Source organism: Vulpes lagopus, chromosome X, assembly GCF_018345385.1.
Source record: "Vulpes lagopus strain Blue_001 chromosome X, ASM1834538v1, whole genome shotgun sequence".
NCBI classification, from domain to species: Eukaryota; Metazoa; Chordata; class Mammalia; order Carnivora; family Canidae; genus Vulpes; species Vulpes lagopus.
Window position 1 is genome coordinate 106,891,778 of NC_054848.1, and position 58,298 is coordinate 106,950,075.

Consider the following 58,298-nt stretch of genomic DNA (forward strand, 5'->3'; position numbering starts at 1 on the left):
TGTGTGTGTGTGTGTGTGTGTAATGAATAAATAAATAAAATCTTTAAAAAATTGAATTCATAAAGTAGCTTTTCTGCATCATAACTCATGTGTATTTTATGTTTCCACTGATGCTGCCAAATTGCCCTCCAGAAGTGTGAAACTCACACCACTACTCAGAGCAGCAGTGTGCAAATGTGTTTAATCTCCCCTAAAATGGGGTTTTAAGAGTGAAAAGAAAGGGGGGGAAGCAGAGATAGTGACCAGCCATGGGCAACAAGTTCAAGAAGTGTTGCTGAAGGGGAACAGGGGAATGGAAGTGGAGGCAAGCAGTTGAGAAAAATGGGAGATACGTGGGCATATTTAAACGACAATGGAAATGCTCCAGTAGAGATGGAGAAATAGAAGCAGGAGAGAAAGGGGATAATGGAGGTTTAGGATAAGCCAAATGAATTGGCAATTGTCTCAATATCATCAATTGATTAATTCATCTGTTCCCTACTGATACAAAATCTTAAAAATATGAAATTTTCTGGGCGCCTGGGTGGCTCAGTTAAGTGTCTGACTCTTGGTTTCGGCTCAGATCATGATCTCAGGGTCGTGGGATCCAGCCCTGAGTTGGGCTCTGTGTGTGGAGCCTGCTTGAGATTTTTTCTCTCTCTCCCTCTCCTTCTGCCCCTTCCACCCTACTCCCTCTCTGTTCTCTGTCTAAAGAAAAAAAAAGAAAAGAAATTCCACCCTGTGTCCTGGACAGATTATTCCACTGATCTTCCATAACTAGTTCCAAGTTGCTAAGACAGTTCGCAGGTTATGTCCATTGTTAATCACCTTATTTCAGCAATTACGTTTACCAATTTGTGAGAACTCTGTCTTACTCTCTCCATTACTTCTTTTTCATTGTAACAACACTGTGTGGTGATAGATGATAGTGAGATTTATCACGGTGATCACTCCATAAATGTATATAAATGTTTAATCACTAAGTTGTACACCTAAAACTAATATGTCAACTACACTTCAACAACAACAACAAAAAGGAAACAAAAAGAAGGGAATTTGGCAGACGGAATTTGTTCTATGGATGCAATATTCTCTTGGACATCTCTCAAGATATTGATCTGAAATTTTAAAACATTTTCCACATTAACTTTCCCCCTCAAAAGTCAGTGGTTTTGCTTGCACATTGTAGTTTTTCTCTGCTGTGCTGTTGGTTTTGCTTAAATGTCTGGTGATTGGCCATTCACAGGAAGGACTAGATTGCTAGTTTGGTAAGTGCTTTTGGGGTCCTCTGCAGTTGTGAAGATCCCTGCTCACCTGACAGTTTTTCTCTCTGAATGTGGCAGAGCTGTGCGGTGAATGGTTGGGGAGCGTGTCCCAGGAGGATCGGGGTGTGAAGCCTGCATATGGAACAGGTTGCTATCAGGGTCTCACCAGATGTATAGAGCTTGGGGGGATTTCACTGTCCTACCAGGATGCCTTTTGTCTTTCCATTCTTATAGCTGTGGTGGCCCCCAATCACCTGGGCACTCCCTACTCTCTCCAACCACAGAGTCCATGCTGGGCCCCCTCTCTGGGCACAAGAAGTGCTTTATTTAGAAAGCTGTCCTCACTGGCTGTAGCCAGGGATGAACACTACAGCAAGACACTGTACACAGATTTGGAGAAGGGCCCATTTGCCTTGGCAGACCTTTCACTAACTTCTCTGCTTTCTGCTCCATGACTCACTCTAGTCCCTACTAATTCAGAGGTTTTTCTGGGGGTCCATTTGGAAGATTCATAATCATCTCTCCAATATCCTCCTCTTATTCCTGTGCTAGTAGGCTGTGGGGGTCCACATTATAATCTCCAGAAATTTCTTATTGTTTTCAAGAGTCACATAACAGTGGTTTAGAGCACAGACTCTAGAGTCAGACTCCTTGGCTTGGACAAGCTCTTAACCTCTCTGTGGCTCTGTTTACTAATTGTTTTTACAGTGTTAAATTTTATTTTATTGATATTGCCTCATTGGGCTAGCCCTAGAATCAGCAAACATCTTTTCTTTTTGTTTCCTTTTTGTTGTTGTTGTTGTTGTTGTTGAAGTGTAGTTGACATATTAGTTTTAGGTGTACAACTTAGTGATTACACATTTATATACATCATGGAGTGATCACCGTGATAAATCTCACTACCATCTATCACCACACAATGTTGTTACAATATTATTAACTGTATTCCCTATTCAGAATGTTATACCCCTGACTTACTTATTTTGTAACTGGAAATTTGTACCTTTTAATCCTTTAATCCTTTTTCACCCATCCCCCTCTGTTTATTCATCTTTCAATTTGGATAATAATGGGACCTATTTTGTAGAATTATTTAAATAGCTTAATACATGTAAATTCTTTAGTGCTGTGGCTGGCCCTTTGGAAACACTGAATAACTATCAGCCATTACATTTCTCTGGTCTGCTAGTGAGACCTTTTCTGGTTTTCCAGCACCGCTCTGGATTTGTTCTTATTTTTATATTTCTTCTGGCATTTTAGTGGGATTTAGGAAGGAAGACGAGATGAAATACATGAACTCTGTCCATCACCTTGAACTGGACGCGAGCACTTGCCTCTAAAAACAGTAAAAATGAACATTCAAGGTGGTTAATTTTCTGCCATTTTGAATTTCACATTCTTTGTTTACTTAGAACAGCATAACTATAAGAACCCTTGGAGACCACCTCTCTTTAAAATGAGCAAAGAAATGAAAAATACCTTCCCCAAGTTTGCGGATCTATTTAGAGGAAGAGATCCTTGCTTCCTAGGCCAAATTCCCTACCGCTAAAAATAAGTAATTAAGTATACGTCTGTGCTCATCTTCTGCCCTTTCCTTCCTTTACAACAGAACAGTCCCACCTTCTACCTAAAGCCAATCCTTCCACCAGGACTTTCATCCCATCCTCTTCTGCTTTCCTCAGCATTTTCTATTATTAGTAATACCTTCTTTGGGTAGTATATTCAACCCCTTGTTTTTAACCAGATCTTTTTTTTTTTTAAAGATTTTATTTATTTATTTATTCATGAGACACACACACAGAGAGAGAGAGAGAGAGAGAGAGAGGCAGAGACACAGGCAGAGGGAGAAGCAGGCTCTATGCAGGGAGCCTGACGTGGGACTCGATCCTGGGTCTCCAGGATCATGCCCTGGGCTGAAGGCTGCGCTAAACCACTGAGCCACCGGGCTGCCCATAACCAGATCTTTTTTAATCATGTCGAAATCTATCCTTTTAAGAAAAAGCAACCAACAGGGGCACTTGGCTGGCTCAGTCTGTGGGGTGGTGAGCAGGTGTAGGCAGAGGGGAGCATGCAACTCTTTTTTTTCTTAAAAGATTTTATTTATTCATGAGAGAACAGAGAGAGAGGCAGAGACATAGGCAGAGGGAGAAGCAGGCTCCCTGTAGGGAGCCTGGTGCAGGATTCGATCCCAGAACCCTGGGATGAGGCCATGAGCTGAAGGCAGAGAGTAAACCAGTGAGCCACCCAGGCAACCGAAGGAAGCATGCAACTCTTAATCTCAGGGTTGTAAGTTTGAGCCCCACGTTGGCTATAGAGATGACTTAAAAAAATAAAATCTTAAAAAAAATGAACAATAAACTTATCTGACCCCTCCCTGCACCCCTAGACTCTGCTCCATCTTTCCACTCTTTTCCACCTCCAAACTCCTGCAAAGTACCCTCCCCACTGCCAGTGCTTTTCTCTTCCTCCACCCCACTTGCATCTGCCTCTGGCTTCATCACTCCAGCAAACATCCCTTGTTAAGATCATGTGTGACCTCCATGCCACTCAATCTGACAGAAAATTTTCAGGTACCAGATCCTCCCAGTTCTCAGCAGCATTGCACCCAGGTAACCAGCTCCAGCATCATGAAACCTGTTCTTCTTTGGGCTTTGGGATGCTAACACCTTCCTGTCTTTCATCCCATCTCCTTGCCCATCCCTTCTCCGTAATGTTTGCTGGCTTGTCACATTGACCTGCCAGTCAATGTTGTAGTTACTCAAGGCTTGGTCTTAGGTTTTTTTCCCCCACCCCTCATTTTTATTTTTTTATTAAAAAATATTTTATTTATTTATTCATCCATGAGAGACACAGAGAGAGAGGCAGAGACATAGGCAGTGGAGAATCGGAACTCGATCCCAGGACCCTAGGATCACAAACTGAGCCAAAGGCAGATGCCCAACCACCGAGCCACCCAGGTGTTCTGAAGCCAGGTCTTCTTATCAGAGTCCCTTTTAGTACCGATACTGACTTAGTACCATTGTAGTTTTAAATTTGTGTGACTGAATAACTTCTCTCTCCCCCACCATTCATTCATTTATTCATTCATTCATTCAAGAGACATGTACTGAGCCCCTACTGTGTGCCAGGCATTATTTTAGAAGAGGCAACACACTGTAAAGAAATAAATACGCAATATGACGTCAAGCAGTGAAAAGTGCTGTGAAGAATGGGGAAGCGGGGTAATAGGGCAGAGGCTACAGGAGGCTGCTGACTCGCAAAGCATGGTTAGAGAAGGCTTCTGGGAGCAGGCCTCCGAGCAGATATGTAAATGCAACCAGAGGGCAAGTCCGGAGGGCGTGTGGGGGATGGGCATCCCAGGGAGAGGAAGTGGGAGGGTGAAGACCACAGGATGTTGACCCTATTCAAGGAACTGCCTGGAACCCTGTGGGGCTGGAGTGGAGCGAAAGGGAGGGTGGTGAGATCGGGATCGAGGGTGGGGGTGCAGGTCATCCCCTTGGGGCCTTGTAGCCAAAACCTGGGAAGAGAAGCCGTTAGAAGCTTTTAAACAAGGAGTGACTGGATCATTCTGAAATGATCACTGGCTTAGTCAGGAGGGGAACGAGTTCAGAAGGGCCCAGGGTGGAAGTAGGGAGCACCGTTACGCCCTGGCGTGATGCCCAGGACAAATGATGGGCGCTCAGACAAGAGTGAGCCTGGAGGAGGTGGTGAGAAAGCACAGGATGGAATGCAGTTTGAAGGTAGAACTTTCGGGATTTGCTCATGTGTTTTCTCCAAATCTTCCAGTGGGTTTTCCTTTTCATTAGAGCAAAAGTCAAAAGCCTCAGCAGGGCCCGTGAGGCCTGACTCCCCTCCCTCCCTCCCTCCCTCCTCTTAGGCCCCATTGGCCTCCTCACCCTTATGTGAACAGACCAAGCATGAGAGCCCTTCTGCATTTCGTATTCCTTCGGATATCAGGAGAGCAGGTACCAACATGGTTTGCTCCCTCAGGGTTCTGCTCAAATGTCACGTTATCAGATGATCTTATATATTCCCCTTCCCTGCTCTATTTTCTTGGCCAATTCCTCTTTGTTGCGCTGACTACCATCTGACATACACAAATACCATACACCAGTATATGAACACCCAGGCACATAAGCGGTGTGTGTGTGTGTTTATTCCCCAAAGGCAAAGACTTGGTCTGTCTCATTCACCATAGAACACGACACCCAGAACAGTGCCTGGCATGCAGTAGGTGTTTACTAAAAGTTTGCTAAATACTGTTGCAATGGAGAACGAATGGAGCAAAGGATGGCTCTAGGGTCTGGGACCTGAATGACGGTGCCACCAACCCAAGGCAATAATGAAGATTTTTCAAAGTGAGCATCAGGACCCCCTTGCTCCAAACCTCTGGCTGCGGTCTCTGAGCTGCTTCGTTCTCTGAGCTGCTTCGTTCTGTCGCAGGTTCAGAGATGCAGTCCCTCCCTCTGGGGCCCATGGAAGCCCATGACACGTCCAGAATTCTAGGAGTCTGGGTTCCCCTTCTCTTGCCACGGGGAGAGAGGGAGAAAGTTGTGATGAGCCCAACAGACTTTCCCAGTTTCTGAGAGTGAAGGTGACAGCAGTCAACACGAGCCCTATAACTGATGTTTTAGACATTATTGACTCTGTGTGTAGTTTCCGGCAAACAACTGACCACCTACTTTAAGAGACAAAATCACTAAGTGCTTTTTTTTTTAATGCAAAAAGAAGAAATAAAAAAAAGAGCTACCTATTTTCCTCATTCCTGCAGGTGCCCAACCCGAATGACTTGTTGGAGCGCATTTTCTGCATTCTTAATAGATAGCCAGCAGGAAATGCCTCTTATAGCCCCGGCTAGAGGGATAGAAAGTAGCGAGGGGAGGATACAAAATCCCCAGGACTTGCTTCCGCAAGCACTGAGCTCCTCCAAAGGGGGCCAGGGAACTCTGACCAGTACTACACGCCTTTGCTCAGCTGTGGCATCTTGGCTGTCTCAGTTGATGGTCAGGAATTAAGGTAGGAGAAGCTGGAGACATTTTTTGGGGGGGCAGGGAGGGATGAAAATTCAACTGGGAAGGAATCGGGGCGGGGGGGTGCGGTGTGGAGCGGTGAGCATCACATGCTTTACTCATAGCGATACAATCTGGTCCCTTTGGGGCTTTCGTTCCAAGTGATCACTGTGACAACCTCTCTGCAGAAGAGTGGTAATCGTGTCCTTGCAGGCTGACTGTGGTAGAGTTGAGGCCAAACTGCTGGCATTGGATTCCATGCTAGAATATTTGTGCAGACTTTTGGGCATCATTTTGAGGTCGAAGTGGAGCATTAGGTGTCTTAATAATTTGTGCGCTGGGGAAAGATTTTGAACTACAGTGTACTTTTGTAATTATGCCGTTCTAACTGAATAGCTGGCAGAGTTTGACCTTAGGGTTTTGTCTGCAAGAGTCTTTTATCACAAGATAGGGACTGGGTCAGGAACATCTTCTGGAAAGTCCTACCCTCCTTCTGCCTCACAGCTGCCCCCTCAGTTCCAGCTTTGCAGCACCCGTTCTCCTGAGCCGGACTTCAGCTAATTCACGCCTGCATCAGACCTCACACAGAGGGCGAGGATGGGACTGCCCATGTTTCTTTCTCCAGGGGTGCAGCGAGTTGCAGCTCTGCAAAAAGGCTGTGGCCGATAACCATTCTAAGAATTTTAGTAGCTCTCAAATGCACATCCTCTCTACTGAGGTCTGAGTGCAGCCTAGAGAATTGCTTGTGAGCTAGATCCAGATAAGTAAACCATGGATTTCCCTTGGGAGGTGTGCCCATGCATTTGGGGAGGAAGAGAAGGGGCAGAGGTGGCATCTGTAGCTTTAATCAGCATCCTGGTTGTCTAAGGTCTGAGCCCCCCAAGGTGATGGGGATGAGACTGTTGCCTCTGACTTTCTCCCTGTCGAACCTTTCCTGCCTATGGTTGGTGGCCTGTGGTCTCTATGGTCTTTCCCCAAGGAGAGTAGGAGCGTGCTCCACAGCCCTGATGTCCCAAGGGTCTGGCCGGCTGCCTCCTTTGTAGCTTCCAGGAGTCTCTGCAAAGATAGATTTGCAAGCTGGCATCTCCAAGGGTAAAACCGCGAATCCTACAAAGGTGCTCAGCAGCCCTTGCAAGTGGAGGCTCTAAGAAGCCTGCAGGGAGTGGACAGATGTTCTGCCTGCGTTCCTTAGAGGAAACCAGGTGGCCGGCTAAGGGCCTGGCTCAAGGTTCCCTCAGAGATCGGAAATCAAGCCTCCACATTTGATAAATGGGGAGACTGAAGCTCATAGAGGGGTTCTGTGAGTCTCACCAGAGACTCGCAAGGGACGGTGGGGAAAGGACAGACACTGAAGCCAGAGAGCCCTGGGTTCAAAGCCCAGCTCGGCCCCCACCTAGCCGGGTGGCATGGGCAGTTCATTTCCCCTTCTGGGCCCCAATTCGCTCATCTATAAAATGGAGATAATAGTACCTACATTGAGAGTTGTAAAGACTAGAGAAAAATGTACGCAGAGCTGGCACAGAGGTGGTATTTTGTAAACTGTAGGCTTTTGGAAAAGTGCTGGCTCCAACATTTATCATTACTTTATAATTTGTAACACCTCCGCTTTCTTTTTCTTTTTGGGCTGTGTTTCAGAAACAGATATGACGTATAACTGTGTGAATTTAAGGTGTTATGTGTTAATTTGATAAATTTATATATTGTGATCTGATTGCCATTGTGGCGATAATTAGCACCTCTATCGCCTAACATCATTATCCTTTCTTTTTAGTAGCTGGAATAATTTAGTTCCAATCTCTATGCAATTTGGAGGATTATGCTAGGATATTGTTGTGTATGTTCACTGTACTGTGCCTTAGATCTCTAGGGACTGTTTACTGTTCTTGACTTTGTACCCTAAACACCTGCCTGGTCCCCCCACTCCCTTATCCTCCTGGTAACCACCATTTTACTCTGAGTTCTGCTGTTTTAAAATTCCACACAGAAGTGATATTATAAAATACAGTAGACTCTTGATCTACATGGGTTTGACTGTACGTGAATATCTTACAGTGCAGTACTATAAATGTATTTTCTCTTCCTTAGGATTTTCTTTGCATTTCTCTTCTCTAGCTTACCTTATTGTAAGAATACAGTGTATAATACACACACAAAATATGTATTGACTGTTTATGTTATTGATAAGACTTCCAATCAGCAGTAGGCTGTGAGTTAAGTTTGGGGCATTGAAGTTATATGCAGATTTCTTGACTGTGTAGGATCAACACTCTGAACCCCTGCGTTGTTCAAAGGTTAATGGTATTTGTCTTTCTTGAACTCTTTATATTGTACTCAAGGATGATACCTTTGCTTTATTTCTACAACTCTGAGAATCTGAATATATGGCATGTGTTGTGTGTATGTGTGTGTGTGTGTGTGTGTGTGTTTATCGAGGAATAAATTACCTTTAGTGAAATGCACAGATCTTAAGTGTACAACCTGATCAGTTTTGACAGACGTGTGCAACCATGTATAACCTTCACCCTCCTCAAGATGTAGGACGTTTCCAACACTGCCTGGAGTTCCTCACGCTCCTTCCCAGTCTCCACCCCACAGCCAGCCACTGTTCTGATATCTATCCTCATGGGTTAGTCGTGCCTGCCCTGTGTTAAGTGGAATCCTTTAACAGGTGGTCTTTTGTGTCTGACTTTTTTCATGCAACATAGTGGTTTTGTGATTCATCCATGCTGTTGTGTGGATTGCTAGTGTTTGTTCCTTTTCATTGCTCAGTGGCTGGTATATGACAGTGTTGCAGCTGGTTTATTCATCCCTCCAATGGTGGGCATTTGGCTCATTTCCACCTTTTGTCTATTTTAAATAAAGCTACTATGAACAACATGTACAAGTCTTTGTGTAGACATACGTTTTCGTGTCCCTTGGTTATATATACTCAGAAGTAGGACTACTGGGTCAAATAGTAAGCATGTGTTTCACCTTGTAAGAAACTGCCAAAGTGGTTGTTTGCATGTCCTTTGGAATCAGGATACAATGGATTCATTTTTCAGGTAGTGCCTGGCTATGCTTAGCATGGCTGTCAACCGGGGGAAACAGTGATGTGCTCAGTGGAAGGCTTCTGTAGACAGCAGAGCCTAGTCATGACTGGGGCCAGAAATGGGTCTGAAAGGAGACCTTTTTAGAAGGGTCCCCTGCTCACTGCCAGATTCCTTCCTGACATTTCTAGCCAGACCATGAGAGAATAGGCTGCAGAATTCATATTCTCCAGCCTCTTAATTTTACCCAAGAGGAATCTGAATCCTAGAGAGGCCATGTGCTTCCCCCAAACTCTTGCAGCTGAGGAAAACCCCAGGTCCTCTGACTTTTAATTGGTCTGATTTCCTTGCATTGTGCTTTCTCTGCATGAAATGGCACTCAGGCATTCAGCCATTGTTTACTGACCTACTTATGCTAGGTGCTAGGGATAAAGAAATGAATAAGAAATGGCCCCCACCCTCAGGGACTAGAGTGGAACAGAGACTATCTTTTAGAAGATTTTTTTTATTTATTTATTTATTTATTTATTTATTTATTTATTTGAGAGAGAGAGAGAGAGAGAGAGAGAGAGAGAGAGAGAGAAGCAGGCTCCATGGAGGGACCTCGATGTGGGACCCGATCCTGGAACTCCAGGATCATGCCCTGGGCTGAAGGCAGAGACTCAACCACTGAGCCACTCAGGCATCCCGGAACAGAGACTATTAAACTCTAAACAGTTGCATTGCAACTGAATGAATGAGTGAATAGACTAAAGGTGCCTTTAGCCCGAGCACCCTGGCAAGTCTGGTCGAGTGGCCAATGGTGCAGAAGCATCCAGACAGGCTACTTCTTGAGTCAAGGAAGGCCACATGGCATGTCTTGAGTGCCCACCGTGTGCCCGGTCCTGGCTTTGGTGCAAGAGCACAGCCCCTGATCTTACAGGAGCTCATGGTTAGGATACTATGATGGAAGCCAAGTCGAAGGCAATTCGGCAAACAGCTATTGAACATCTACTCTGTCCCAGGCACTGTTTTAGGTGCGGAGGATATGGCGGTGGCCAGGGTTGACAATCTGACAATCTTTCAGGAACTTCTCACCAATGTTGCCATATATGTTAGTGTAAAGAATGTTTGTTTTTGAGATCTGTTATTTGGTTCAGGGTACATCTGTCTGGGGGCCTCAGGACTGGTATTTGCAATTACCCATTTTTAGCGTGGGGTGGGTGGTGGGTGTAGGACACCATTGTACAGAGGTCAACAGCAACAGGGAAGTGGGAGAATTTTTTCTCACACGTGAGTGATCAAGATGGAAAGCAACCTTTTTAAGGAAAAGTGAAGTGGAATACCCACTGGATTGCTTAGTCAAGCTCTCCAGGCTGGGCCAGGCCTTCATCCAGGGGCATCTACGTGCAGTTCTGGGGGCATCTAAATGCAATTCTGGGTCAGTCTTGGCTCCTTTGTTTTGGAGGAGGAAGGCACTTTCCCAGAAGGCAAGTTACTCTTCTGGCCTCAATGGCCTTTTTAAAAAAACTTCCTGCTGTTTTTCTACTTGAGTTGCCAGATAATTCTTATGTGAGGCTCTTGAGGGCCCCTTCTGCATTTTGTAGAGCTCTGTCTTGTTCCCTGAGCATGGATCAGTCCAGGCTCAGCACCTGGTCCTCACTCAGCCCAGCATGGTGGGATTGGTGAGCTTCTTGGCATCACTCAGGTGCTTAGTGGCTCCCCAGAACCACTGTGAGCAATTATACTGCAGGCCCCATCCTCTCATCCAAACTACAGCCAAGCTGAAAACAGTGGCAGTTAACATTTTGTGTTTGATCCGCAGCTATCACCTACCTGTGTCGCTCACAATGGAAGAAATGGAGAAAACAGATATCCAGCTACAGAGACCTATAAAGACCGAGTGGAACCCCCAGTGTGTCCTGTTCACCTATTTCCAAGGAGACATCGGCAGCGTAGTGGACGAACACTTCTCCAGAGCTCTGAGCAATGTCAGGAGCCCTCAGGGATTGAGCCCCTTGAGCCAGGGCGCAGACGTGATCCTGAGGAATGGTGAGCATGTTGGAACTCCCTATCAAGGCTATCATGGAAAGACCAGTTCTCCGATGCCCTTGATGCACTGACGTGTGTGTGTATGTGTGTGTGTGTGTGTGTGTGTGTATTTGCAGAAGGCAAGTCACACTGTAAGTAAGAATCTGCACCCATTTTTTAGAAATCTAGTGTGAAAATCAGCACTGTTTAATCAAGCCAGTTCACCTATTTCATTGTTTCCTCAACGCTGGGCTCACTGCTTAGTACCCAGTAAGAGCGCCACGACTGTTCACTATTATCAGCCTTTGTTATTTATTTGAGGGAGAGAGAGAGAGAGAGAGAGAGAGCATGAGCACAAGCAGGGGGAGCAGCAGAGGGATAAAGAGAAGCAGACTCCCCAGTGAGCAGGAAGCCTGACTTGGGACTCAATCCCAGGACCCTGGGACCATGACCTGAAGGCAGATACAACCGACTGAGCCATCTAGGTGCCTTGCCTTTATTATTATTACTACTCCTGCTACTACTGGCCTGACAGGGAGTCCTTGTAGGTGCACCCAGCCTCCTTTCATCTAATAGCAGATGATTTGGTGAGCAAGGGTAGGGCTCCAGAGGAATCCAAGAAGTGTCTCACAGAACCGCCTCCCTGACCTTAACAGTATCTGGGCATCAATTGCACACACTCTTTGGTGACTTTTTTTTTAGAGTAAGCATTTTTGGGGTCCTTGTGTGGCTCGATCTGTTAAGTGTCCAACTCTTGGTTTTGGCTCAGGTCATGATCTCAGGGTCATGAGATCGAGCCCCGCATCAGGCTCTGTGCTCAACTCAGCATCTGCTTAAGACTGTCTTTTTCTCCCTCTGCCTGCCTGCCCCACTTGTGTGTGCTTTTTCTCTCTTAAATAAATAAATAAACATTTTTACATCTCTAAACAACTATTTCAAGAAAGCTATGTCAAAGAGTGTTCATCAAAGCCCCCAAGTTTGGAGAAAGCTATAAAAATTAAGCTGGCAGGGATGTAGTAGGACTTTGATGGACCTAGACATATCTGGCTCTAAGGGCCTCTTCCTTGGTACAGCCAAGAAAAAGGACATCTTGTGACTGCATTGGTATAAAAACCACTTTAATCCTTTCATCCCCATCGCTCTTTAACCACCCTCATCAAGGTTAACCAGTGACCTCCACTTGCCAAATCAATGGTCTCCATCCCTACCTCCATCTTTTTTTGACCTGTCAGCAAAATTGGCTACGGTTGGTTGTTCCTTCCTCTTAGAAATGCCTCCTTCACTTGGATTCCATAACATCACACTCCCTTGGTTTTCCTGCTTCCTCCTGGGTGGGTTACTAGTCCTTCTCAGACTCCTTTGCTGAACATCCTCTTCTCTTCAGCTTCTAAATAAATGTTTGGAGGCCTCAGTACTCGGGTGTCAGACAGTTTCTCTATCTACACTCCCTCCCTCCCTAAGGGATCTCTTCTATCTCTTGGTCTTAAGTACTGGAGGGTTCTGAACAGAAGGGGTATAGGCTGGATTCATTTTTATGTATTTATTATTTTATTATATTCATTTTCTTCCAATTTTAAAGGATGTTAAAACATTTTCAAGGGCTCCTGAAAGTATCCGTGGGCCCTAAGCACTGTATCTGCTGTGCCTAATGGAGAAGTTGCCTTACCAGGTGGATGGAAATCCATTCCAACATTTTGAAATGTGCAATAAACCAGGGTCTGGTTGATTTTTAAGAACTCACTGGTGTAGTTGCCCAGCACCCACACTGAATGCCTGGCCCCCACTGGAGGATGTACATGCCTCCAAATGGTTGTTGGCTTTGTATGAAGCTGCCAGGTGGGACATCTGCTTGCCGGGGGAAGATCTCCCCTCTCTTCAGAAACCATCACTCCAGCTTTGCTCTTTTGGCCTGAACTGGGTGTTGGTGTATATCTCATGTATTCACCTTTGCAGAATTTACTTCTGTCCTAGAAATTATTTTTCCACTCAGGTGATGTGATTTTCTGAGACTCTGGTGAGTTAAGTAAACATGTGGAAGGGGGTGTGGTAGCAGCAGACAGTTAAAGGAAATGATGTAGTAGAGTTTGCTGTTGCAATGGGCTCAGTGGGGTGGCTGGAGGGTGGGGAAGTGATGTTCAAGAGTCTGTTGAGTACTTCAGAGCAGGAGCAAGAATGACTCCAACTGAGTCATTTGGGGGAATTGGCATGTAGTAAGAGCTGAAATATGGGATAAGCAGGTTTCAGAGGTTCTAACCAGCTCCTTGGAAGAGTCAAAACCTCGAGCTCTTCATGCAGGGACTTCACACGCATGGACTTTGGCTATTTGACTTTGGTTTAGTTCTGAACGCATTGGCTTGGAGTCATTATAATCCCTCCCTGCAATTTGGAACTCACTCCTCTCAGGCTTTCATCCTCATCACTTTTTAACCACCCTCATCAAGGTTAGCCAGTGACCTCCACTTGCCAAATCAATGGTCTCCATCCTTACCTCCATCTCTTTTTGACCTGTCAGCAACACTGGCTGCAGTTGGTTGTTCCTTCCTCTTAGAAATGCCTCCTTCAGGCAGCCCCGGTGGCTCAGTGGTTTAGCGCCGCCTTCAGCCCAGGGCCTGATCCTGGTGACCCAGGATCGAGTCCCACGTCAGGCTCCCTGCATGGAGCCTGCTTCTTCCTCTGCCTGTGTCTCTGCCTCTCTCTCTTGCTATGTCTCTCATGCATAAATAAAAGTCTTTAAAAAAAAAAAAAGAAATGCCTCCTTCACTTGGATTCCATAACATCACACTCCCTTGGTTTTCCTCCTTCCTCCTGGGTTACTAGTCCTTCTCAGACTCCTTTGCTGGACATCCTCTTCTCTTCAGCTTCTAAATAAATGTTTGGAGGCCTCAGTACTTGGGTGTCAGACAGTTTCTCTATGTACACTCCCTCCTTCCCTAAGGGATCTCTTCTGTCTCTTTGTCTTAAGTACCATCTCTATCAATTCCAAATGCATTACCTCCAGCCCAGACTGCATTTCTGTCCTGTCTATCCAGCTGCCCACCTGATCCCTTCACATATCTACTAGAAATCACAAACTAAATGAGTCTCAGATTGAGCTCTTAATCTCCTCCACGAGCTGCTATGTTCACCGTCACCCCATCTCAATTATGGCAGCTGCACCCTTCCAGTTAACTGGGAGTCATGTTTAACTCCTCTTCATCCCCTACCTCATGTCCAGTCCTTTGAAATTTTCTGTCAGTTTTACCTTCAAAATATATCCAAGTTCTGACCATTTCTCCCCACCTCTGCTGCTATTGTGTTGGTCCAGGAAGCCATCATCTCACCCTTGGATTTTTTTTGTATATATATATATTTTTTATTGGAGTTCAATATGTCAACATATAGCATAACACCCAGTGCTCACCCCTGGATTTTTGCAGTAGCTTCCTGACTGGTCTCCTTGCTTTCACCTTCCACCAGTCTGTTCTCAAGATATCTGTCAGAATGATATCACTAAAAGGAAATTATCATCCTATATCCCTTCTGTTCAGAACCCTCCAGTAGCTTCCTCTCTTACTTGGGATCAAATCCAGTCTTGAATGAGGCCCTGTTCTCATTCTGATTTCATATCCTATCACCTCCTACCTCATTTTTAAGAAGACTTTATTTATTTGACAGAGAGAGAGAGAGAGAGAGAGAGAGAGAGAGAACAAGCAGGGGGAGTGGCAAGCAGAGGGAGTGGGAGAAGCATGCTCTGAGCAGAGCAGGGAGCCTGATGTGGGGCTCGATCCCAGGACCCTGGGATCATGACCAAGCCGAAGGCAGACACCCAACTAACTGAGCCACCCAGGTGCCCCCTCCTACCTCATTTAATCCAACCCAGCCTCCTTGCTATTTGTAGAACATGCCAAGTATGATACTGCCTCAGGCCCTTTGCACCTCCCCACCCCTCTCCCTGAAACACTCTTTCCCCAGATAACTGCATGACTTACCTTTTCTTCATTCAGGTCTCCATTGGAATGTCACCTCTCCAGCCAGGCCCTCTCTGCACAGCCTCTTTAAAAAAAAAAAAAGAAGTGCCCCCCCCCATCACCCCTGTCACCCTCTGTCTTCTTACACTATTTTATTTTTTAGCTTTTGTCTCCACTGGGCATATTATATATTTATGTATTTTCTTTCTTGTCTCCTCCCATCCTTTAGACTCTGAATTCCATGGCAGCAGGGACTCTGTTAATTGCTACTTCCCAAGTACCTAACCCAAAGCCTGACACATGGAGGGTGCACAGTAAATATCACTTAAATGAATGGAATTGTGATTCAGCTCACAGGGTACTGATGTCTTCCACAGAGGGTGAGCACCATGTGGTGTATGGCTTTAGAACCAGGCAGCCTGGGGCCAAGGGAGCTCCACCATTTATTAACAATGTGATCTCAGGGCACATCATGTCCTCTGCCTGTGCCTCAGCTTCCCCCTCTCTAAAACTGAGTATTATTTAACTATAGGAGGAGTCCGTGAGATTATGCATGTCCACTGACAGTGACATGTAGGTGTTCGTTATTTTTGTGTGGTGGAATGAAAGCTTGACATGTTTTTAAGTGGTCAGAGTGGATATGAGGGACTACATTCAAAACATTAAGATCAGAGAGCAGCAGGCCCCTCTTGGAAGTCTGCATGTTTTCGAGGGGCTTCTGCCTTGTGGCCGCTGTATGGTTTCCTATGCCTTCTGACTTCGTTCTATCTCGTGACGCCCCAGTGCATGAAGGCAACTTAATATGGCCCTGTTTCCTGCCCATGCCAACCTTTCCAGGCCAAACAGAGAGGTGGCCATCTTTACCAACTACTTCCTTGGTTGCATCTACCCTTTGAGACTCTCACGGATCCCTTGACTGTGAAGATGTTTTCTTCACATGAGAGCAGGGTGGGCTGGGCAAATGTTGGCCCAGCTGAGTGAGCAAAGGAAGGCCTGTCTTCCTCAAGACCTCTCATTAAGGTGAGGAGTCAAGTTTCTCACAAGCTCTGCTGCCTCAGGGTTGGGGGTGGGGCATGAAAGAAGGCCAGCCCCCCAGTGGTTCTCAGAAGAGGTGTTATGTGAGAGACGTGCACCTTCGGAAATGGTGGGAAATCCATAAAGTGGCCATTCATTACTGACCGTTAGCATCCTCTCATTCCCTGCAGGCCGGCCCCAGGCCACCGAGCCCTGACTGAACCATGCCCAACAGAACAGGCTCCCATTCACGGTCTCCAGTTATCTCCTCGGCCACTTTCTAAGAGAGCTCTGTCAAGCCAAATATGCAAAACCCAAACACAGAGGCCCATGTGGCTAGGAAATGCCATCAAATTTCCTGGCTGTTTTTTTCCCAAGTCCAAATGATTTTTTTATTTACTTATGTATATTTTATACTGGCCGTACTTTAGAAAAGAAAACACAGGCTGAAGGTATTTTTGGATTATCTCCCCTTTAAAAAGGACATTGGGGATTTCAGAGTATCCCCAGAGAACCAGAGAAGCTTCAGTAGTTACCACTTCCGGGGGGGGAGGGTGGCACGGGGGTCAGGGTCTCGGTGTACCCATCCTACTCCATATTCTTCTCGCCCCAGCCCCAGGCCTGGCAGCATTGCTCAAGGGCTGCTGTGAGAAGGTGAGTGAATGTGTACCTGAGCACCCAAAGGTCTTTTAAGATTTTACTTATTTATTCATGAGAGACACAGAGAGAGAGAGGCAGAGACACAGGCAGAGGGAGCCGTGGGTGATGCTGGATTTGATCCCAGGACCCTGGGATCACGACCTGAGCCAAAGGCAGATGCTCAACCACTGAGACACCCAGGTGCCCCTCCAGAGATCTTCTGTAGCAAGACCCAAACGCTCACATCTTCCCCTCTCTCCCCTCAACCATAATCCAGTGGAGGTGGGGAAGAAACACTGGTTTCTTCTTTAAGTGTGACGATCCATTTGAGATCGAGTCCTGCTAGTTGTCTGTGGCCCTTGTGAACTTTGTATCTTTCTTGTATCTTTCTTTCCAGAGAGGGAGAGGAATCCGGGGCACCATAGAGGGAGTCCCCGCTGGGTGCTAGGCACCTGCTACAGTGACTGTATCCACTTCAGTCCTCAAAAGCCACTGTGATTTACGAAGGTCACAGGCAAACTGAATATGGTGTTAGAAGAAGGGAGAGCAATTACCTTTGGGGAGATGGGCTCCTGGGGTGGCGGCCGGGTTCTGTTCCTTGATCTGGGTCTTCATTACCCAGTTCGTGAACATTCCCCCCAGCAGCACACTTGTGTATTTTCCTGCATGCCTGTTGTATTTCACACTTCACCCACTTTACAAGGGGTATCAATATCCTTACTTCACAGAGGAGGAAAAGCAACCCAAATAGGGTTAAGTGTTGAAATGGGTCACACAGCCAGTGAGAGAGAGCTAGAGATGGAAACTCAGGTCCACTGGACTCTTTACTAGTCCACTGTCCTGCCTTTGTAGACCATGACAGCACCCCCAGCGAAAGGGCTAATACCCAGAAGGACTGTAGCTAATACTGTTGACAATGGCTAACTATTATGGAGCACGTCTTGGGGGGGGGGGCACTTTGCTGGGAGCTCTCACGAGGATTATCTCATTTAATTCTCACACCAGCTATTGGTTAACTCTCACAGTGCCCATTATCTTGGAAAGAAAACTGAGGCTCAGAGAGCCAAGTGACTTGTCCAAGATCCCACCTCTAGTAGTGTGGCTATTTGAGACCAGGCCAGTTTGACTCAGATCCTGAGCTCTTAGCCACTTTCAAATACTGCACATGTTCTGTGTTTCATCTTCATTTTCATCTGGGAAAAGGCCCTGGATAATCAGCAAAAGACTGGATACCCGGGGGAGGTGACAGTAAAGGCGGCAGTGGGATCAAGCAGGCTACCCTAGTGCCCTGGAACAGGATTGTGGCCCGTAAGCTGTCCTTCTGTCCCCAGTGTTGTTTCAACCTCGTCTAATACAAACAGTATCCTCTTTGTTTCTGGGGTGAATGAATAAGAGACCAGAGCCACTAGCCAAGAAGGCAGAGAAGGGAGAGTCAATGCGTCCAGATCAGACAGGCCAGAGGTTGGATTGTCACAGTGCGGGGTGTGAGTGTGTGTCTGGAGGGTGCTTGGTTTTAACATCATCATAAACTAGGATTTGGGGCAGCCCGGGTGGCGCAGCGGTTTGGTGCCGCCTTCCGCCCGGGTCGTGATCCTGGAGTCCTGGGATCGAGTCCCACATCGGGCTCTCTGCATGGAGCCAGCTTCTCCCTCTGCCTGTGTCACTGCCTCTCTCTCTCTCTCTCTCTCTCTCTCTCTCTGTCTCTCATGAATAAATAAATAAAATCTTAAAAAATAAAATAAAATAAAATAAAATAAAATAAAATAAAATAGGATTTGTATTAGAGGTGGAGACAGAGAGAGGGGAAGGAAGGGGAAGAGAAGGAAGGATGGGTGGAAGGAAAGCCAGCAATTTGGATTGGTCTTTTACAACCATGACTCAGATTCAATGAGTCAAGTGGTTTCCTCAGTTCTTACTTAAAAAAATAACTTTTTCTAATCACAAAAGTACTGTTATTTTTTGAAAATTAGAAAACAAAGGTAAGCATTCAGGACATAACCACATGTGCATCTATGCACACATGGTAAGTTCTACAACGTAACATCATTTTGTACGTAAGTCGTATTTCTTTCTCTCTCTTTCTCTCTCTTTCCATGCCATTACGTGTTCTACTACAACATCATTTTTAAAAAAGATTTTATTATTTATTTATTTATTTATTTATTTATTTATTTGAGAGAGAGAGAGAGAGAGAGAGACCATAAGCAGGTGAGAGGGAGAAGCAAGGCTCAATCCCAGGATCCCGAGATCATGACCTGAGCTAAAGGCAAACACTTTTTAACTGACAGAGCTACCCAGGCATCCCCACAACATCATTTTTCTTTAGATTTTATTTATTTATTTGAGAGCAAGAGAGCACTAGTGGGGTGGGAGGAGGGGCAGAGGCAGAGGGAGAGGGAGAAGCAGACTCCCCACTGAACAAGGAGCTCTATACCAATCTTGATCCCAGGACCCTGAGATGATGACCTGAGTAGAAGCCAGATGCTTAACCAACTGAGCCATCCAGGCGCCCCTACAACATCATTTTAATGGCTCCAGAGTATCCTTCTTTTTATAAAAAAAGATTTTATTTATTTATGACACACACATGCAGATAGAGAGAGGCAGAGACACAGGCAGAGAGAGAAGCAGGCTCCTTTGCAGGGAGCCTGACATGGGACTCGGTCCTGGGATCCCAGGATCACACCCAGGGCTGAGGGTGGTGCTAAACCGCTGGGCCACCGGGGCTGCCCCAGAGTATCCTTCTTATAGATGTACTAAATCTATTACAATTTTGGGACATTAGGGTGTTGCCAATTTTTCACTATATTATAAATATCCTTTTGAATATCCTCATAGCTACATTTTTTGCACACATCATTGATTATATCCCTAAATTGCTGTAAGGGGAGTGACTGGATCAAAGGGTGCATACAAATTGCCCCCAGAAATATTATGCCTACCTGCCACTTTCTAACACCAGGAGTATGTGAGAGCACCCAGCTCACTGCATTTTTGCAATACCAGAGAGGCATAGCTGCTAAGGGCCAAGTTTTGGAATCAGCCAGCCAGAGTGCTTGCCAACCCTGTGGCCTTAGGCAAGTTACCTTAGCCACTCCAAGTCTTTATTTTGTCATCTGGGTTGCTGTGAGGATCACATGAGCTCATGTGGGCAGAGTGCTAAGTGAAGCGCTTGGCCTTGGTAAGTGCTCAGTAAACAAAACTGTTGTGGATTTGCAATTGCTCCAGCCCACCTCTGGTGTATCATTTCCTGGAAATGGACATGCACTGAGCAATGGCTTCCGAAAATTCTCTTCTACATCCACTATCTATACCATCCACCCTCCACATCAGCCCTCAGGTGCTGCTCCTGCTGCTGTTGCTGCGGGCTTTTCTGCTCAGCCCTGCACTCTTCCCTTCCCTGGGACTAGGTGACCAATGGCAGGGGGCGACCCTCAGACCTTAGCCGTTATCATTTTCCTTTTTCCTGGGCTGGGCTAATGTACATGGAGTGTTGCAAACCAGGAAAGAAGCCCATGAGTATGAACCCAGATAAGGATCAGTAATAATCAACAATAGCAATGGCCGGGGTAGAGGGAGTGGGGGCTGTTAGGGACCAGGCACTGTGCTAAGCCCTTCAGGGGAATCGAGGATCATCCCATTCAATCTCCCAACAATCCTGGAAGGAGATGAGAGATGTGCTCAGTGTCCCACAACTAGAAAGTCGCAGAGCTGGGATTGGACCAGGAAGAGGGGAGAAGCCTCTCTGACTTCAAAGCCTGTGTCCTTAGCCATTTTGCACACTGGCCACCTCAATATAGAAAGATATAGTGGGGATGTGAGTGTATGCTTGAGTGTGCAGGTCTTTGAGAGGGGATACGTGTTTGTGAGTGTGCATGTGTGTTTATGTGCAAGCATATGAGTGCATGTGTGTGTCTGCATTCCTTAGAATAGTGTTCAGTCAGGGCCGGCTATGTGCCAGGCACTGTGCAAGTCCCTGAGGGTATGATGGTGAGCAAAAGAGAAAAGTTCTCCATGTTCCCCAAGCTTCCTGGCTAGTGGGGAATATCAAGTGAGTGAGTGAGTGAATTAAGAAGTTGCAGGTTATGGGCAGCCTGGGTGGCTCAGCAGTTTAGCGTCGACTTCACCCCAAGGCCTGATCCTGGAGACCCGGGATCAAGTCCCACGTCGCCTGCTTCTCCCTCTGCCTGTGTCTCTGCCTCTCTCCCTCTCTCTCTCTCCGTGCGTGTGTGTGTCTCATGAATAAATAAAATATTTAAAAAAACAGATGTTAAAAAAAAAAAAGAAATTGCAGGTTAGGAGGAGCACCTGGCTGGCTTAGTCAATATAGCATGTGACTCTTGAGCTTGGGGTTGTGAGTTCAAGCCCCACATTGGGTGTGGAGTCTACTTAAGAAAAATAAAATATATTTTAAAAAGAAATTGTAGGGCAGCCCTGGTGACTCAGTGGTTTAGCACCGCCTTTGGCCCGGGGTGTGATCCTGGAGACCCGGGATGGAGTCCCGCATCGGGCTCCCTGCATGGAGCCTGCTTCTCCCTCTGCCTGTGTCTCTGCCTCTCTCTCTCTCTCTCTCCCTGTGTGTGTGTGTGTGTGTGTGTGTGTGTCTGTCATGAATAAATAAATAAAATATTTTTAAAAAGACACAGAGAGAGAGAGGTAGAGACACAGGCAGAGAGAGAAGCAGGCTCCACGCAGGGAGCCCGACGTGAGACTCAATCCTGGGTCTCCAGGACCACACCCCAGGCTGCAGGCGGCGCCAAACCACTGCTCCACCGGGCTGCCCTAAATAAAATCTTTTTTAAAAAAAACTTTTCATATAAGAAATTTCGTAGGAATTATTTTGACACTTCAGATCAAGGCTACACAATGAGTATAATTGATTTCATTAGAACTGCTGAATTTGTGAAGTCCACATTTCTGCTTTTAAGTGAATATGTCAGCAATTGACGACATGGTCCCTGGGGCAACCAACAGCAGGGTGGGAGGTAGTGACACTAACTTAGGAGGGCAGCATAGTGTAGGGGTGAAAAGCTCTGGCTCCTGAATCAAACAGATCCAATGTCAAGGCCTGGCTGTGCCAAGTGGCTACATTATTGACCTTCTCTCAGCCTTCTTTCCCCTTCTGTAAAGTGGACAGGATGTATTACCAACCTGATAGAATTGTTAAAATTTCATGTGATAATAGTAGATTGAACCTTCTGAAATTCTCATTCCTGTAGGTAAAAAAATATATAAAATACTAGCATTTTGAATTTTTTAACCTCTACACATAAAGCATAGTGCGCTTAATAAACACTAGGAATGAGGGCAGCTCTGGTAGCTCAGCGGTTTGGCGCCTCCTTCAGCCCAGGGCAGGATCCTGGAGACCCGGGATCAGGTCCCACGTCGGGCTCCCTGTGAGGAGCCTGCTTCTTCCTCTTCCTGTCTCTCTGCCTCTCTCTGTGTATCTCTCATGAATAAATAAATAAAATCTTTAAAAAAAAACACTAGGAATGATTATTCCAGGGGCACCTCGGTGGCTTAGGTTCAGGTCGTGATCTCAGGGTCCTGGGATCCAGCACCATTTTGGGCTTCCTGCTCTGGGAGTTTGCTAGTTCCCTGCTTGTTCTCTGAGAGAACAATAATTTACAATAATTATAACTGCAATTACATAATAATAATAATGAGATGTTCTCTCATCTTTCTATCTCTCTCCTTAATAAACAAAATCTTAAAAAAAGAAATGTATCTGGGTGGATGTGAGGGTCCTGTCTGTGTTTGCTTAGGAGGCAGGGGAATGGCCTGCCGCTTTCACCCTAAAGGGGTGGGGTGGGGTGGGGAATGGGGCCAGTATCTCTGAGGCTGGGATGGGACTGAGAGGCAGGGCCTAGGTGCTCAGAGTTGGGAGTATATGGGATGGAAGCCTTTTGTATCCACCGAAAGGAAAATCCAGGCTGCCTCAAATGTCGCAGGACCAAAATGTTCTTGACTGGTCTCTATTCATTACTATAGTTTGGGGTTTGGTATAGCAGCAGTCTTCCCCGAGGCTCCCTTTCTCTCATCTCTAGAGGTAACTAAGAGAGGGGGGGACCTTGGGTAAGAAAGAGTCACCAGGGTCACTTTTAGCAGCAGCAGCCACCTTGAGACAGCAAGGGCTGTGGCTTAGAATACCTTCATAGTTCACAGGCTAGATGAGCATGGTTGCTGGAAAGAGTGGCCCCCCCAAAATTCAGGGCCTCCATTCCTTGGGACACCAGCATCCAAGTCTGCTCTGGAAAGATGGCTTTCCCCAGGTGATCCAAGGCCCACTATAAGGTTGCTGTGAATTTGGGATTTGGGACACTGCCCCCCCTCACACATGCTGCCATCCAAACTGTGCTCTGGTGCACTCAGGGACAAAATGGTCCTTGGATGGTGACACACCACCCACTCCCCTTAACATTTTGATCAGAAAATTCTGGAAGGCCTATGGGATGCCTGGGTGGCTCAGGGGTTGAGCATCTGCCATCAGCTCAAGTCGTGATCCTGGGATCTGGGATCGAGTCCTGCATCAGGCTCCCTGCCAGGAGCCTGCTTCTCCCTATGCTTATGTCTCTGCCTCATGAATAAATAAATCTTTTTTTTTTTTTTTAAGATTTATTCATCTGCATGGAGAAGCAGGCTCCATGCAGGAAGCCCGATGTGGGACTCGATCCGGGAACTCCGGGATCATGCCCTGAGCCAAAGGCAGATAGATGCTCAACTGCTAAGCCACCCAGGCGTCCCTAAATAAATAAATCTTAAAAAAATAAAAGAAAATTCTGGATGGCCTAAAAAATTGAAAAGAAAATTCTGGAAGGAAAGCAGTTAAAAGAAATATTTAAAAACCACTGGGGCCCTGCCTTGCACATTTCAAGCATTCAGCTTCTAGGTCATATGTATGAGATCTGTAAGGCCAGTTCAGATGGAAACTGCCCGCTTGTCAGGCTACACATTGTTTCTAACTTGTGCTCAGAACATGCAGTACCCTTATTCAACATGAAGCACGCAGAGTGATTATACTAAGTCCACTTAATCGCTCTATTTGTGCTACACAGTGCCCTGAACCGCTACCGGTCTGCAGATACCAATTTTCAAAAGTAGCATTTATCCCCAGGAACAAATCTCCCCCCCCCCAGGAACAAATCTTAATATGTTTCCTTGCCCTTGGTTTCATTAAAAGAGGCCAACCATAGCCCTCAGCTCATTGTAAGTGATTTGAAATGTTGGGTAGAATGTCTATGCCACATAGGGTAGGGCTTATTTTGCCCTTATCATCTGTATTACATGAAAAGCTATGATGGGAGGGTGGGTTGCTGCAGTGTCCCTGTGCAGACCACTCAAGATGCTTTTAACTTGTACAAAACCCAAGGAAGTGGAACATTCAGGAGATCTGGGAGAGGCACACGTGGTTGGGGGGGAAGGGGATCAGACAGTCTCTCCAGCCCTCCAATCTTCCTTTGTCTCCACGCCCACGCCCCCCTTCATTATCTTGGATAGATGAGAGGCTCTAGGCTTTAAGCACCATCTGCCAGAGCTCTCTCCCTCCTCCCTTCTTGCCTGTGTGGGTGTTGCGAATGGGGAAAACATCCATCCATTTTGAGAGCTGCCCTAGACTTTTTGAACACTCAGATTCAGCTGCTACCATAAGCACAATTAGAATAGTATCTATAAGACCAAAGGAGATTCCATCACTGCTTGACCTTGAGCATTTTTGCTTCTGCAGGAAGAGGTCCGAGCAATCACTTCCCTACCCATCACTTATTGCTCTAGCTCAGTTCCCTACTTGACTAATCTGCTTTGCTAACCTGGTCCAGTCTTAGCATCCCCATGCCCCCGATGCCTCTAGAAAATGGTATTTGAACACTTAGACTTGTATGAGTGACTTACACAGGCGTTAAACCCTTTACAAAGTTTTTTGGCATCCTTCTATTCGGTGTATTCAAGCCACTGGCTATAAAATAAAGTCAGCTAGCAACAACCAAACACAAATCACCTTTAATCAAGCAATTTTACTTCTAGAAAAGTTTCCTTGAGGGGCTCGTTGGACATCGTTGCAAAAATGTGTATACAAAGATGGTCATCGCGGTGTTGTTAACATAACTGAATATTCTGCTGGTGTTGGCTTTGTTCATTGCTATGGGAGGATATTTGTGGTATTTTAATGACGCAAAAGCTGCCTTAAAAATCCTATGTGAAGATGGGCAACCCAGGTGGCCCAGTGGTTTAGCACCGCCTTCAGCCCAGGGTGTGGTCCTGGAGACCCAGGATCGAGTCCCACGTCGGGCTGCCTGCATGGAGTCTGCTTCTCCCTCGGCCTGTGTTTCTGCCTTTCTCTCTCTCTCTCTCTCTCTCTGTGTGTGTGTGTGTGTGTGTCTCATGAATAAATAAAATCTTAAAAAAATCCTATGTAATGTGAAAACCCTGTGGACCTGAATAGAAACAAATCCTAGAAAGAAGTATACCTAAAAGTGGACAGTGGTGGTCTCTGGATATTATAGGTAGCATGATGTTTTGTTTTTGTTTTTGTTTTTACTTTTTCTACATTTTATTGACATTAAAAAATAGAGTGTGTAGTAACCAGAAAAAAAATTTTATCTATTTCCATTTTGAAAACAACACCTAACGTGTCTTGTACATCTTTCCTTCCCAGATAGTGACATGCCTCCAAACCAGTGGCGTTTCTCGTCTCAGTGGACAAAGCCAGAGCCAGAGCCAGAGCTAGAGCCAGAAGCATCTTTTGCATATGGTGCCACCAACTGCAACTTGAATGGGCCTAGTCTCATGACTATGGATCAGTACCCAGCGTCCCTGGTGGGGAGCCCCCCTGTTGAGTCTGACGAGCCATGGCATTACCCCAGCTCTTCAGAGCCTGGCTACCCTAAGGCCTACTCCAGGGGGCACATGGTCCCCGAGCCCCAACCCAGTGGGAACTATGAGCCCTTCCTAAGTCTCCTCCAGCAAGATCAACACCTAGCCCATCCTCAGGAGTCTGCAGTGTGGGAGGATTGCAACTCTACCCAGATAGCCGGAAGCACAGGATTGCTCTGCAGCTTGCCTCCCAGCTCAGCCCACTGTAAGAAAATGCCTCCAGATACTTGGAGGATGGTCTCTGATTGGTTGTAGTTGAGAGGGAGTTGGCAATGAGAAGGGGTGCTAAGGCTAATTGCTCCTGCTTCAGACATGGGGTTTCCGAGATATGGAATGCTCTGCTTCGACTTCCATAGATCTTCACTAAGCTTCATCGACATTCTACATAGATAGCCAACCAGATGGACTTGTCCCCGAATATTCACCCCAGTCTGTTGACTTGGACTTATTCTAGAAAAATGATTTAGGCTACTACCTAAACTCACAGGGTCCTGCATTTACCTCACCACATAAGCCACCAAATAATCCATTTGTAAAACAGAACTCTGTGACATACCTACAGGCACAAACTCTATCCTCTAAACAGGTTGGTGACTAGCAGTGATTCCAGGTTCCTGGGTAAAAACAAGGGCATTGTATACCAACCATCTGCTCCAAATATTAAAATTCAAAGCCACCATAGAGGTGGTCCCATTGCTGCCTGGAGACCGCCACAGCATCTGGCTGTCGGTGGCTTGTGCCTGTGAACTGGGCCCCTCATGTGCAGTCTCCCTTGGGTTCCTGCTCCCTGGACACTGCCCCTACCCCTGAACTAAAATCCCCTAAGGCTCATTTACTTCTTCATTCACCCAACAACTATTTAATTAGTGCCTACTAGATGCCAAATACCTACCAAAAAATAAGAATCCCTTCTTTGTAAAAGAATTGGTCTGAAGTATACTTTCACCAACAGAACAACCCAATCTGCTACAAAATTTGCCTTTATGTGAAACATTGGTAATAATATATATTTTATGGTTTCAATGGGCCAAGTCTGCATCCTCTGGCATTCTATACTCTGGACAAATTTTCTTTTACAGCCCCCTAGTCCGTATGTGTCAGTAGTTCTAGTGTTCCATGCCTGAAAGAAATTGCTAGAAGCTGCCTTTACTCTGAACTAAATATACAGTACACAAAGGGCCTGTTCAGCATAGCCTACCTAAGTCAGGCACTGTGTTCCAGCCTAATGTTGAAAACAAATTTCCCATTAAAACACCACTCTGTCATTTCCAGAGTTTGATTAGGAATGTACTTCAAGAGTAAATCATAAAAATGTCATGCTTGGGAAACCAATGAAAATTCCCATCCCTGTACTCTTTCAAAAATCTGTCCTCCCAGATTCAGAGGAAAAATTAGGCCAACTGTGTCTGCATATATGCCTGTGCATACACAAAGCAGAGCCCCGTTTCGACAGTTGGTTAGAACACAGATGGCTCAAATCCTCACCTCCCAAACATAACAACTATACAGTTAAAACCCAATTCAGCAAATATTTAGTGAGCATCTACTATATGCCAGGCACATCATGGCAAAATTATGATGCAGGTGTGATCCTATTTCTGAAACCTGTAGACCCGTTCTCAAATTTTTATCACCAGGTCTGACTACTGCAAACTTCATACTCTCCTACTAACATTGATGTCAGTAGTATTAATTGACCTGATGCTCTTAGGATCTGTTGGGGAAGTCAGGAACACTGCCTGTAAGATGGGAACAAGACCCAAGGTACCTTAAAAACAGAAACTTCTCTGTTTTTGTGACTTCTGATAAGAGAGAATCTGCCCAGAGTCTATAAATTGAGGGGCAGGGACACCTGGGTGGCTCAGTCAGTTAAGTATTTGTCTTCAGCTCAGGTCATGATCTCAGGGTCCTGGAATAGAGCCCCGCAGGAGCTGTGGGCTCCATGCTCAGCAGAGAGTCTGCTGCTCCCTCTCCTTCTGCCCCTCTCCCTGCTCATGCTCTTTTCCTCTCCCTTTCTCAAATAAAAAATAAATAAATAATCTTAAACAAAAAAAAAATAGGGACAGGCCATTTGGGGTCCCTGGAGATTTCTAATCATGTGTTCTTCCTTTCTAGATAAGAAAATATATTTCCCCCCAGATGGTGGACCTGCCAGTGCCAACCTTGCAAGTGAAAGTAGGTATCTGGTTCTGCCTTTGATACTACGTTTCTGTATCTTGAGAACAAAACCTGAGAAGCTCCCAATGTGAAAACCAGGCTCCTCAGCTGAAAATACCTTGATCTCTATTATTTAGTATTTTCATAGTTGTAATTTGTTTCATCTTAGTGTCAAAGAGCACATGCACTTGGTGCCTTATAAAATGTCTTGGCCATTTTCTTCTTTTCTCTCTCTCTCTCTGTCTCTTTCTTTCTCTATTTTGCTATCCTAGTAGCTCTATTGAGTTCTTTCACCTTAGCTAGATTTAACCCAGATGACTCAGCAAAATGAACAAATTCATGAGGCGGAGTTTACTTGTCCCAGGTGTTCACTTTTCAGCCTGGAACATAGGGCCACCCCAGGACTCTGCGGGAGGAAAATGTCACCTGAGGCTAAAGGCCAGGACTCTGGGCTCCACACTCAATGTTTAAGTGGTGTCAGTAGGAACGTACAAAGGGAACAATCTGGATGGAAAGGCCTGGGGGTCTTTATGGCCTGGGTTCGAATTTGGGCTCATTACTTACTAGCTTCAGAAACTTGGTCACATTTCTTAACCTCTTCATTCCTCAGTTGCCTCATTTGTGAACTGAGGATTAAAATACTGTGTGTCCCCCCCCCCCAAGTTTCTGTGAGGATTAAATAAAATAATATATGTAAATGCTGAGGATTGACATTCCACTGTAAATTAGTCACAGTAAGCCATAAAAAATGAGCCACCAAACACACAGGATAAGACTGGCACATAGTAAGCTATCAAAAAGTGACTTTTGGGAGGAGAGGGTATTTTGTGTGTCTCAGGTTGCTCCAAGCTGTGTGTATAAGGAAGGGAAGAGCTGCTGCCATGGCCCCAATCTCAAATACTTTACAGTCTAGTGTAGAGTGGGGTGAGGGCAATAGTAGACCTCCCTAGAATGTCAGCTGCTCAAGGGCCAAGACTTTGAGGGGTGTACACCCACATCCCAGCACCTGCAACAAAGCCTGGAACAGAGGTGAATGCATATTTGTTGAGTGGATGAATGAGTGAATCCTGGGAACAATAGAAGAATGCTGAAGAAGGAAAGAGTAAAAATACATCTGCCGATATAGTACAGATTATTTTGATTGAAGCCCCTTTGTAAGACAGACCAACAGACAAAGCCATAAACCACCCTCGGTGATTAATTTGTCATGCCCAAGTGAGGAGATGGATTTAGGGCTGGTTCAAGAGCTTTAGCATGGCTGAGTCAGGCTTCGCATTAATCTCTACCCAAGAGGAGCTTTTCTAGCCTACTAATTAATGAAAGTCAGGATTATAAAATCTTCTCTAAGTACTTGTTAATAGTTTATACACTTGGTAATGTTAAGCCTTAGAATTACTGGAAACTTGATGCTTTAAATTGTTTACAGGCCAAAAACAACAGCAACAACATGTACGGGTGGGGACAATGAGCCGGATCCCATGCATGCCTTCCTGCTCAGTGCCCACAGTGACTTTGTGAATTATGTATGTATGTATCTTAGGTGCCTTAACACAACAGATATTCGGTAAATAGGGATTGAATGGATGCATAGATACTCTCATTCTATAGACACAGAGACTAAGTCTCAAACAAGTGACAGGACTTGCCTTAAGGTCACACAGCAATAGGTGGCAGGGGTACTACTCTCTTTTGCTCTCAGTCTTGAAGCCATCCCGAATCCTAACTTGCAATAAACATAAATCTTGAAAAACAATTCCAACCTAAATCAAGTGTACAACAGTGGGAATTGGCAACTGGTAAAATCATTCCACTGTATCTGGATTCACTATCTGTGGCCTGGACACTGTCCTAGAATAAGGGGAGGGAATGCTTGGAAAGCAGGCACAGGAACAACATTACCTATGGAAATGGGCAAGGGGTTGGACTCCCCGAGCGGAGAGTAGTTGAAGGGAGAGTAGTTGAAAGGAGAGTAGTTAAAGGGAGATGGGGAGTGGCTACTGGCTATGCCAACAGTCCCAGGGCAGCTATCCTGCCACTGTGGCTCTGGGCAGAGGGAGGCAGCAGGGCACGGGAACTGGGAAAGGGAGCCACTTCCAGGAACTCCAGCAAAGCCCCTGCTTTTCAGCATGTGCCAGGCTCCCAGTCTTGACTGATAGCGAGTATCTTGGGGGAGCTTGTGAAATGCACAGATTCTGCATCCTCACTTCCTGTTACAATAGATCTGGCACAGAACTCTGTCACTTCTATGTGTTTGATTCTTTGTATAATTTATATGAAGCTGGTTTCAAAATGAACTGGATGAACCTTTCAGTAGGAATTTCAGTAGTTATGAAAGATTTCCTGAGTGAGGCCCCAGAAAAAGATTTGTCAAAGGAAGGAGGGTAGAGTCTCCTGCCCCTCCCACATGGGCTCAGTACCCTGTGCTATCTGTCACACATCTGTGCGACAGAGCCATGTGGAGCAGAGCAATCAGCCAGAATAGTAGTCAGACCTTTCTGGAGGTGAGTCCCAAAAACTTTGGTGCCAAAATTTTTTAGCAAATTTGCTTTTTTTTTTTGGTCTGTAGAAATAGACACTGCATTGCTTTAATGTCTACAGATAATAATACATCAGTATTGCTCATTGACATTGCTAACTGCCAGGCATGGTGTTACAAATGTACATATATGATATTAGTGAATGACCCTCTCTGTCCCTGCCCTCGTAGAGCTAATAATCTAGTGGGGAAGGCAAGACCTCACTCTCCCCAAAAGGGAAAAAAATATTTACAAGTTATAAGTGCTATAAGGAAAACTACAGGGTGTTGAAATATGGGAAAATGGGAACCAACTTTGGATAAGGTGGTCAGAGGGCTCCTCTAAGACAGTGATGTGTGAGCAGGGGCCCAAATAAAGGGGGAGGGGAGAGTCAGCTTGAGGGAGAGTTGGCATGGAGATGGAGAGGGTGGGGGAAGCTGCCCATGCAAAGGGCTAGATGTCTGTGAGGAGTGGAGAAAGATCAGTGTGGCCAGAGTTTGGTGAGAAAGGGCTGTGTGGCACAAGACCAGGCTGGAGAGGTAGACAGGAGCCAGGTGACCTGTGATCTTAATGGGTCATATTGGGAGTTTGGCTTTTATGCTCTAAGTGACTTGGTAAGCCATGCCATGGGAAGATTTTAAGTGTGATCCAATTTGTACTTACTAGGGTCAACTCAGCCATCATGGAAATGACACACTGGAGGAAGGCAAGAAAGAAAACAGACTGGTTAGGAGGGAAGACACCTGAGAAGATGGCAGCTTGGTTTACGTGGCTGCAATGGAGACAAGTTGATGCATTTGAGACCTATGTGGGAGGTTTAGCTGTTAGGATTTGCTAATGGTTTAGATGGGAGTGCTGAGGAAAGGAGAAGAATCCAGGGTAGCTCTTAGGTTTCCTGCTTGAGCAACTCGGTGGATAGTGGTACATGCGTCAAAACAAGGGAAATTGTAGGGGAACACAATTCTGTTGACTCTATTCAACTCTGGCCGTGTAAGTCTAAGGTGCCTATAAGACATCCAAGGGGATATATCTCTTAAATAGTTGTGTATATAAGTGAGGAGTTCAGAAGGGAAGCCTAGGTAAACCTTTGAGGTTGATCAATATATAAATTGACAGTACTTCAAGTTGCTGAATGATCACCTTAGCAGAAAGTGTAGATAAGACAGAGGAGAGATTCCAAAAGTGTGCCGATGTTCAGAGGGTGGGGCTGTGAGGAACCAGCAGAGGATACTGAGGAGTGATGTTTCAAAACAGGGGGAATGATCCACTTGGTCAAAGGCTCCTGAGATTTTTTTTTTTAGATTTTATTTATTCATGAGAGAGAGAGAGGCAGAGGGAGAAGCAGGCTCCATGCAGGGAGCCTGACGTGGGACTTGATCCCGGGTCCCCAGGATCATGCCCTGGGCTGAAGACGGTGCTAAACCACTGAGCCACCGGGGCTTCCCTAGGCTCCTGAGATATTCAAGAAGAGTGGGAAAATTCTCCTGGATACAGACAGAAATTTCTCTTGCCAGTGGCATCAGATTTTGATAACCTTGTTAAGAGCAGTTTTCCTGGGATCCCTGGGTAGCTTGGTGGTTTAGCACTGCCTTTGGTCCAGGGTCTAATCCTGGTGACCCAGGATCGAGTCCCACGTTGGGTTCCCCGCAGGGAGCCTGCTTCTCCCTCTGCCTGTATCTCTGCCTCTCTGTGTCTCTCATGAATAAATAAATAAAATCTTTTTTTTTAAAGAGCAGTTTTCCTCATAGGAGCAGTGGCTGGCAGACTGAATGGAAGATGAGAAAGTGGAGATTGTAGGTACCAGCGCCCCTCAGAGAAGTTTAGCCCCAAATGAGTAGAAATGTAGTTGCTAGAGACTTAGTGGGGTTGCAAGGGTCTTTTTAAAAAAAAAGAAGGCAGGAGCTCCTGGGTGGCTCAGTCCATTGAGCGTCTAACTCTTGCTTTTGGCTCAGGTCATGATTTCAGGGTCATGGGATCTGTGCTCAATGTAGAGTCTGCTGTCCGTCTTCCTCTGCTCCTCCCCCGCTCCCTCACAAATACATAAATAAAATATTTTTAAAGGCTCTAATATTTGCCTTTTATCTGTCTGGTAATGGGAATGATCCAACGAAGATGAAGAGATCAAATAATGATGGAGGAGGATGAGGATAACTTCATGGGGTTGGGGGGTCATTGAGACCAGAGAAGGTCCATGTGAAAGTACTGACATGGCTAGAAAGAGGGGACATAGTAGCACTGAAACTGTACAAAAGGAGAATAAGGACACAGGTACAAGTCAATTTGCATGTTTGTTGTAGGGATCTGGAAGAGTACTAATCAAATGACCTCTGTTTTTTCCATCAACTCTGGGGCAAGAACATCAGCTGAGAATGAATCTGAGTGTTGAAAGGTGGGCAAGTATGAAAGTTGTCAGCTTCTTGAGTTCCCAGCTGACGTTTGAGGTCAAGAGTCACAAGTAGAAAGAGCTGGGTGGTGTGATTTACCTGAGTGCTGTTTGGTTAGGGTGATGCATAGAAGGAAGATGGTGAGGTTCGTCCGAGGTTCATCTGGGATGGAGGCTTTGGCTTTGGCAGCTAAGCGTGATGGATGGGGTGAGAGGAAAAATTGCTGAGGGTATTTGCAAATGAGTGACTGTAACAAGGGAGCCTGGTCTCTGAGTGGCACAAAGAAGGAGGAGGCCGATGGGGAAGAGGGGTAGTGGAGGTTGATGGACCAGAGCATTAGGTTATGGAAACATGTAGTGCTAAGACTACTTACACCAATAATGTGGGAGGTGGTGGGTGGAGAGTAGATGTTTGAAATTGAAATGGCAAGGGTACCACGTGTGGGTGATGACAAAGTCTAGTGTGTGGCCATGGGAATGGCTGGCTGAGGTCGAAGGAAGTAAAAGGTCATTAGAGATGAGGAGAATGATAAGATTCGTGGAAGTGAAGCAAAATAAGAACCAGTAGCTATCTACAAGGCAGGTACTATTTTTATCCTCATTCACAGGATAGGAAAATTGAGGTTTAAGGAGGTTAAGTAAATTTGCCCAAGGTCAATGTTGAGTGAGTGCCAGATTCTGCTTTCTCTGACTTCCAAATCCTTGGTCTTCCCTACAAAGCTAATTCTACTCCACTACATATAAAGATATTGTCTCTCTTTCTCTTTCTTTTTTTTTTTAACATTTTATTTACTTGAGAGATAGCCAGCATGCACATTCGGGGTTAGGGGGAAGGGGCAGAGGGAGAGGGAGACAGGATCACAAGCAGAGTCCCCGCTGAGCACTGGGCTTCATCTCATAACCCTGAGATCATGACCTAAGCCAAAACCAAGAGTCAGATGCTTAACCAACTGAGCCACCCAGGTGCCCCAAAGACACTGCCTCTTTTTTTTTTTTAAGATTTTATTTATTCATGAGAGACACACACACAGAGGCAGAGACACAGACAGAGGGAGAAGCAGGCTCCATGCAGGGAGCCCGATGCGGGACTCAATCTGAGGTCTCCAGGACCAGGCCCTGGGCTGAAGGCAGCGCTAAACCACTGAGCCACCCGGGCTGCCCAACATTGCCTCTTTCAAAATAATAGCTAACATTTATTGAGCATACATGTTCCAGGCACTGTTGGAAGGACTTCCCATGTGTTTAACTCACTTAATCCCTTCCAGGATCTTGGGAAGGAAGGTAGCATTAGTAGTCCCATTTAACAGATGAGAATGTGAGGCTAGGCAACTCGCCTGAAGTCACACAACTAGGCAGTGGTGAAGTCAAGATTCAGATCTGGGCTCACTTGATCCCAGAGCCAGCTTCTTCCTCATCATGCTTATCCTGTTTTTCAGAAAACCAGTCTCCAGAGAGAAGAGATGTGTTCTTTTATTGAACCTCAGTACGAAGAAGAGAATTTTTTTTCCAAACCTGCTCATGATTTTCTACTGTGAATCTAGAGGGCCTAGAGACTGCACCGCCTTTTTCTCTTTCCGTCACTAAAGAGCATTGCGCCAGGAGCAAGTTGATGTTCTCCCTAAAATTCTACACATTTCTTCCCTGGCACCTGTGACCTATGGCAAGAATTTTTCAAACATCAGTGACTCCTCAGCATATGAAATGGTTAAAAGAGCAGTTCAGTGTTGGGAACTTTTAGAGGGCCCCCTGCTTGCTTATCTTACCTTCCCTGTACCTGCTGCCTCCCTACTTAGAAATCAGTCTCCTTACCCCCTACCAGCAGAGTCTTTCAGACAGAGACTGACCGTGTGGTGTCCTATGGGCTTGTCCTAGTTTGCCAACTGAATGGACGACATACCAGCAATGGCCTGAAGCTTTCTAGCCTGAGCCCAGACTGTGGCAGGCTGCACTCCTGCCTCCACCAAAGGCAAAATGAGAACAGGAGTGGGCAAGACCCACTGAGGAAGTTGAGGCTGGGCATTTTCTGCCAGCATCCTCAGAGTCTGGAAAGAAGCAGAAAAGGTTCGGAAGGGCTCTCATGAATGAAGTACTTTCGCTGGGAATGTTTGATTCTTCAGTTCTGAAAAAGGGATTCCAAATAGAGTTGCTGAGAAACCTGAGAGCTGACTTATTGGAAGTTAGGGAACAGACTGCCCCGTCCCGAGCTGGGCCTAGACAGTTCTGTGCCAAGAGCATCTCTTAGCTGTGGATCCAACTGCTTTCTGCCCTCTCTCTGAGGATGAGGACTCTGGCATCTGACCCCCCCGCAGGTGTTTATCTGGACCTTGGTGACACGTTACTGGCTTCTATAAACCATGAAGCCTGCCCCTTAGCTCTTTCACTGTTAGTGACATCTGGAAGCCATTAGCTCTCTTTTTGGCACAGAGCCATTGGGGCCACCCAAATAGGTACCCACAGCATCTTAGACAAATTGGAGGTAAAAGACAAGGCTTAGTCCAAGACGTGGCAGCAGGACCTCCCTACAGATTGTTCCAGATAAAATGACAAATTTCTTTGAACTCCCTCATGTCTCTAATCTAGTAGATAACCTTGCAGTCAGCGTGAGCTTGGCAGGTAGCCTGTGACAACCTCAGAATCCCCTGCTGGCAGTGTTGGCTGTCCACACAGCACCCCCTACTTGCTCCTATGTAATAGCTCGGAGGGTGAATAAACAATAAAACTACTTTTTTGGATTATGCTATTCTCTGTTTCAAATTCTTTCACATCCGTGATCTCATGCCAACTTCCCAGTAACCCTGGGACTGGTATTATCTCCACATAATCCATGTGCGTACTGAGGCTTAGCATTGGTAAGTGACCTGTCCAGGTCTCCCCACCATAGGACTTTTCAAGGGTTAACATCAACATGGCTCTTGGATATGTTTCCTCCCATCTGCTGTGTAAATAAAGACCACAGCTCTTGCTTGAGTGAGTCCATGACCTTGGCAGTTTAATACAGTAACTCGGTCTCAAGACATTGTGTTACATATGTTTCCTAGATTTATTTTATTTTATTTTATTATTTTTTTTATAGATTTTTGTTTATTTATTCATGAGAGACAGAGACACAGGCAGAGGGAGAAGCAGGCTTCATGCAAGGAGCCCGACGTGGGACTTGATCCTCCGGACTCCAGGATCATGCCCTGAGCCAAAGGCAGGTGCTTAACCACTGAGCCACCCAGGTGTCCCTGTTTCCTAGATTTAGTAAGAGAAAAGAAACTTGGCTAATACAGGTTCTCTCAAAGTTACCTTCAAAAGCCATTTCTCTTTTAGGTGATGGCTGAGAGAAGTTCAGGGTGGAGGCTTGTGATGCATAATTATCCAAGTGTGTATTTCTTCTGGCTCACGCTGGAAAGATTCATCTGTGCTCAAAGATAATATGTACCATCAGGATTGAACCCTTAATATATACTCTTTAGGGAAAAAGAAGAAATGATTCCAAGAAGGCTGGCATCTTCTGTAGCCTGGTAAAACCTGATAACATTTCCTTGCAAATTCCGAAGCTCTCTCTTGAATGAAACTGAAAGCTGTACTGAAGTTACCCACTGTAATAAAGGGGGAAGACAAGGCGTCCTGCCTCTGAGAGACCCCTGCTTCTCTGACACATGCTGGGAAATCCCTGCCCAGATCAACCACTTAATCCTAGTCTTAGATTCCTGACTTTCTATACCCATCCTTTGTTTCCTTTCCCACCTCATTTCCAAAAAGCTAACTCAAAAAACATTTCTTTGACTCACTTTTGGCATTTTACTCTTGGAATTAAAAATCTACACACACGCACGCACATGATGTGTGTCACTCTTCACACACAAAGGTGGGGTGACTGGCCCCGTGTGTTGCCTGGCTTTATCTACACTCCTAGCTGATGATCTTGTGAGATGCTAGTTTAGGGGTGGGGGTGTAGAATTAGCAGATGGATCGAGGTTTGAACCAGGGAAGTCAGGGCCCAACAGAGCTTGAGTTCACAAATCTCATTCACATCTTTCTCTACAATTTGGGGAAATGGACAAGTGACCTGATTGACTCACTGGCTGCCGTCCCTCCCCCCAAACACACCCATTTCTGAACTTGACAGTTGGGAAAATTGGAATTGCTTCAAATGGGAAACTCCCATACTTGAATGATACCTGTACTGAAAAAGCAAGGAAAAAGTGACAACTCCTTTTTTTCTAGTAGCAAAGACCATCTTAAGAATTCCAAGGAAGAGGGGCACCTGGCTGGCTTAGTTGGAAGAGCCTGAGACTCTTGATCTCAGGGTCATGAGTTTGAGCCCCATGTTGCATGTAGAGATTACTTTAAAAAACAAACAAACAGGGCAGCCCAGGTGGCTCAGCGGTTTAGTGCCGCCTTCAGCGTAGGGTGTGATCCTGGGGACCCCGGATCGAGTCCCACATCAGGTTCCTTGCATGGAGCCTGCTTCTCCCTCTGCCTGTGTCTCTGCCTCTCTCTGTGTGTCTCTCATGAATAAATAAATAAAATCTTTAAAAAAATAAAATAAATAAAATAAAGAACAAACAAACAAATATTTAAAAAAAAAAAGAATTCCAAATAAGAATGTTGTTTGCAGATCCAATTGAGACGGGTTTGGCGCACTTTTCCAGTCTACAACTCCACCGGTAACACTGGAAATAAAGTCATCTCTCCACAAGTAAATGCTAACTAGAATATAATCATTCTCTCCCATATACATATTTCTGCCCTTTCCATAATGGTTTCCCTAGCTTGATATCATGAATTGAAAATAATTAGTAAACCATTTGTATCTTCCACCCGTGCAGTAATAATGCAGTACCCCATCTTAATTCCCTTACTGTGTAAGATTTTAAAACTGTATGTCACTGTGAATTTTTGCAGATTAGTGGGGATGAAGTGGGCTCTAGCATTTTTATAAGGCTTAGCGTTTTATCGTTATTTTTTTAAAATTTTTTTTTTATGATAGTCACACAGAGAGAGAGAGAGGCAGAGACATAGGCAGAGGGAGAAGCAGGCTCCATGCACTGGGAGCCCGACGTGGGATTCGATCCTGGGTCTCCAGGATCGCGCCCTGGGCCAAAGGCAGGCGCCAAACCGCTGCGCCACCCAGGGATCCCTTATCGTTATTTTTAAATGAATTTAATTAAGATTAATTTAAACCTCAAAGGTCTTCTCAAAGATCAGGCTGGTTATTTTTTTTCCTTTTAATGATTCTGTACTTTGACGCAAGTTGAGTATTTATTTATAGCAGTGACCGTTACTTTTTTGGTGAAAATGGTGACCCTCTACTAATCTTTCCAAATGAGCAGGCTTATAAAAAAATTATTTATTTATTTGAGAGAGTATGTGAGTAGGGGCAGGGGCTGAAGGACAGGGAGAGGGAAGCAGATACCCAGATGAGCCGGGAGCCCCATAGGGGGGTTCCATTTCACGACCCTGAGATTGTGACCTGAGCTGAAACCAAGGGTTGGACCCTTAACTTGCTGAGCCATCCAGGTGCCCCTGACCAGCCTTTTATTAATGCTACTGCAAACCTTGAATGAGGACCCCTGTGTTCCAGTCCTGGCTCTGCTGTTCGTGCTAGCTGTTCTCCTGAATAGGCCCCTACCTTGCTAGGTCTCAGTTTTTCTTTGTGGAAAATGAGGTGATCCCTAAAGTCATCTCCAGCTCTGATGGCCTACATTTTGAAATAAATGTATTTATGGGGTGCCTGGGTGGCTCTGTCGATTAAGCATATGCCTTTGGCTCAGGTCATGATCCTAGGGTCCTGGGATTGAGCCCTGCATGGGCTCCTTGCTCAGAGGGGGAGTCAGCTTCTCCCTCTCCCTCTACCCCTCCCCTCTGCTCTCACTCTGTCTCTCTCTCAAATAAATAAATAAAATCTTTTTTGAAATAAATGTATTTTCAAAAAGGCCTATCAACAGTTGCCATACCAGGGCTCAAAGAAGAGGCCAGGGTCTGGACAGCTGAAGAACAGAAGGAAGAATTGCGGTGGCCCCAGATTTGCCATTCAGCTGCAGGAAGTGCACTTCATTGAGTGTCTCTACCTGGTGGAGACTTAGCATCTGCTTCAGCCATGCTATTTGTGGGTAGCTCCCAACCAGTAACCAAGCATTATAGAGGCACTGGTGCCTGGCCATTTCTGCCCATTGTGGGGCTCCTCTACTGGGTGATATTTGTTCCAGATTCCTGTTGAATTGGCCAAGACTTTGTGAGATTCCCCATGATGGTCTGAGTCTCTGTTCACCTCTGCTTCCTCCCCCCCTTGTATCTTTCACAGGTTGAGGCTCCCCCAATAAGTCCACACCCCGAACTCTCAGAGCCTCCTTCCTCTTCCACTGTCAAGGATCCTGGTGATTACATTGGGCAACAAATAATCAGGATAATCTCCCTGTTTTACATTAAGCTGATTAGCTACCTTAATACTATCTGCACACTTCATTTCCCTTTGCCCTGTCAATGAAGACAGTCATAGGGCCCGAGGGCCAGGATGAGGACCTCGCTGGGGCTATTATCCTGCCCTGCCATATCAGGTCTGGAAAACACCTACATATCTGATATACATGTTTCCCCTCGGAGGCTATCATATCTGAGGACCTCTGTGTAGCAAATCTGCATGACAGAATTGGCAGTTTTTCTTTTTTTTTTCTTTCTTTTTTTTTTTTTTTTAGAATTGGCAGTTTTTCTTTTAAATGAAGTGGCTACTCTTCAAAATAGGCATACCCCTTGACCTGGCAACTTAACCTCTAGGGGTGTACCCGTGGAAAATAATTCGACAAATGCACAAAGATTTCAGTACATAGGTGCTCAACACTACATGGTTTCTTTTTTTAAAAAAGATTTTATTTATTTATTCATAGAGACACAGAGAGAGAGAGAGAGAGAGACAGGGAGAGAGAGGCAGAGACACAGGCAGGGGGAGAAGCAGGTTCCATGCAGGGAGCCCGACATGGGACTTGATCCAGGGTCTCCAGGATCACGCCCTGGGCTGCAGACGGCGCTAAACTGCTGCACCACCAGGGTTGCCCCACTACATTGTTTCTAATAGTGAAAAATCAGGCACAATATAAATGCCCGACAGCAGGGCATCTGTGAAACAAATTATGTTTCATCCATCCAATACTATACGATATAAGTCTTTATTTTTTAAAAAGATTTTATTTATTCATAAGAGACACAAAGAGGCAGAGACACGAGAAGAGGGAGAAGCAGGCTCCTCACAAGAAACCCAATGTGGGACTTGATCCCAGACACTAGGATCACACCCTGAGCCAAAGGCAGACGCTCAACCACTGAGTCACCCAGGTGTCCCAATATACAGCCTTTATTTTTATTTATTTATTTATTTATTTATTTATTTATTTATTTATTTATTTAATATACAGCCTTTAAAAATGGTGCTATAGAACACTTGGCTGAAAAAAAAAAAAAAAAAAAAGAACACTTGGCTGGCTCAGTCGGTGGAGCATGTGACTCTTCATCTTGGGGTTGTGAGTTTGGGCCCCATGTTGGGTTTAAATAAATAAACTTTAAAAAATGACACAATAGATCTTTCGTCATGAAAATGCATATTATTAAGTTAAAAAGCTGTCCACACATTCACCGCACACACATAGGTACTCAAAGCTCATTGGGAAATATACACATATAATTCAAATAGGCATAATTGTTTATTACAATATTAGTAGTAGCAAAAAAATTAGGAGTGGCCCCAGTTTCTGTCAAAAACAAATTATCTAGGGGCACCTGGGTGGCTCAGTCAGTTAAGCATCTGTCTTTGGCTCAGGTCATGATCCCAGGGTCCTGGTATCAAGCCCCACATAGGGCTCCCTGATCAGCGGGGAGTCTGCTTCTCCCTCTCCCTCTGCCTCTCCTCCCTGCTTGTGCTCTCTCTCTCAAATAAATAAAATCTTTAAAAAAAAACACAACAGGGCAGACCAGGTGGCTCAGCGGTTTAGTGCCACCTTCGGCCTGGGGCCTGATCCTGGAGACCCGGGATCGAGTCCCACATCAGGCTCCCTGCATGGAGCCTTCTTCTCCCTCTGCTTGTGTCTCTGCCTCTCTCTCTCTCTGTGTGTGTGTGTCTTTGATGAATAAATAAATAAAATCTTTAAAAAACAACAACAAAAAATTGGCTAAATAAATTATAATACATCTATACAATTGAACACTGGGGAGCAGGTACAGTCAGGTAAAGTCATTTCCACTTAAATGAAAAGCTATATTATTAATTGAAAAAAGCAAGTTCCAAAATAGCCAGTTTGGTATTATCTCTCTGTGTTTTTTTGGAAAAGGAGTTGTTAGCATGGTGGTGGTGAGGGGCAGGTTGTTGCTTTGCACAAGATTACACAATTTCAGGGTAACTACTCACATTTATCATGATATTGTACCTGACTAAGGCTCTCTCTGAAACACAGGATGTGTGTGTGTGTATATGCAGGCATGCACACATGTATGTATGTATATATGTATCTAGTATACGTGTATTTGTACATGTGTAGAACCTACATAGATAATTACTGGGAGAGGCTCAGACAATCTGTCTACAGTAATTTACTTTTTTTTTCTTTTTTTAATTTTTATTTATTTATGATAGTCACACACAGAGAGAGAGAGAGAGAGGCAGAGACACAGGCAGAGGGAGAAGCAGGCTCCATGCACCGGGAGCCCGACGTGAGATTTGATCCCGGGTCTCCAGGATCGCGCCCTGGGCCAAAGGCAGGCGCTAAACTGCTGCGCCACCCAGGGATCCCTACTTTTTTTTTCTTTTAAAGATTGTTTATTTTTTTGATAGAGAAAGCACAAGCAGGGGGAGCAGCAGGCAAGGCAGAGGAAGAAGCGGACTCCTCACAGAGCAGGGAGACTGATGTGGGGCTGGATCCCAGGATCCTGAGATCATGACCTGAGCCAAAGGCAGATGCTTAACTGATTGAGCCACTCAGACACCTCAAAAGTGATTTCCTTTGAAGAGTGGGTTGGGGGAGCTGATGCGTGTATGTAGTATATATCTGTGTGTGGTGGTGGCGGTCAGGCAAATTTGACTTTTCACATTATACTCTTTTGGTCTCTGAGCCTTTTACAAGTATGTGTCATTTTCATGAGAAAATAGTTTTCATACTATTTCAAACATGTCTTATGCAGAACATTCTTTTTTTTAAGATTTTATTTATTTATTCAGGAGAGACACGGAGAGAGGCAGAGACATAGGCAGAGGGAGATGCAGGATCCTTGCGGGGAGCCCAATGTAGGACTCATCCAGGACGCTGGGATCTCGCCCTGAGCCAAAGGCAGACAGACGCCCAACCGCTGAGCCACACAGGCGTCCCTATGCAGAACATTCTTAGGAAATGAACAGTGGTTCTCTCTGAGTGGTGTGAACATTGTGAAGCAGCAAAATATGTTTGGTTCTTTCAAAGCTTTCCTGATAACCCAGAGCAATTCTCTTTTTGAGTCCTGTTCCCTTTGTGAGACTGGAAGAGAGTGATAGACTCCCGGGGGAAGACACAGCTTCAAGAGATGACCCGGGCCAGGCCAGGCCCCTGCCTTCAGAGGTATACAGTATTTAAGTGATTCAAGACAAATCATTGCTTATGAGGACAATATTAATAACCTTCTTTGGGAAACACTAATCACCTGTATTCAAGGAGTTTTCTTTCTTGATTAGTTAGTGCTCTGTAGACATAAAAATACATTTAAAAAAAAATCTCGTCTGTTATGAAGTTAACTTGCACATGCATCGCCTCATTTTGAACCTCACAGGGACCTGTGCAATTGACAGATAAGGAAACTGAGGTTCAGGGAGATACGCATACATAGTACCAAAAATGGGAGAGAGGAGGGAATGGATTTAATGGGCACCTCCTATGTGCCGGCTATGGTATATAACTTACTTCATTTTAGCTTCACAACAGGTAGGCATTGTCATTCCCATCTGGCAGATGAGGAAATTGAGGTTGTCAGAGGCTCACTAATTTACCCCAAGGCCTCTGTCTCACTCCATTAGAGTTGCCACAAAAAATTACCACAGACTGGATAGGTTATGAACCACAGAAATTTATGTCTCACAGTTCTGGAGCCTGGAAGCCCAAGTTCAAGGCATGGGCAGATCTGGTAGCTTGTGAGAGCCCGCTTCCTGGGTCCTAGGTGGCCCCTAAGTGGCCATCTTTTCGCAGTGTCCTCACAGGGGGAAGGGCCAAGGCTGCTCTCTGAGGTCCCTTCCCTAACATTTCAGTTCCTTATTCATGAAACCTCTGCCCTTAAGATCTAATCACTTCCCAAAGGCCCCACCTCCAAATACCATCACTAAATACTCAGGGATTTGGTTAAAGCCTAGAAGTTTGGGGGGGGCGCCTAGAAATTGTGGGGGGGGGCGCAGAGAGAAAAATCTTCTGGCTATAGCAGCCACACAGCTGGAAACCTGGCCCTTTCCTTCCATTAGCCCACAGAGATCTCCCTAGCTTTTCCCTGGAGAGCCTGGAGTTCCTTTGATATAATCCTGCAATTAAAAAAAATAATTTTAACTTTTTCTTTTTATAGAATCCTGCATTTAAAGGTCTTGAAACCCCTGCTCCCAGCCTTCCTGAGCAAGAACGGTGGGCAAATGGGAACTCAGCTCAGATATTTGGTTAACAAAAGATAAGGAATCACGACTTCAAAATCATCCTTTTGTTCCCAAGGTAGCAGGCCGGGAATAGGAGAGAACCATTTGTTTTTGTGATAATGACTGCTTTCTCACGACAATTATTCATTATTCACATATACTATAATTTAATAAGTATGGTAAAAACACGGGCCCCTAGAGAAATGTTTGCCTGCGGAGTGATCCATTGGTAAAGGAGGTTAGTGGAGAAAGGGAAATTGGGGGCTGTGTTTCCCCAGAAACAGTTTCCATTTTGTGGGATGAAAAGTTCTAGAGATCTGTTGCACAATGTGGACATACTTAATACCACTGAACTGCACACTCAGAAATGGCTGAGATAGTCAATTTTATGTTATATGCTTTTGACCACATTGAAGAAAATGGTTTTAAAAACCCCTTAGAGAGCTCTGGGTGCTTTTAAACAGTGTCCAAGGAAGAAAAAGAGCGAGGTGGAGAACACGTTCTGTTCTTTGCTGTCGCATGGTCTTTCTCTTGTGGCGAGTGCAGACCTGGAATCTGCAGATTGTAGGCCTGAATCTATCCTACTTGTGACAGGTGATGAATCAAGCCACAAAACTCAGATTAACAGCAGGGTGAGGAAGCTGACCATCTCCTTGCACCTGCAACCTCTATTTGAAACAACCCACTGAGCCCTCAGTGGTTCTCGTCAAGAATCATGGACTTAAAAAACATTTACATGTCAGCCGTATTGGGATGCACCACTAGATGGTACAAAAACCTAGATTTCTGGTAATGATTTGCTCACGTTGTGAAGGCAACAGCAGTGTATTTAATTTGGAGTACTGTGAATCTGTCATCTGTTAGTTTGCTTTCAGCTAGCTAATGACAAAAATAGCACTTTGGGGGAAGACAATTGGGATTCATTTTCAAAAATTTTCAGCCCTTTGGCTGGGGCTTTGTGTCTCAAAACTTTAATTGCAATGGTGGTATGTCCACTCTAACTGGCCTCACCTCAGCAGCTTCTAGAATTATTGAACTTATGAAAGAAGGCTTTCCAATTCTAGGTTAGAAGAGCCTGGTACCTTGAAAGGATATTGTCATTTGTACTGAAAAGAAATACTTTGGAGTTTTAAAAGAGGAAGTAGCAGGATTCCATTTATATACAGTTTAAAAACAAAAGCCAGGCAGAACAAACCTATGGTGTAAAATGCCAAGGTTTTAAAAGGCATAAGACTAGAATTGAAAAATGAAACCAGGGGCGCCTGGGTGGCTCAGTGGTTGAGCATCTGCCTTTGGCTCAGATGGTGATCCTGGGGTCCTGGGATCAAGTCCTGCATTGGGCTCCCCACAGGGAGCCTGCTTTTCCCTCTGCCTGTGTCTCTGCCTCTCTCTCTCTCTCTCTCTCTCTCTCTCTGCTCTCATGAATAAATAAATAAAATCTTTAAAAAATGAAAAATGAAACCAAAAAACAAAAAGACAAACCTCAGTGTTAACATGTCTCCTCATACCACTGACACTGAACTTGATTTCACACTCAAAAGCTGGAGGTTGGTCTTCAAGACTCCATTAGCTAATATCGTAAATACAACCATGCCTAGAAATTCAGGTACACTTTCCTACTCAAGAACCAAAGCCTTTTGTGATGCAAAAAGGACAGATAATCAATGGATGTTTAAGTCAGATAGAAATCCAACCAATGAAATCTTCAGATTACTTCTGGTGTTATGTTACCTGAAGTGGATCCAGTTGATCATTCTGAATAAACCAAAAAGCATCACTGCCGCCACTTCCAAAGAAAAGAGCCAGCTTTCAGAAAAGCAATCCTCATGTCTGAGTCATCTCTGTATTTTATCATGCCCAGCATGGTGCCTGACACAGGGACTTCATTTGGTACATTTTTGTTCAATAAATAAATGAATGAAAATAGCATTTTGCCACTGACCAATTGCTATTACTATTGGCTGACAAGGACAACAAATGAACTTTAATGGATCCTTCTTGGAACCCCACCTTCACCCCCACCCAAGGCTCCCACAGCTTGCTCGGCTTCCATTATTACAGCACTGGTCACTCCGTGTTTATCTTCCTTGACTGTTCCCTTGTCTGTGGTCCTCACCAGACCATGAGCTGGCTCTGACCTGACCATTACCACACTCCCAGTGCCATGTCTATGAATAACAGAATGCGTAGGATATTAATCATACTCCATGTTCCAGTAGTATAAGGTCAAGGCTAAGGAATAAGGGAGTTACTACTCCTTCTCCAGGTCTCCTTGCTTAGCTAACTGTGTGACCTTAGACAAATAACTTGGCTTCTGGGAGCCAGCCTCAGTCAGAGTGCTGAGTTCAGAGATGGCCCTTCAAGTGGGCACTGGGCCTTCCCTTACACATGGGCTCAGAAAGAGCTAAAGCTGTGGAGAAAAACAGGTTGTCCCTCTAGAAAAAAGTTGACAGGGGAGATTTCATTCTTGTCATTAGGAGTAAGGCCTTTGGCTTCAGACACACAGGGTTTGCCATTCATCTCCAGCACTTTATGACCAGCATCCCTCTGAGCCTTGTTTCTTTGTCAGGGTTTGTTGTGAGCATCTTATCACTGCCATGGACCACCCTCAAGGTGATTTCATAACTCTATGCATGTATGCACGCGTGCGCCGTGCGTAAAATTCTTAAAATATTTGAGTAATAACTGCTCCGATTTACCACATACCCACCGAGCACTATGGTTCCAGGCTTAGTGCTTTAGATGCATCAGCTCACTGAATCATCACAATAACCCTACGAGTCATGAATTAGAGTCACTCTTTTGCAGAGAAAGGAAAATAAAACTCTGGAGTGCTCAAGCAAGTGACCCAGCCCACGCAGCTGGGAAGCTGCAGAGCTGGGATGGAAGCCCGGTTTTGTCTGCCTCCAAAGCCCATACTCTTAACCCCTACACTCAACGGCTAGCTGTAGCGTAATTAAAAAGCATTAAAATGGAACCCTGTAAAAGCCAGAGAATAAAGTAAATAAATAGAAAGCTTTTGCTTTCTCTTGAAAGGCCATTAGTTCCAGCGGTCTTCTGGTGTCAAATGGGAAAGATAATAAGGTCCGCCCATCAGTTAGTAAAAGCCGGTGATCCACTTTACCAATATGCTGGGTCCTTCGTCCCACTGCTAGCTAAAATAATTACTGTTCATTCAGCCACTTTAATGACTCCCAACCTGGGCTGGGGCGGCTTTCATTCGGCTCTCTACTTCACTGTAGAACATCAAATTATATGTAGATAGGCAGCCCCCTCTAAGGGACCTTTGAAAGCGCCGTTGAACAGCAACAAAAAAGCAGAACTCTCCAGTTCTCAATCTTCTAAAGCCAGGCATTCTTTCCAAATTCCGTGAGACCTTTTGTCAAACGCATTCAAGTGGTAAGCTGTCCGGCCCCGCAGAGTTTCAGACCTCATGGATGCTGTGCCGCCGTTAACACTGGGAATGGCCTTGGTGACTAAAAGTGCTCCCGTTGCCCTAGTTTCAGGCCGAAATTTGCAAACTGCTTAGGTTCGGGGAAACATTTTAGTCAAACCGGGCCCGATTTCCACCCCTTTGGAGAGAGGCCAAATGCGGTGCAAGGTTAGAGATGGAAGGAGGCCTGGCCCGGATGCTGGGGGGTGGGGGTGGGGTGGGGGCTTGCGCGCAGAGGGGGCCGGACTCGGGGGTCTCTGCTGCTCTCTGCTGGCCGCAGCCTGGTGCTGTCGGCGCCCAGGAGGTGCCTCCTTTCCGACGCCGCCGCAGGGGCTGCTCCTGCTGTGCTGCTAACGCTGTCTCTTCTACCGTCTCTGCGATTTTGATTTTGCGAGTGCTCTCTCCGGGCCAGGTACCGAGCGAGGTGCGGTGGAGACAGAGATGGCAAGCTCTGGTCCTGGCCCTTGGCAAACAGCCTAGAGGGGAAGACGGATTCCCAAACAGAAAATTACCCCCAAGTGCAGTTAGTGTCAGCAGAGGGCATGGGACAGGACCTCTGTGTTCCTTCAATCCTCAGTACTAAGCCCCTACTCTGTGTCAACTGCCAATTGAGAGTCTGTGCACAGAGCTTTATTGTTTTAGCTGGTCTCTTAGCACACATCTTGTTTGAGCATCGCAACAAACTGGTGAGGTATGCAAAGCAAATATGAATATCCCCGTTATACAGGTTGGGCAACAGAGGCTCAGATAGGTTGCATGCGCTGCCAAGTACACGGCTAGCTGTCAGGTTACAGAGTTTACACTTGACTGTGACTTTGAACTCACTCCCTTCGCTGCTGCACACAGCTTTATGCTGCTTCCTGAGAGCTTGGAAGAGTAACAGTGAAGGCCAAGTGCTCTGGAGTCCTACTGCTCTCTAGCTGTGTAGAGTCAGGCAAAAGCAAATTATTTCTTTTTGCCTCGTTTCCCCCCTCTTTTATTTTTATTGTATTAAGATTTTATTTATTTATTCATGAGAGGCAGAGAGAGAGAGGCAGAGACATAGGCAGAGGGAGAAGCAGGATCCCTGCCGGGAGCCCCATGTGGGACTCTATCCTAAGACCCTGGGATCATAACCTGAGCCACCCAAGCGCCGTAAACCCCTTATTTTAAATGGTAAGCAAAACAGCTCAGTTTTCACTCTTCTGGGGTTGATAATTTTTCCTCTTGTCTCCCGGAGCCCCTGCAGAAGAACCAGAGCTACAGAGGCTGGAAGAACAAATTCTGCCCTGGAGAGGTGACCTCTGCCTTGCCGGGGGTGCAGGAAGGAAACTGCCAGAGAAACCTGGACTTGTAAGAGACAGTTGTAAAAGATTCTTGTTAAAACGGTCTCAAAAGGGAGTGGGTGATGTGTGGATACTGCTCTGGACTCATCCGTGAAGAATCGCATGCCATTCATGACAATGACAGACCTAGAGCTTACGCATTAACACACAGGGTATTTTTTTTTTTTTTTAGATTTTATTCATTTATTCATGAGAAACAGAGAGGCAGAGACACAGAGGGAGAAGCAGGCTCCCTTTTGGGAGCCTGATGTAGGACTTGATCCCAAGACCCCGGGATCAAACCTGAGCTGAAGGCAGACCCTCAACCACTGAGCCCCCGGTGCACCGCCCCCCCCCATGGTTTTCTCCATTATATTTTAAGAGTCAAAGATGCTCAGTATACATTTGAATAATCAGAATTGGCTCTGATGAACAGGATATGTATCCAAGAAGGTCTTCATAATACGTGCACACATACTCAGTTGGAGAATTTTATCTGGCTGGAAATAAATGCATTTTGTAGCTAAAGGGAAAAAAGGAATTTAAAAAACTTTGAAAAATTCTCAGGAGAATTTTTTTGAACTATTAAGAATTGATCATTGGACAAAATTCATCTTATCCATATCTGCAAAACAAGGTCAGTAGGAATTGGTCCTGTGGGCGAGGACTTAATTCTACAATAGCACTGAAATTGGATCTTCTCTCTAATCTCACTGCTCTGGATCCCACGAAAAGAAAATCGCTCCTCCTCGTTTGCTCCTTTCTTCAAATCTCTCTGAGGCTCCTCTTTGGCGCCTTCATGAACTCTTCTTTCCCTACCATCCCCTAATTGTTAGCATCCTCCAGGGATTTCTCTTTGGCCTCCAGCATTCACACCCTATACCCTCTTCCTAAGTGCATCGTTTCCCATAACACCAGTGGCCACTGATGACCGAGCTGATTGCTCCAGAATCCCTGTCTCCTGCCAAGATCTCTCCTGGGAGCTCCAGACTCATCACCCACCTGTCTTCTGCACATTGGTACCCAGAAGTCCCACAGGTACCAGTCCTTCCCACATGTGTTCCCCCACTATTTTCTCTGCATCATTTAATGAAACCATCCTTAACTAAGCCAGTCAAGGTTAAGAACTTAGAAGCCATTCTTTTTTAAAAATCGATATGTAATTTGCACAGCCACCCTTTTACAGTGTTCAATTCAGTAATTTTTAGCAAATTCACAGTTGGGAAACTGGCCCCACAATCTGGTTTTACAACAGTTCATCACTCCCCAAAAGATGCCTCTTACCCATTAACAGTCCCTTCTTATTTCCCGCTCCTTCTACCCCTGAAAACAATGAGTTTACTTTCTGTCTCTTTGGACTTTGCCCATTCTGGGTTTTTCATATAAATGGTATACTACAATGTGTGATCTTTTGTGACTGGCTTCTCTCACTTAGCATAATGTTTGCAAGGTTCAACCATGTTGTAGCACAGATCATTCTGTTTTATGGCTGAACAATATTCCACTGTATGGATAATACCACATTTCATTTATCCATTCACCAGTTGATGGACATTTGCATTGTTTCCAAATTTTGGCAGTTACGAACAATGCCACGGTAAACACCCATCTACAAATTTTTGCAGAGACATTTAGTTTTGGTTCTCTTGGTCACATACCTAGAAGTGGTATTTCTGGGTCATACAGTAATCTATATTTAGGGGTTTTTTTCTTTTAAGATTTTTATTTATTTATTCATGAAAGACAGAGAGAGAGAGAGAGGGAGGCAGAGACACAGGCAGAGGGAGAAGCAGGCTCCATGCAGGGAGCCTGACGTGGGTCTCGGTCCCAGGACTCCAGGATCACGCCCTGGGCCAAAGGCAGGCGATAAACCACTGAGCCACCCAGGGATCCCTATGTTTAGGTTTTTGAGGAACTGCCAAACCATTTTCCAAAGTGAATATGCTGTGTTACACCCACCAGCCTTGTATGAGGGTGCAATTTCTTTGGGAGTCAGTCTTGATTCCTCCTTCTTCCCAAGTTCACTCAGCTAATCAATAACCCAAGTCTTGCCAATTGAACAAACTAAACATCTCTCCAAAATTTTGTCGTCTCCAGTCCTACTGCTATTGCTTTGGTCCATCCTACATCATCTCTCACCTGGACCATTGCAATTGCCTCCAAACTGGTTCTTGCCTCTGCTTTCTCTCCACTTGCTGTCAACAATGGGTTTTCTAAAACATCCCTGCCCTGCTTGAAACCCTTTAAAGCAGTGGCTTTCAACGCTAGCTGCATCACAGAATCACCTGGACAGATTTCTAATATCCAGATACCCATGTTACACCGGAGGCTGATTAAATTGGAATTTTGGGGTTTGGGGATCCAGGCATCAGGGTCTCCAGGTGATTCCAATTTGTAGCCAAATAGGAGAAATGCTGCTTTTGTGGCTCCCAATTGCTCATAGGATAGAGTTCCGGCTCCCTCACATCATCCAGATTCTTTACCATCTGACCCCTGTCCACTTCTTAATCTGCATCTATTACCCTTCCTTGCCTCACACGGAAAACCCCAGCCAGTTGACATTGCTAATGTCAGGACTCTGACTCGGTCCTAGAATGGCTTTAGCAGCCCCCACCCCCAACCCAGAACTTCCTATTATGCCCAGGATCCTAGGGGTTACTCTGAGGGCATTATCTGGACACAATAGTGGACCACTTCCACGGGTTTCCTTCTCCCCCGGCCTTTAAGAGTTAATTCCCATTATTCCACCTCTATTTGCAAAGAAGTCCAAAACCCACTCTTTATGCAGCTTGGCCTTTCAAAATCAGGCCTTCGGGCTTTAATTTTTGGCTCTTTCTTTTCCGCGTCCAAACTGAAAGCCCAAAGTGAGAGAAACCCACGCTGCAGAGTGACTTGCTGGGGTTTGGTGCCAAAAACCCTAACACACCCACTTTCCAATCAAGGGTGACTAAATCATGAACTAGCACCCCCTCCTTTTTAGTTCCTTGCTCCCCTGCTATCACCAATTTTATAATTAGTAGTTGATTAGCATGAAAAAGATCTTCCTTCCTGAATGAGGCCTCACAATTGGGTTTTTCAACTTCTGACCCAAATTGCTGGACAATTTAGAGTTGTTGTTTGCTGGCTGGCTGGCTTTTTTTCCACTTGCCAAATCCTTGAAACACATTTTGAACAAAGCAGCCTGAAAGCAGAATTAGTCTGTTTCTGCACACAAACAGAAGAGCACCCAAGTTTATGTTTCCACCAATGGTAGAAAAACTACTTTTTCCTGTTGTAGGAGAAGATGAAGATCAACAGCCATTGAGACCAAAGTTTAAGCTTTACTCAGGGGAAACCGGATTCCATTTTCCAAGTGACACTGAGTTTGTATTCCAAGGTCAGGACTCACCAAATCAGGACTCTCTTGTTTTCTGGTAGAGTGTGGATTCTACATGATGGGCTTTTCGAGTGTACCTAATGGATGGCTTTGAAATGTTTCCCCCACCAGCTTATTACTACCCAGACAGAGGTAGCCCTGCCACTCTCTCCCTGGGAAGGCTCCTCTCACAAAGCGTCCCACTTCCTTTGCAAAATTTACGTATTTTGCTCATCAGCAAGAAAACGAAAATGTCTTTTTCACTTCTTTGTGATCATCTCTCCAACTCAGCAACTTCATAGGCCTCTGTCACTTTGATTTATTCAAATGATGCGAAATGTCAACCTATTGAGATCTGGAGGGGACCGTGGGTAGTGTCACCCAGGGCCCTGAAAAGCCAACGAATTTCAACTCTCTGAACGGATGTCAGAGAGGGGCAAAGCTGAGCCCGTGGGACCTCTTCCTGCCGTGCTTCTCAGTGGACTGCTTCAAGGTGAGACTTGAACACACTTATGGAGGAAGCCACATTGGCACCATCTTGGCAGAAAGGGAAAGAGTCATTTGAGATAATGAAGCAGAACCTATTGATCCCAACCGGGGGATTGACAACAGCCCCTGGACAGTGACAATCTTAATGGTGCCACTGGTGGAGGACTTTATGTGAGACCTCGTTCATTAGTTTGTGAGGATGGCCCCTCATGGAGCCGGGCACCAAGGTAGGAAGCACTCAGTGCACAGTAGCTATTGATGCAATTAATAAAAATTCATTTCCATAGGGTGCTATTAATGGCTGTCTTGGTCTCAGACCCTCTGTGGTCCCTTCCCACAGTTCTCCGCTGCTGGTGGCTTGCCTGGTGCTCTGGTGTAGTCCAAACCATTACAAGATACCTCAGGGAAATGTCTAAATTCTCCGTGGGCTGGAATTCAGTGAACTCTGATGGGTCTTGGAATAACCAGATCTGTGTCTGAGGCCTGAAGGGGCAAGAATTCACTTTGCCTGTAGAGGATTTGGTTCGAATCTCATAGAAGACCAGATCCATACTATCTTGCTTGCTTCCTTAGGTGATCACCCCTCAAGGAAAGTCTAAGACACTTGGCAAAGCCTTGTTCCGTCTGTCAACAGGGAGTGGCACATTAGCTCACTGTGAAGGAAGTTGGTCATGAGGTGCTATATTTAACAGAGCTCTGACCTTGGTCAGACTGGCTTCCTCTAGAGCATTTGCCAAGTGGCCTTTGTGGTTAAACAGCACACTAAGCTCTCTCTTAACTTCTTTACAGAGGACAAAAGGACAGAATTGCCGGGCTGGTTACAGTCAACATTAGCGAGTGTCCTCTGTGCTGGGGGCTGTCCCAGCCTAAGTCTTCACAAAATTTAGTCTAGTTGGGGACACAGATGGTAACAGGCTGCAGCCAGCTCGTACTGGGTCGGGAGAGTTAATCAGCACTCAGGAATATTGCAGACCGACTGTGAAACACAGTACTATTACAAATTATTATTATTTTTTATCATTTATTTATTTATTCATGAGAGACATGCAGAGAGAGAGGCAGAAACCCGGGCAGAGGAAGAACAGGCTTCCCGCAAGGAGCCCGTTGCGGGACTCCATCCCGGATCCTGGAATCATGCCCCGAACCAAAGGCAGATGCCCAACCGCTGAGCTACCCAGGTGTCCCATATTACAGATTATTTCATATCAGCTTACCATTAAATAAAATATAATTAAAACAAAAGTACCAAGGACTCAAAGCTTATCGCTTCCCAACCATTTTTTTTTCTGCCTTTTATCATTATCTCTGCTCCTGGGGTAATCTACCGCTGTTGTATCTCTAGGGTGCAAATAATATATACTATGATAGGATAGTATGCAATGCTGTGCTGCTACTGTTTCTTCTCAGCTTAGTGTTGAGTGACCTCACTGTGGTAGCCTGAGATTGGATACGGCAGGAGAATTTATATCAAGGAAATCAGCGATCATTACAAGGCAGGATTTTTTTCTTCCAGAAAACCAGTTATTAAACATTTACCATCACAGCACCAGAGACACACTAGCCATAGGTGATTATGGTAAAGCCAATGGGCCCCATGGCTATGGGATTTTGGTGTAGGCTTGGGGAGCGTGAGGCGAGGAAGTGTCCCAGAAGGCTTCATAGAGGAAACAGTGCTTAAGAAAGCCCCTGATGAAAAAAAAAGAAAGAAAGAAAGCCCCTGAAGGGTAATTAGGAGTGAAGGCCCAGAAGCTAGACAGGGCAGAATTGATGAAAGGGATAAGAGTTGTTCCTGGCCCCCTAAGGGGCCTCTCAGTGCAGTTAGAGACAAATGAAGAAACAGTTGGAAGGAAATGTAGGGTCAAGTGCCCTGCTGGAGACTGCCTGGGTAGTGGGGGGTGGGGCAATTGCTCTGAAAGCACAGAGCTGGGCACCCCATTAGTGGGGGTAAAGGAAGGCTTCCTAGAGGAGGTGATGAGATATCTTTTTAAAAAATGATTTTAATACTTGCTGAACTATTTGGTAAAGTTTATTACTTTATTTAGTAATCTCTACACCCAATCCAGGGCTCCAACTCACAACTCTGGGGTGGAGGTTGCGCGTCTAGGGGCACCTGGCTGGCTCAGGCTGTAGAGAATGTGACTCTTGATCTTAGACTTGTAAGTTCAAGGCTGTGTCGGGTGTGAATATTTCTTTAAAATAAAATCTAAAAAAAGAGAGAGAGAGTCGCAATGATCTTCTGACTGAGCCAGCCAGGTCCCTCTATGATGTGATATGTTAAGCTGAGATCAAAAGATAATTAGGAGTGACCATCTCTCTTGGAAACAGAGGCTAGGAAAGTAATGTCTTCTTACATATTAAAATATGTTAACCAACATATTCTTCATGAAAGAGTAAGAGTTGTTCTCTCACCCAATTCAGGGCTTTGCTTTATATCAGCCCTGACCAAGGGCTTCCAACTTCTGCCTGAATACGGATGTGGTAGTGGTGGTGGTGGAGGGAATTGGTTGCATTTATTGAATTCTGACCTGAATGGGACCAAATCCTTTGTTTGGGGGAGTATTATTAAATCCCATATTCAAAGATCTGTTGCTTGCTAAGCCTTTGGATTTCATGGACAAAGGATAAACCATACCATTCTCTTCTCAATACTATACATTCTTATAAACACCACCGCCCAACTTATCCAAGAAAAACTGGCCCCCGGGGATAAAGATGGAGTACATTCTGGCATATGCATCAGGATCAGGCACTTTTAATTGCGAATGAGTCCCTAAGTACAGAGAAGCTAAGAAATGATGTTGTCTCACTTTGGTAATAACACTTGGGGAAAATACCTACACTCTCTTTGCATTTGGTGTCTTTAAAAAAAACACTAAAGGTCAGATAAGCAACCTAAAAATGAAACTAGAATGGAGGCGAGGCAAAGAGTGGTGTAACATTTTAGTACCTGCTAAGAGGAAGCAGATGGAGTTATCCAAGCACCCGGATGTGAAATGTTCACCTTCCGTGTTACCAACAGGATTAATCCCTCTGTAAATAAACTCTTGGAAAGAAACCTGGACTCAGCTTTCGCAGAGACTTTGAGTTTTCATTTATTCCTTTGCGTTCTACTCAAGTCTCTTGTTTGCAAGGAATAGAAACCCATCAAGCTAGTTCGCATAAAGGATGGGTGGGGAGATTGGATTAATTCAGATATATTTACTGAGCATCCACAATGTGCCAGGTTCTGAGCTAGGAGTCCCAGGTAAGCAGTGACTAAGATGGGCACAGCCCCTGTCCTTAGAGAATGTACCGTCCAGCAGAAAAAACAAACACTAAACTCACAACTACACACTTCGTTAGGGAACTGTAAGCGCGACATGCCCTCTGACAAAAAGGAAGCAGAGACTGTGAGATACTGTAGGATCCCACCCTCAGGGGACTTGGTGAACGAGTCAAAGAAAGCTCCTCTAAAGAAGTGACGTTTATCACTTCATAACATATATGCTTGTTGAATCACTATGTTGTACACCTGAAACCAAAATAAAATTGCATGTCAACTACACTTCAATTTTTAAAAAGTGCTATTTGAAAACACTTGGGATTTTCTTAGCTGGGATAAAAGAGGCACATTTGGTCCAAAACCAGCATGAAAATTGAAAAATTAAAACTAAAAACAATGTAGAAAAATAATCCTGCAAATCTATTTTATACTCACAGGATTCTTTGATCAGAATGCTCAGTTATGCTCCCAGATCTTCCATTCATGCAAGGGGTTATTTCTTGGCTACTCCTGGCAAAATGCTGCCTAGTATGGCATTTCAAATGTGTGCATCTACAGCACTATACCCAGCCGGCATCTCAGAAAGGAGTATTCACCCGTGAATGGATGGCCTTAGTTGTGGGAATAATAGGACCCAAAGTTTGCGGGAGGCCTGATGGTTTCAAAAGAACATTATTGAATTTAAAAATTTTAATTCTCAGGATGCCTGGGTAGCTCAGCAGTTGAGCATCTGCTTTTGGCTTAGGGTGTGATCCCTGGGGTCCTGGATTGAGTCCCGCATTGGGCTCCTTGTGGGGAGCCTGATTCTCCTTCTGCCTATGTCTCTGTCTTTCTCTCTCTGTGTGTCTCTCGTGAATAAATAAATAAAATCTTTAAAAAATCTTTAATTCTCTGGCTTCACAAAGAACTGTCTTAGTCTGTTCAGGCTGCTTTAACAGAATACTTTACACTGCAGAACAGAAATGTATTTTTCACAGTTCTAGAGACTGAGAAGTCCAAAATCAAGGCACCAGCAGATTCAGAGTCTGTTGAGGACCCTTTTCCTGGTTTATAGACAGTGTTGTGTTGCCATGTCCTCACATGGTGGAAGGGGCAAAGGAGCTTTCTGGGGTCCCATTGGTAAGGGCACTGACCTCATTCATGAGGGCTCCACCTCATGACCTCATTACCTCTCAAAGGCTTCATTTCCTAATGCCATCATCCTTGGGGGTCAAGTTTCAGCATGTAAATTGGGGGGGCACAGTCTATTGCAACAATTTATTTTCCTAGTGCTGTAAAACTAGTAGCACCATTGACTTGTGTTTCATACTGTACATACCAGGTATCATGTGCTTGTGAGAGTGCTACAATGTTTCCATAGTTACTTCCCATCTGAGAAGTTGGAGAGGAGGCATTTGTGCTGACGCCCACTCACTATGGCCTCATGGAACTTGCCTCTGCCTGAGAGAGCGACAAGGATAGCCATCTAAAGATGACTGGATTCATCAGCAGACACTGAGCTGCAGGACAGGATCCTATTTTGACCCCTCCTTTTCAAATATATTTTATTTATTTATTCATGAGAGACACAGAGAAAGAGGCAGAGACATAGGCAGAGGGAGAAGCAGGCTGGGAACCTGATGTGGAACTCGATCCCAAGACCCCAGGATCACACCTTGAGCCGAAGGCAGACACTCAACCACTGAGCCACCCAGGTGCCCCCTATTTTAACCCTGCTGACAAGCATCTCTCTGTCACCACCCAAGATAACTACTGAGTACAGAAGAGGGCCTCTTCTCTGCCCCCAGCTCCTTCTCTCTTCTAGGCCTATGGCTCTGGCAGTGTAGACAACAGAGTAGTCTAGCTTAAGAAAGCCAACTGACCTAAAGTTTGTGCAAAACTCAGCACTTTCCATTTTGCAGAAACTTTTTTTTTCAGTGACATTTGCATAAAACAGCCTTTCCTCTTTACATTTCACTTTGAATTCTACCTTTGGCTGAACCCAAATATCAGAGTGAAACTCAGTCAAAACCACAGTGTAGACCCCACAGAAGTAAAGGTTTATTTGAAACCTAAAGATTTGCTCAAAAGTTTTTGGGAGGGTGAAGACAGAAAGGACCAGCCTTACTCAGATTTACAAAGGATTGAAATCTAAAACCCTGGGTTCTAAGGCCTCTGCTACCACTAGAGGTGGGTGGTGAAATAATAATAATGATGATACTAGTAATAACAACAATAACCACAATGATTACTATTAGTAGTACCACTGTGTATTGGGCTTTTACTATATGCCAGGAGGTGTCATGCTAAGCATTTTTTTAAACTCTTATTGGCTCATGCAAGCAATCATCTAAGGTAGTTGAGATTATGACCCCACTTTACAGATGAGGAAGTGAGGCTTATAGAGGTCATCACAAATGGCTTATGTTCTCACAACCTGTGAGTGTCAGAACTGGGATTTGGATAAGTTTACCTTGGCAGTGCCTATGTTCTTAACCCAGGCCAGATAGAGTGAGAAATGTTTGAACTCATACTAAGCTTGTTTCCAAAGCAAAGGAGCAGAGTGCCATCATCTCCGGATTCCTATAAATTAATGACAAATATCACTTCTCTTATATATATAATTATATATACATGTATGCCCTGTAAAGTTTAGATTGCTGGTGCTGTTAACTCTTGTTCTGACTAGACGTGAAGTTCACCCTTATGCAAGTGCTTCTTACTCTATTAATAAAAATGTGTTTTCTTGCCCATCTTGAAAGCAAGGAAGGACTAGGAGGAGTGCCTAATAGAGGACCCCATGCTTTAGCTAGGTTAAAAAAAGAATCTTGGTTTTCCTTGAGTCGACCACACTGGGCAAAGCCACCCACTTTGGCAATACTATTTGAGGCTGTTATACATGGGGACGAGTTTGAATCAGGAAGGCAGGTGAGTAACAATAGCATTAATAAAGAACATATATATGGACCTCAGTTGATTAAGGTCATCATATATGGAGTCTCTTGCTTGGTTTCCAAAATTTTTTTGGTAACATTTTATGTTGAAATA

General features: G+C 45.1%; 1 protein-coding gene across 1 annotated transcript; it reads left to right on the forward strand.

The window, feature by feature from the left end:
• The first annotated feature begins 6,137 nt into the window (after nt 1–6,137).
• VGLL1 (vestigial like family member 1) lies at nt 6,138–35,480 on the forward strand. The gene is made up of 5 exons (XM_041741752.1): nt 6,138–6,260; nt 11,087–11,313; nt 25,543–25,965; nt 27,876–27,935; nt 34,253–35,480. Exons 2-5 carry the CDS (start codon nt 11,112–11,114, stop codon nt 34,291–34,293), a joined length of 726 nt encoding a protein of 241 aa, XP_041597686.1. The 5' UTR covers nt 6,138–6,260; nt 11,087–11,111; the 3' UTR covers nt 34,294–35,480.
• Nucleotides 35,481–58,298: the final 22,818 nt, after the last annotated feature.

Excerpts from the sequence above, each read along its gene's own strand:
- VGLL1 (XM_041741752.1), top strand. The coding sequence starts at position 11,112 with ATGGAAGAAATGGAGAAAACAGATATCCAGCTACAGAGACCTATAAAG. Across the intron at positions 11,314-25,542 it reads AGACGTGATCCTGAGGAATG|ATAGTGACATGCCTCCAAAC; the intron begins GTGAGCATGTTG and ends TTTCCTTCCCAG. Across the intron at positions 25,966-27,875 it reads GCCTCCCAGCTCAGCCCACT|ATAAGAAAATATATTTCCCC; the intron begins GTAAGAAAATGC and ends CTTCCTTTCTAG.